This window comes from Vicugna pacos, chromosome 15, assembly GCF_048564905.1.
Source record: "Vicugna pacos chromosome 15, VicPac4, whole genome shotgun sequence".
Taxonomy (NCBI): domain Eukaryota; kingdom Metazoa; phylum Chordata; class Mammalia; order Artiodactyla; family Camelidae; genus Vicugna; species Vicugna pacos.
Genome location: NC_133001.1, coordinates 5484844 through 5556932, shown reverse-complemented (window position 1 = coordinate 5556932; position 72089 = coordinate 5484844). Strand labels below are relative to the sequence as shown.

The following is a 72089-nucleotide window of genomic DNA, read 5'->3' as shown; positions in this document are numbered from 1 at the left end:
GAGTCTAGCATGTTATACTCCCTCTGAGCACACTGCTGACTGATATGTGCACAAGACTCAGTGCCATTTAGATTTAAGCAATGTTTCCGATCACCTATCTCCTCTGCATAAAAAAAATAGAATTCAATATATATGAAAAGCTGTGGGCTGTACTTTGAAATATATGAAATGTGAAAACATGCCATACATTATAGGATGGATATATAATATCTAATAATTCTAATTCCATAATTAGGATGGGTAATTCTAATCATAATACACAGAAGACTTTATCTTGGTGGTAATGGATTTTAAATGGTGACTCTAGTTCTGTGATCGATAATCTACACTGAATTCCTTTTCTATAGTAGTAATTAAGCATTTGGGATATGACACTTCCACCCATGTTATTTCAAATTATATCTCTAATATCCTTGTGAGGAAGATAATATTTTCATCTAGAATTCACTGATAAGGAAAATTCAGAGAGGTAAAATGGCTTGACCAACATCAGAGGACTAGTCAATAAAAGATGTGGGGCTCTCACCCAGGGCCTCTGGTGTTGAGAATACAAACTCTTTCTATACAACCTTCTGGCTATGTTTGTTTCACCCCGACTCCCAGCTTCATTACGTTCTATGCATCTGTTAAGATGCTCTCAGAATAATTGTGCTCATCTTTGAGCTTTACTGCCTAGCACGGTATTTGGTATAAAATATACTCAATGAATATTTGATAAATGAAAAGTCAGAAAGATGACTTACTTGCTACATCTCCATATAATTGTTCTATATGCTTGCTATTCACAACTGCCATCCAAGATCTCTGTAGACACATATTAGTCACTTGCTTTTGTTAAAGTTACAGTTTTAATGAAATGTGATCATTTATGCCAAAGACACAGAGGTATTTTTCATGACACAAATGCTTTCCAGGGCTCTTTCTTCAAATCTTGGCCAAAAACAAAAGGGAAGATTTAGAGTATACTATTACTGACTTTATTCATTACCATGAGAAAGAATTTTCCTCCCAGGTTCTCATATAAACCCTATTTAATCTGAAAATCAGTTAGGCAGTGACTTCCTCAATAACATCTCCAATTAAAAATAACATGTTTTCAGTTCATTCTAGGTGATAAGTAACTTCAACACACTTTTAAAACAAAAGCAGAAATAAGATTTATAGTTGACCCTCAAACAACGTGGGGGGTATAGATGCACTGACCCTCACCCAGTAGAAAACCAGTGTAAAATTTCTGACTCCCTAAAACTTAACTACCATGTTGACTGGAAGCCTTACTGATAACACAAACAGTAGGTTAGCACATATTTTGAATGTTTGATGCATTATACACTGTATTCTTACAGTAAAATAAGCTAGAGAAAATGTCATGCAGAAAATCACAAGGAAGAGGAAATACACTTACAGTGTGATGCTGTATTTACCACTACTGTAAGTTTCCGGGGTCTGTTTACAAGAGGAAGAGTCTTTCTCAGTTTCTACATCAATATCATCTGATATTATAGAAAACACTGTAGACGCTATACATATTACTAATAGCAGACATCAAAAAGAAAAGATAATGTAAAAAAGTCATTCATATTTATTTACAGATGTATCAATTCACACATTGATAATGAAGAAACAGCACTGTGATTGCTGTATAGTAGCCAAATATAATTGATATGATTGCTTCATGGTAACCTAGCATATACACTAATGAATAAATCATTATAAAATTTTTATGGAATTCATTTCAGCAGTCATATTCATAATATAATACTGGGTTCACTAAAAAAACTCTGTGATGACAGACTGAATATGCTGTTTCTTCTATTATGAGAGAGTTAAGTGGTTTGTCTGTGAGTTTTTCCAAATTATCTCAAATCTCCAAGAATTATTCCAATATATTTATTGAAAAAAAATCTGTGTATGAGTGGACCTGCTCAGTTTAAACCTATGTTGTTCAAGGGTCAACTCTATAGCCAAGAATGCAGAAATGACTCCATCTGTATCACTGTAAATTGCATAATTCCCCTTTTTTTGTTCTGAGTTCTTTAATAATAAGAAGAAGAATTATTGTATTTAAATATAGGTTCTCCAAAATTATACAGGAGCAGATTATTTATAAAATATATTAAATATGAAAATCATAGTTTTATTTAAAATACAAGTAAGGTTTAAGCACTTTGCTTTCCATTGCTAATGACTTACATGTTCTCTTATATACGTGCCATTGCCTATACAGTGAGATTTTTACAACCACATGCTTTCCTTTAACTCTTTTTCATTTTATACTTAAGAAACCAATGAGAGAAAAAGTAAAGTGGGAGCAGAGTCTATGTAAACTGTTTCTAAATTTAAGCAAGAAGCAACAAGCTTGTAAAAGCACAGCATGGTGTGAAAATCTTTTGAATTTCTAGTAGTGTAATATTCCTATTGGCTGTGGAACTTGTAATTTACATTACATTACATTAAATAAATTTCATTTATCTTTCCTTCAGGGAGATAAGGATTTAGAAGGGGGTGACAGACAAGTTAACAGATAATTACCAGACATTGTGATAAGTGCTTTCATAGAGAGAAGCAATTTGAAATACTATTTGGTTTAGCAAATTGCTCTTAGACATATCGTGCCATCTGACACTCAAAGTAGCACTCCAAGTAGATAGAGTACAAATTACCCACAATGTCCCCATTCTACAGTTGAAAGAAGTTGAGATTCAATGAGTTTGAAATCATATAGCAAAAAAAAAAAGGAAAAAAAAAGGTTGGGGTTGGGGCTTAAAACAGGTCTTCTGATTTTCAACGCTGTGACCAATCTAGTAGCTATATCTGTATGGTTAAAACTCCTTAATTATCTTGGGCTTAAAATTTCTATCCATGTGTCTCCAAAATGAGGGCAAACTATATTTAGTACTGGGAGGAATAATATTCTAGAAATACTTGGATTGAAATTCTCAATTTTGATGGCATTTCTCAGGTTTTTTTCTATATCCAGTCCAAACCCATTAAAATCACAAAAGTATGATATTTTAAATTTATAAAGTTTTTCTGAAATGAATCAAATTTATGAAAATTTTCTAAAATGAAAAAGTTCTATGAAAAATTTAGAATTCTGAATTGTTTTCAAAATAATTTAGAAAAAAAATGGAGACCTATATAACCACATTTGACATTTGTCACACAGCTATAGTATTTGATTCTGTGATAATAGTGAAAAACAACATTAATAATACTGCTAAGAATAGACCAATTGACCAGATGAGGAAATCCTGATGGACCTAAAACGCGTATGTTCAGTTTATTTTCAGACAATTTTCCAAAGCAATTTCAATGGGGAATGAAAGCTTTTCTAACAATTGGAGCTGGATATTGAAAAGCATGAAAAGCAGGATCTACCTAAAAACATTCACAAATACAGATTTGATGTGGGTCATAAACCTAAATGTAACATCTAACATGTATAGCTTTCCAAAGGAAATATGGAAGGGGAAAGTCAGTATCTTTGTGACCTTGGTGTAGGCAGATAATTCTCACACAGAACCGTGAAAGCATTCGCTGTAAAGTAAAAAGTAATAGATTTGACTTCACTTTAAAAACCTTTGCTCTTCAAAATGTATCATTCATAAAATAAATAGTCAAGCCACAAGCTAAAGAAAACATTTATAATATATAGACCTAGAAAATGACATATCCAGACTATATAATAAGATATTACAACTCAGTAATAAATTACCACAAAAGCAAAATAACAATGGGCAAAAGGCGCTCAACAAAAAAGATATAAGAGTGGTCAGTAAGTATATTAAAGAGTGCAGAACGTTATTAGACATTAGGGAAATAGGAGTTACAATCATAATTATATACCTCTATTTATCTACTGTGTAGGAAAAATAATGAAAAGCTTCGCATCACCAGGTGTCGGTGAGGAGGTGGTGCAGTTGGACACATCACTGGTGAGAATGAAAGATGTATGACTTTAGAGATTAGTCAGCAGATTTTTCATAAAACTAAATATACACCTACCCTGTAACCCCAAATTTCACTCATAAGTGTATTTCCAGGAGAACACCTACATATATCCATGAAAGATGATAAGAGCAGCTTTATTCACAACATCTTCAAACTAAAAACAAGCCCATTTCCATCAGCGTAAGGAGTAACCATCTTTTGGTACACTTACACAATGGACATTACCCTGAAGTAAAAATGACTCAGCTGCTTCTTGATGCTCTCCCTTGGGCAGAGGCACCAGCCGCTGGCGGGCAGTTCTGGGCCATGAAGCAGCTGAATGCAGAGCGCCAGGGGTCCCAGGGCTAGTGTTGGCCCACTGGTGGCTGGATCCAGGTTCCAGGGTGGGTGATTGTGGGCCTGGGGCTACCAGCTCCAGTGTCAGCCTACCAGTTCCTGATGGGGCTGGCTGTGAGGTCCTGGGAGGTCCAAAGCTGGTGTCAGGTCACTGTTTAATGGGCATGGATTCTGGGGCAGCTGGATCAGGAGTCCAAGGTGTCTTGGAGCTGGTGTCGGCCTGATGGTGGGCCAGGCTGTGGCCTGGCAGGGGTGTCCTGAAGCTGGTGCCAGCCTGCTGGTGGGCAGAGCCGGATTCCAGAAGATCTGGCTACAGAGTCTTGGGGGCCCCATTCTGATGTTGGTCCACTGGTGGGTGGCACCAGCTACAGACACAGCTGGATTCAGGGTCTAAGATCCCCAAGGTTGGTATTGATCTGCTGGTGGATGGGGCTGGGTCCATGGTGGGGTGACTGAGAGGCCCAAGGCATCCTAGCGCTGGTGGTGGCCTGCTGGCAGTGTAGACTGGATCCTGACATGGAAGGCTGTGGGGCTGTGTTTGTCCTGAGGCTAGTTCTGGCCTACTGGTGGGTAGACTGGGATCTGAGGTCTCTGGCTGCAGGGCCCAGGGGTCCTGGAGGTGGTCTTGGCCTGTTGGTGGGTGGGCCAGGTCCTGATGGATGGCTGCAGGGCTCAAGGCCTGCCAGGGCAACTGACAGTGCGCTGGTGGGCCCTCTTAGGGATGGGGCAGGGTCCCAGGGTGCCCAGGGAGTCCCGGGCAGCTGGCCTGGTGGTGGGCAGAGCTGTATCCCTGCCTGGCTAGCTGCTTGACTTGAGCCATCCCAGTACTGGTACGGAATGGCCAGTGGCTAGGTCTGGGTCCTGGGGCTAATAAGCCAGAGGGAGGATTCTAAGCCAGTGCCAGTGTCCTCATGGTAGAGCGAGCTCCTCAAAATGGCTCTCGCTGGAGTCTGTGTCCCCAGGGAGAACTCCAGCTGCCTCCGGCCTCTCCAGGAAGCTCACTCTTCAAGATCAGCAGATGAGTCTGACCCAGTCTCCTTTCAAACTACTGCTTCTGCCTTGGGTCTCAGGGTGTTAGATTTTGAGTGTGCCCTTTAAGAGTGGGGTCTCTATTCCCCACATCCCTCTGTCTCTCCCAAAAGTAGGCTCCCTGGCCTTCACCCCCAGCGTCCTGGGGGGCGGGCTTCCTGGTGCAGGCTGAAGGTGGGGAAACCTTGTCTAGAAACTTCAGTTTAAAAAGTCATCCTAAAACATGTATTTTTAGGGGGAACCTTTGCTTTTTGCTATGTTTAGAGTGCTTAATTAATATTTTAAATATATTTGAAAATAAAGATGCTTTCCACATACTTGGACTCTGTGGCTTAGACTAAATAGTTGTTAATTAACATAGACTAGGTTCTGCCTATTTACTGACTTACTTAAGCAGCAAGAATTAAATATTGGCTTTTCTAAAAATGGAACTACTGAGATTGAGATATGAGGAATGTGAAGTGTAAGACTAATAGTTCATGGTGAACAGTAGAACAAAACTGCAGCTTCTGTCAATAACTCTATTTATCAAACTTAATATTCTTTTAGCTGCATGTTCTTTGATGATGGTGAGGTGACCAATGCATTATTTTTCAAAAAAATTTAAGCGTGGTTACTAATTGCGTCAGCATTATGTAGGACACCTTGCGTTTTATCTCCTTAGCTTGTTATAAACGACCACAATTAAAACACTTTTTACATGTACCTACTGACATTGGGCCATGCTATGAAGGCTGTTACGAGAAAAAGATACCCTGCCTCGCTATGCATTGTAAGAATTCCTCCAAGTTTTTATTTGTATTTATCTTTTGAAATTTGCAAGGAACATGGTCAACACAGAGCAAAGAAATTTTATATTTTTGCTGATGCTAACGCAATCAAGCATACACATAGTTTTAAAAGTCTTAATCTCAATGTCACTAATTTTTAAAAATTATTTTTTATTTATTCAGTTATGTATGCGAAACCCTTATGTGTTCATTGAATATAAATAAAGCCGCAATTTCATTAACAGAAAGTGAGATGAAGGGTGCAACGTAACATGAAGTGACACTGGATCCCCTGGACAAGATGAACTTATGTTTTATATCATTAATGCTATAAAGATTTAGGTTTATTTTGTGTCTGGTACTTTCAAATAGTTATGAGCTTTATATCTTTTAATATCTTGCATTAACCAACTACAAATTCCTAGGGTTATTTAAAAGATTTCATATCTTTAAAAGACATATTCATTACTTGATTTTTAAAGACAAAAATCTCATACTGCTTACTTACAAAAGGCAGCACTTTGTGAAATCCAGACACTCAAACAAAAGGTTGGATTTTGCTTATTTTTTTAAGTTGATTTTTTGGGGTCTTTATAGGTGTCTCTACTGTAACCCGTGAGCAGTGCTCATGAAAAGTTGGTCTCTGACCCCTCTCTCAGGTGAATACGAGCCTTAAATGACCTCTACTGTTCACCATTCCCAGGCACTTCTCAGCTCAAGTCCCAGCTTACATCTCGATGGCTTTGCAGCAGAAGGGGAAGCTGTGTCCGTGTCAACATGATGCCATCAGACTACTTGTGGTGAGAGTGGGCAGGGACTATCCAGCCAGGATCTCTTCATCCAGTTTTAATTTGTTGCTTATAGCCCTTCAATCAAAGGATTGACTGAGACTGAAGTGGGCTGTTGGCTGTAGATGAGGAACGGCCTTTTCAGACTGAAATTAATCATTCTAGAAATAAACATAATCTTACTTGTATCTCAAAAAGTAGATCACATTCAGAGATAGGATGGCCTGATGGGAGAAAGACTGCAGGAGGTACTAGAGAGTCTGCTTCTGGAATGACTGTCCTTCAGTCTTCTCTTAGAATCTTACAACTTGAGTGTAATTAGCAAAGAAAGTCTGCAAATGAGTAAGTTAAATACAGATGCTTTCTGTGAGACCTACTTACAGAAACATCTCCACTTTAGTTCACAGGGAATACAAGGGCGGAACAGCACGGGCACTGCGACTTAGGCGGGTGAGCTAGGGTAGTTGGTTAAGTATGTCAATGTCTATATTCTGAGGCTGAGAAGCTCACCTCCGTTTCTCTTCCATATGTGGAAGAACACTGCCTGGGGTTTTCTGAGTATCAGCAGACATAATTAAATTCACAAAACAGTTACCGAGCAATTACTTTGCATCAGACAAATTCTAGGCACTAGGACCAATGTCAAATGATTAAGATTCTAATAGTCTGGGTGAGACTCATTGAATTTTAAGAACCTCAGAGATTAGTTTTGCTTAAGTAAAGACAATAAACAAGGAGAGAGGAGACACGGGAGGGTATGACCATAAACTCAGACAACTACTTAGGGTTTGGGAACTAACAAGTCAATGGAAGTGGAGGTAGTGTTTGTGTCACTACAAAGAAGCAGTGTAAGAACAGCTCTGGTGGGACAGCAAAATGCTTAGGAGACTAACCAGGGGCCAGAAGGCTTGGATTCAATTCCTGGTTCTATCACTTTCAGCTATAGAACTGTCAGCAGGTCACAAACCCTCTTTGCCTCGTTTTTCCCATCTGTAAAGTGGGGATGATCATAGTATATATTTCAGAGGGTTGCCAATTATGTTTAGTAATAATAATTATCTTTGTTAGTATTATTATTAAATGTGTTACACTTATTCTGAATCAAAAGTTAATAAAGCCAAATACTACTTCCGATTAAGAAAAGTAAAGTGTTAATCTAATATACACTTTTTAAAACTGTATTTTGCTAGTTGCACTTAGTAACTAAACAGTCTACAGGCAAACACTGTATGTCCAACGTATAAATGACCAACCCCCTCTGCAGGAATCTATCATGAATAAGCTAGGTTTGAAGCAAGAAAATGTCATTGGTCACCACACAGAGAAATGAGATAGACAAGAAACAGAAGGAAGGAAAGCAGCGGGTCAGAGAGTCTGAAAGGGATATGAAGGCAAGCTGTGTTCACATGAAAAGTGAAACCAAAAAATCCAGTTAAGAAACTGGTTCTCATATGAGAAACAGAGATAATAATACCCAGCTCTTCCACACTGGGAAATAGTAAGAGTATTAATTTTTATTGTTCTGATCTTTTTGACAGGAAGCTGTCACCCATTCAAGGTACTGTGTCTACTATTATATTCCATACCCTTGCAACTTTGAAAACATTACTTGCATAAATAGTAAATAACTAAATAAAACTCAATGTAAAAAATCTAAAAGATACACTTGGAAACATTTTTCATTCTCTGTTGGAAAATTTGGCTGAAAATTTTAATTTAACTATGATGTAATCTACAGGACTTTCTCCTCTGCCATCTTGAATTTCAAGGACTTTGTAAACGATGAGTCAATGGGACAAAATATATGAAACAACTGTTTTCAGACACTGGACAACCAGCAGCATAAAAATATGATTCCTAAGCAAAGATAAACCAGTGAGCTGAGTACTTGAAGGTATGCATACTCTGGAGCACTGAGCAGGGAGGGGGAGATCAGGACAGCCTCACATGTTAAGGAGACAGAGATAAGAGTACAGAAAAGATAAGGTGATGAGAAGCTGCAGGGCAGCGATAAAGAGAGGAGGCACCTATGTAGAAACAGCACTAGAAATCTGCATGGAGTCCCCTTGAGTCTTTCCTGAAAACTAAGTCATGTATATGCAAGTTGAGCAAAGAACGGCTGAAAAGCTGCAGGCTGGACAATTCCCAGAGTTCACACAGGGTAAGGAGACTCTGAAGCTCTAACCAGCTTCAGTAGAAAAAAAATTCTTGTTGTTCAGCAGAGGCATTCAGTAGAAACCTCTAAAAAGCTATGCGTTGGAAGCAGTGTCAAGTTCTACTAGAATAAAAACTACTCTAGACTTCCCATAACAAAGCACAAGGAAAGCCTTGAAAGGATCAAGCTACCTGCCAGCACAAAGCTCAACACTCTTTAAAAGAAGGAAATAAAATCTAGACACTCAACAATGTAAAAATCTACAATACATACAACACACAAGTTAAAAAATCACCAGAATTACAAGGAGGAGAAAGGGACCACAATTAAGAGGAGCAGCAGTCAATAGAAAGAGACCCAGAAATGAACGAAAACTGGGATCAGCAGAATGTGCAAAATGGTGAAGACCTGAAAAAAAAAAAAAAAGAACATGAGCAAACATACTAAAGAGATGGGAAAAAACATCCAAAAGAACTTCCATAGAGAAAGAAAAAAGAATCATTCAATGAATTAACAAAAAATTAAAGAAAAAAAATCAGTGAACTTGAAGACATAGCAATAAAAACTGAAGCAAAGAGGAAAAAATGCTTTAAAAAAATGAAAGTCTTAGTGACCTGAGGGAAAAATGTAACTTTCTAACATACTTGTAGTTAGGATCAGAAAGTAAATGATACTTAAAGAATTAATGGCAAAAACATTTTTCATTTTGATGGAAACTATAAATTCACAGATCAATTGATGCTCAATCACCTCCAAACAGGATAAATGCAAGAAAAGCACACCAAGATACATCATAATCAAACTGTCAAAAAATTGGCATAAGGAGAAAATTTTCAAAACAGTGGGGTAAAAAGACGTAATATATACAAAACCACAATAATAGGAATTACCACTGACTTCTCATGAGAAATAATGTCAGGGGACAAGAGAATGAAATCATAAAGTTGCTCAAAGAAAAAAAAAACTACCTAATATTTTAAATCAAGCAAAAATGTTCTTCAAAAACAGAGGCAAAAATATGTTTTCAGACAAATGAACACTGAGAAAATTTATTCCTAGTAGACCTGCACTATAAGAAATCTTGTTAAAGGAGGTTCTTCATGCTGAAGAAAAATACTAGATAGAAACTTAAAATAATACTAGATAGCAACTGTTTTAAAGATGCTAAGAGAATAGATCTTAAAAGTTCTCATAACAAGAAAAAATAATTTTCTTGTAATTATGTATGGTGACAGATGTTAACTAGACTTATTGGGGTGATCATGTCACAATGTATACAGATATTAAATCACTATATTGTACACCTGAAACTAATACAATGCTATATAAACCAACTATATCTTATTTTAAAAAGTAAAAAAAGAAAGAAATTCAAATCTATGTGAAGGAATGCAAGTCACTGGGAATGGTAAATATGTGGATAAATATAAATTTTTATATAAGCATAAACTTTTAATCTTCCTTAAAAGTAAAAAAGTGGTAACAGACTGTTAAAAACAATAATAATAATAATAATACATCATGGAGTTTCTAAGATATATAGAACAAAGGTATGCCAAAAATAGCAAAAAGATTGCAGGGAGTTGATGGTTGGTAACACTCATATAAAGTGGCATAGTGTTATTCGAAATTAGACTGTAATAAGATAAAGATGCATATTGTGAATCAAAGGACAACTAAGAGAAAACAGAGCAGAGAAGTGCAACTGACAGGCCAAGACAAGGGCTAAGATGGAATGCTATAGATACAAATCCAAAACAATGCAGGACAAAAGAAATAACAAAAAAAGATGGAAAGATAAAAAATAAATGGCAAAACAGGAAATAACCATACCAGTGAGTGTATTTTTGCAAAGGGTACAAACATCTCAATGAAAAGTCAGAGATTGTCAGGTTGGATATAAAAGCAAAACTCAGCTATATGCTATCTACAAGAAAACCAATTTAAATATAAAAACAGACACATTAAAAGTTGGAAGATGGAAAAAGATACCCCTCCCCAACCATCTTTGGAAATATTTGTCCTGGCTTCACAGATTCCCCTGGTCCCAGCGTAAAAATCCTTTTTCTGTCTTCTGCATGGGTCTATTACCCACTCCCAACAGATGAGGCAGCAGTGCACTTACAATTCCTTAGTAGTTCAGCCTGTAACATAGGCAACTCATCCTACCTGTTCAAGCTCTTTCCAAAGTAATACAATTTTCCTTTTAAGTATTTTTCACTTATCAATGTCCTTACTGAAAGCTATATTATCTTTTCAAATACTTTAAATTTTAAACCCAATGAAATTACCTGCCAGTTCTTAGTGTTTTAATTCATTCTCTTGTTTATCTTGTTAGTTCCATGTTAGCTTGATTACTAAAACAAATTTACTTAACTGAGCATTGCATGTTAACAGTACATTTCCGTGCAATCCTTTGTGTAAATTTAAAAAATGTCTCTAACAATACAAATGTCCTCCCAAGCACTCCTGTCAAAAGCTAAATATTTGGAAGCTATGAGGAAACTGTTTTGAAATAAAGCAGTAGATGCCCAGACTCAGTGACGCTCTCCTGTCAAGCAGCCCACCGCACAGGTGGACAGCCACCACGGACCTCGCAAACCTTGCGGGGCATGGGAAACCCAGGCAAAAAACCGTGACATCCTGGTACTTCTTTTGTGGTAAGAAGTAAAATCCTTTTGCTTCTGCCCCAGAAATCTTGCATCTGCTGTCAGCAGCCACAAAACTGGCAGGCTGACTTGTTGGCTTGGAAGAAGAGTAAAAACCTCAGACCCCACACAGTTCATGACAGTCATTGCTTTGTCCACCGTGTAAAAAATCTACGCATCTTGAGAACAGGCACTCTAATAACCGGAGGCTGTGAGACTCCTGCCACTTTGTCTAATTATAGTTTGGTGTTCTTAAAGGTGTTCTTAAAATCTTAAACTGTAATCTGACTTCCATTTATATTTTAAAAAATTAAATGAAAAACTGAAACTGAGGAAATTAAAGAGATCAGGTTTCACCAAAGTCTTGAGACTGCCAAAGGTCTATGGCACTTGTAGAGCCCCAGCTCAGTCAGCTAGCAGGATTCCCAAGACAGATGAGGCCTCTTGGTCAGCGTCAGGGCTGACCACACCCAAAGGCAGGACACAAGCCCAGTCAGTCTTCGCTGCCTGGTTCCTCCTTCCCTTTCTGGTCTGATCTCCCCTGAGTTTACAAAAGCTACCTGGGTTCTCTTATCTACCTTATCTGTGGAAAATCACTTAACAAATTACTTTCCTAGTTAGGTCTTTTTGGCAAAGTGCTATTAGATTAAACAGTATCTCAGGCATGAAATTTCAGATATTTAGAGGCTCTCAAATACAAATACAAATCAAAATGTTCCATATGTATATATGTATACGTATATATGTATATGTATACACACACACACGAAACTCCAACCAAAATAATGAACAGAGAGAGTTAAAAATAAGATTTAACTTTTGCCTGTTAAAATATCAACACATTTAAGTCCATGCATAGACCAGCCTTTGAAAAATACAGAAAGACACAAAAATCATTTAATCATTAGTGTTTATTATACTTATATTATGCACGTATTCCTTATTTAATCTTGAATAATCCGTGGAAGATATTAAGCCTTTCTCAAAAAATTGCTCCTTTTCCTCTTGTTCTTCTACTGTGTCCAGTCCTAATGCAAGAACACCGTGATTGAGCTCAGAAACTACTATATCTAAATGGAAAGCACAAATATATTTTATTAACATACAGAATTTTGATAAAATTAATTTAATGATGCATCTATTGACATTATATTAAAAAACTTGAAAAAATTTAAAACATATTTAGTCTTACCCACCAAGTATAGCTTTACATTCACAACATGTAAAGATATAAGGCTTCTCCAGAGGTGTAATTTTAAACCTTCTAGGAAGATATTAAGTCTGTCTACATACCTCAGTAAAGGAGGCTCCACAATAGTTATAAATTAATTTTTCTAAAAATTCTAATTATAAGCATAGTAACCTGTCAACTCATGGCCCTCACATTTCTTACCAGTGGGTTCTAAGCTGTCAATCCTTAAGACAGAAGTTCCACTGCCCTTAAGAAACTGAATCCCTTCAGACTCCTCTTCTATTTCCATAATAGTCTTCTTTGTTTTCAAATAGCTCATATTTGTTCCAAGCAGTCCTAGGGATGGGATTTAATATAGTTGGATATTTATATTAAGAAAACTGTTTTGACTATTATGCATGGGCGGGGGCAGCGACACCGGGAGTGGGAAATGGGAGCAAATCCCCTCTCTAGCATGGGGCAGCCCCAATCCTGCCATCTCCTGAGCACACCCCGACTACCTCCCAGGAGCAGGCTGACAGAGAGAAATTCTTTCCAGGAAGCTGGGGCAGCAGAGGCTGCCCCCAAGCCAGGCAGCGGGAGAGATGGGAGCAAGTCCACTGGCTCTCCCAGGGCAGCCCGCCGCCTGCTCCCGGGGCCGGGCTGCCCCCTCCCTCACGGCAGCACCATCAAGCACCCAAGGCCCACTGACGAGAGGTTTGCAGCCCGGGACCACCTTGACCCGTGGGCTCTGAGAAGGCACTGGGCACAGGGGGAGGGGTGGGGGCGTGGGAGTGGGGTCGGACACCCGGGCAGGCATTGGAACAGCCTGCAGCCCCGCCCGCCCAGGCCGGGAACCTGGGACACAGGGCTGTGTGCCCCCACTCTGCCCGGTATCCCTGTCTGGCGGCTGTCGCCCTGGTGATCGGAACCCGGACCGCCCCGCCCCCGCGAGGTGAGGGGTGAGGGGGTCCGCTGGGGTATGGGTGCACTCCGGGTGTGGGGGATCCCGCGGGGAGGGGGGACAGGCTGAGAGGGGAGAGGGGTCGCTGGGAGTGGAAGTGACTCGGCTGAGGGTTGGGGGCTAATTCCTGGATGAAGGGTGAGGGGACTACCTCTGGATGGTGGGGGGACCCGGGGTGACGCAGGAGAGGTCCGCTTGGTTTGTGGGGGCTGTAGCTTAGGACGTAGTGGGGCGCAGACGGGGGCGGGGACTTAGGGGTGAGAAGGAGCCTTGTCCTGGGGGTCCGATCAGTCCGGGACCGGGCCTGGAAGGGGGTGGAGAGGCAGTGAGTGGGTTGGGGTCGGCGAGCAGGGGGAGTGGGGCTGGGGAATGTGGCCTGGACCGGGGCGGTGGTCGTTCTAGTTGGGTGCTGGGACCCTGTGGGGTGCGGGGTGGGGGCGTTGGGGTTGGGGACCTGGCCAGCCCTGGCCGCAGAGTGGGGCCGCCCCGCCCCACTCGCGGGGACCCTACTGCGGGAGCCGCAGCCTAGCGTCCGCGCTGAGGGTAGGAGGGGGAGGGGCGCGCGCGGACGCGGGAGCGCGCCCAGAGCCAGTGGAAGCCGGGCGGGAGCCGCGTGCTCCTGGACCAGCTCCCTGAAGAGGAACGCGGCCTGGGGTCTGGGCCGCCTGCCGCCTGCTGTCGCCTCTGCTGCCGCCGCCCGGCTGGTAAGGGGGCGCTGGTGGGGGCGCGCAGGTCGGGAGCCGGCGGGTGAGGCCTGGGCTGTGCAGCTGGGGAGGCGCACAGGGAGGGCTGCGGAGGTAGGTGAGGTCCTGGCCGCGTGGCCCGTTAGGACCCTGAGGCGGGCCCCAGGCCCGCCGCCCTGGTTGGGGCCCCCCCCAACATTAGTGCTCACTGAACCCCGCGTCTTTCTTGGCAGCCGCTCATATGCGGGCTTTGGAGTGTGGGAACAGCCCCGGGAGGTGGGAGGGCGCTGGACGGCCCCGGAGCACCTCAGACTGGCCCTCAGGCCACGGCCGGCCCGCGCGGGTGGGCCCGCCTTGGGAGCAGAGGCCGCCCCGGACCCTGTGGGGCACCTGCGAGCTGCAGCAGAAGAAGGGGCGAGGCCCGGCCTTTGGGAGCTTGTTAGCCTGCCCCCGGAATCCAAAGCTTTTGACAAGTGTATTTTCCGTCTTCTGAGGAATCTCCCTTCTGTTTTCCACAGTGGCTGCGCAAAACTACATTCCCACCAACAGTGTGGGAGGGTTCCCTTTTCTCCACAGCCTCTCCAGCATTTATTCTTTGTGGATTTGAATGATGACCTTTCTGACTGGTGTGAGGTGATACCTCATAGTAGTTTTGATTTGCACTTCTCTATTAATTAGCGATGTTGAGCATCTTTTCCTGGGTCTGTTAGTCATTTACCTCCTCTCTTTTACAGCCTCGGATTTGATTCTTCCTTTCTCAGCCCACGTTCACTTCCCTGGCTCTCGCGATAGTTCACTGCTGCTTGATCATTGCCTTCCTAGTTCCCGTCTGTCCTTCTTGTACCTGTGTCTCCCAGCAGGGCAGTTTTGATCTTTGGACTGGGATAGTTCTTTTTTCTCCAGGATTCTTGCAAATAGCAGATGCCTGCCATCTGTGACCTCCCCCTAGAACTGCAGCCATGTTCCCACAGTCCTGGTGACAGACGCAAACGTCTGGGGAATGTTCGTGCTCCCAGTCTGCTCATACCTCCACACTGGGTTTTGCCAAGTACAGCTTCCATTGTCCCTTTGCTTCCTCGTTTAAACATCTTCAGCGGATTTCCACTGACAATGAAGAAGACAGAGCTGTCTATTTATCCCCCAGTTTTACTTCCCATTTCTGCCTGCCTTGGAGGTTGTGCTCAGTACTTTCTGTGCTTCTCAGCCACCTGTTTGCTTTTGCCACACCCTGCTCTTAGATGGCCTCTGTCTGTTTCTCCTACTCAAAGTCTCCTGTGCCCTCCTAGATGTAATTGAAATTCTGCAGTGAAACCATCCCTGATCACACCCTGTCTCCCAGATGAGAAGGGATCTCTCCTTATTCGGAACCTCCCTTTTTGCCCTGTGGTGTGGAAACTGAAGGGAGACAGGGACAGTCTGATCCACGTTTGTGTTCCCTGCATCTCTGTCCTTGGTCCTGCCGTAAGGTCATGCTCAAGAAATACTCCTCGAAATAAACTGAATGGGAGGTCCAGTGAATCCTGCTATGCTGCCTCTGTTCATGATAATTGACTTCTCACCTACTATAAAATTTTCAGAGAAGTGTCATGAGAGGTTATATATATAGCTCCAGAGTGAAGTTTTAACAACAGATCTACTCCGTTCTGAAAGATACGTTTGTTCTTTCGTTTTACATCATTAAATTCCTTTTAGTAGCTAAGCTCACACATTTTCAACTCTTCATCACGAGTTTGATCTGTTTTTCCTGCAAATCTCAGTTTGAGAAGCTGAGTAGAAGGAATGAAACCTGCTTCTAAGGTGTCCTACTAAAGGGCCAAGGGTAACTGAAGCACATCTTTGAAATTAAGTGTGACCGCCCCCACCATTAATCCATCAAATTTTGCCAATGACGCAGCAAAACATATTGGCGTTTGGGCATCTCTAGTGATTACCTGTGAGCACGTATCTTTGCCATTTGGACTGTGCTTCTGGTTTTCCTCATCATGCTCCATGGGGTTTACACCTGGGTCTGGGTGACTCCTGGTTTAGAGCTGGCAGGTGGCTGGAGCCTCTGATTTGGTGCTACCGTGGAATGGCTCCTGGCCTATCTTCCTCTTCTGGGCTTCTCAGAACCTGCCAGGGCTTTTGCTGTGTGGGCTGTGCTTGCTCTGCTCCTGTGATTTGACTGAGATGAGTGCCATGCTGATCGACCCCCGGTTTTCTGAAGGTTATACACCCCCGGGGTCTGGGACATCCGGGAGTTCTCGTTTCTCTTGAAGCCCCCCATCCCAAACCCGTCACCAGCAGCTTCAACTCAGAGGCCCCACCTGGCATGCCGCTGCTGGCCTGAGCTGGCTCCCTGCCCCACCAGACCCTGGAGTGCTCCCTGGTCAGCGACCTGTGATGCAGCTGCGATGGTTATGGTGCGAACAGACTGTGGTCTGCCTCAGTGTGAGAGGGAGTATGTAACCCTACACCAGAGGGAAATACAAACGACACAGTGCTGTAACATCGGATCACTTTTTAAAACATAATTGTGGCAAACTTAAAAAGCATCCTTGTAGTAGGACTAATATGATCTTCCAGTGTTAATATGAAAATGGCTTTGTAGAAGCAACAGTCTATAGAAATCATAACTGACCTTCTGGGCTAAACATCCTTTTTGCCAGAAAGAGGCATTCAGTGTATAATACAGACTAAGTACAGTGATTTATAATTAACCACTTCTAAAGTTGGCGAGGTGCTAAGTAAGGATAACATTCCTTCTTCAGCTGGTTAGCATGTTTGGTAATCAGGCAAATGCAATGACAATCAGACGTCACAGTCTAGAGCCCAGTGAAATCAAATTCACTTCCCTTGGTGAAATAATTATGACAACACAAGTATAATGAAGTTTATGCTTTCTGTGATATTTTAGAAGTTCCGTTTATTTATTTTTTTAATTTTATTTTTTATTGAAGTGTAGTTGATTTACCACATTAGTTTCAGGTGTACAGCAAAGCTTTTCACTTATGTATGTGTATATATATGTGTGTGTGTTTGTGTGTGTGTATATATATATATATATATATATATATATATATAGTAGTTCCATTTTAAAAGGGAGATATCCACAATGAAGTATTTGTATTTACTGAAATCAGTTTTACAAAGTAGATCTCAGTATTTGTTTACAAATATGGTGCCTTCTTGTGATCAGTGATCTTGACAGAAGCTCAAGAATTGAGGTCTAGAGACTTGTTTTTTGCAAGCAGGATTTGTGCTTTTAAAGAGTTTTGGGAGATTTGGAAGGCAAAGAACATTCAGTTAAACATTTGATTAAAAACATAATTTTGAGGGGGAGGGTATAGCTCAGTGGTAGAGAGCATGCTTAGCATGCATGAGATCATGGGTTTGATCCCCAATACGTCTGTTAAATTTAAGTAAACAAACAAATAAATAAACCTAATTACCTCCTCCAGAAAACAAAACCAAAAAAATTTTAAATCACGTGATTTTGATTGATTTCTCTATTCCTTGGGTAGAATAAATAAAACCTTGGGTAAACATAACTACCACGTCTGCAGTGCTTGCTATGAGCTGGACATTGTTCTAAGTGCATCATGTGACTATGTAATCCTCGAAAAAACACATTTTACAGATGAAGAAACTAAGGCCCAGAGAGACTGAGTTGTGAGCCTGGAGTTCCCTGCTGCATGGCAGAGCCAGACTTCAGACCTGGCCACAGGGCTCTGGGTCCATGTCCTCCTCTCCACCCTCTGATGCCTCCATAAGTCAAGTCTCCACTGAATGTTTTTTATTTGAAGTTAGCTTGGCAAATTCTAATGGCACACAACATCTTTCACAAATTTTAAATGTCAGTATTTATGGAACTTTCACAACAAGCATTTAACAAAAGTCTAAGTGGAGCTAGTGAAGACACACCAACAGAACATCAGCCCCAACAAATCCCTGGGTCTTACCCCAGACCTGCTGAATCAGGATCAGGGCAAAGAGATGGGCTGTGGAGGGAGAGAGAGAGAGGAGGGGTGGAAGACACCAGTGAAATGTATTTCTGAAAGCTCCCCAGGGGATTTCAGTGCACAGCCAGAGTTGGGAATCACTGGTAGAGGGTCTGCATCTTTTTTTAAAAAAGCCTTGATTGGCTTCTGAAATAGGGATGAATGTTGGCAGATGTGTCTGAACATGTTGGGGATATACATGGTGACACAGAGCATCCAAGAGAAAAATAGAGCATTTCTTATGGTCTTCATATTTTTAATATGATTTTACCTTTTTTCCTGGTTCCTTCCAATTCTCTTGTTAATGATCAAAACTTTTGTCCTGGAATTTGTAAATATTAGCCACTGGGCAGGATCGCCACTTCCCCACCAGCCTCTGTTGCCCACATGTGAGAATATGGTTTCACCACAGCTATTGAAACATAGGAGATTTATCATTTATTTAGCACACTTGTGGTTGCCAGTTTATGGTGAATTGCTCCTGGCAGGATGTATTTCATTGGATGTACGTTTTCAGAGATTATTATTTATGTCTTGATTCCTCATGTTCACCTTAGTTCCACGTGGGATTCCAGAACTTAGAGAAAGAATATGCATGGTTTTAGAACATATAGAAATCATAAGATGGCCATCAGAAAAATCTTGTCCTAATACTTTTTTCGTAGCTATTTGACTATTGTTGTGAAAATAAGCATTCCCCTTTTTCACAGCAAGTTGATTTCTATAGAAATACTAGCCAAGGATTATAGGATAGAAGTGAAATAAAAATGAAGACCCACATGCTGTCTGTGTGCAGTGATGGCAGAGTAAATGCCCATGACTTCACCGGTCTTTTCCCTGGTCCTGTGTGTGTGGCAGTGTCGTGGCTGAAGAAGTTCAGCAGGGCAGGCTGTCTAAACTGGGTTTTGAGCCATTCATAGGTGTTACCAAGGGCCTGCCAGGGGTTGGGAAAGACTTCTGAACTGAATAGTAAGAGCTCATGAAAGATGGAGAAAATGAGATTCCAGCAGAGTAAATCTATGCCTTTGACTAGGAAGAAAATTAATCTCTCCAAAGTGAATGAAAGGTTATAAAATCCTTTATTTTAATTTAGCTCTTTGGTTTGTGGAAGAGAAAAAAAACTATGTTAATCATTTTTATTTTGGAATCGATGGCATTACAGTTCATTTGTTTAGGAATGAATACTTGAGGTTGTGCAAAGAACTTTGCTTTCTTTTTTTGATTTGATTAATGATGTTTCCTGCCAAGGACGATTAATTGTTCTGTGGATTAAAGTCACATTAGCACAGTGACATTTAGGATTTCGGTCATGATGCAGTTCAGAAATTATTTGGAAATGCCAGCAGAGAAGATATACTGGAGAAACTCTGTCTTGAACTTTGAAGTGCTGGGTTGAATTAATGTGGTGGAACCCAGTCTTTATGGGTAGAGACAGACTGAAGAATCTGTCACCAAGGTTGGTTTCCATGTGACTGACATCTTCCCAGCATCCATCCTTGTCAGGCGTGGCTTCTGGCTCCTAAGCTGCTCACGAGGGTTAAGGACCAATGTCATCATCCAGGCTCATATATTAGGCAGGAACATGTATATAAAAGATTTTGAAAAGCATTCAAGAGCATCTTGTTTAAATCACCTGTAAGTCATAAGAATCAACTGCCATGAAATACAGCTCATAGTGAGAGACTTACAACTTGACAAACACTTCTTAATCCTTTAGAGCAGTTGAAACTTTGGAAAGCTTATGGGTCTTGACATTTCCTTCTATTTATAGATCAATGACTAGCATATGGGTCAGGTCAGGATAATCTTATCAGAAGCATTTACAAATATTAAGCATTAATATGAAATTGTTATGTCCTTTACAAGGAAAACAAACTCAAAAGACTACTTTCATAGTCTTTTGAAATAATAAACGAGCTTTTATCAGCCTGCATAGAAGTGTATGAAGTTCTCAGGTTAAAAAATGGAAGAGTTCATGTGTTTCCTTTACTCAGAGGGCTTGGAGTTTCCAATAAAAAACTGAAATTGGCTCACAAAAGTGTCGCTTTTGGTATATCTTCATTATAAATTGTACTTTCCAAAATATGTTTAACCTTTTAAGGCATGTTTAGAACAAGCACGAATAGAATGAATCATTTTTAATTTCAGAAACTTGACACATTTCTACTATCTGTGTCTTTTTGAAGTAGTAGTTTATAGGGAAACATCTCTGTCCTGTGCCTCTTTTTTCACTCTTTTGAGGTTCAAGATCATTTGTCAGATACTGCTTTAAAGCCTACTGTAGACCTGAAATTTGCTCTGTGTTTTAGACATAAAAGTAGAATTCAAAGTTTTAATATGTCTATACCTCGAACACGTAAGTCTAAACGAGAGGATAAAACATGTACACAAAATAACCATGATCTAAGTGAGGTTGTGATTTAGACGCTGGAAATTCCTGATTGCCATTTCCTGTAGGGGTATGGGATGTGACTTCTGTTGAAAGGTCTGTACCACAGTGAACAGCCCTCGAATATTTATGGAAGGATGAACACTGAGGGGGCTGCAGGCATTTTATATAAAGGTCTCCTTCGGTTGAGGATGGGGAGAATACCTTGATGACTTTTATACTTAAACAAAAACCTAGGTCGAATGTTATTTTACTGACGCAGGGATTACACATGTGCGTTTTGGTAGACTGTCCGGTTGACCATCGTGTTTGTGTTTTTCCAGGGCAGTCGAAGTGAAGTAGGGCCAGTCAGACCCCCAGGACCACCAGGTAAACTGGTCAGTAATATTTCTAGTCTCCAGCAGCTTATTTGCTTCCTATAAAATGCAACAAATTTAAAAAAAAAAGCCAGGAGAGAAAAACAAGTTACAGAGGGTGATTTCATCACCCTTGATTTCTCTTCCTGGGTGAGTGTGTGAAAAGGTAAATGTGAGATTTCCAGTTAAATCTAGGAGACCCCCAGAGGGTATTTCAATCTACGTGGCTGGTAGCATTTATTTTAAAACTGGGGAGATGTGGAGGGCTCCGTGTGGCCTCTGCTGGTTCTTGGAATTGGAAAGGACTGTGTGTGAATGCTGCCTTGTTCTCAGGCAGGCTTGTTTACACAGCAAGTGGGGCTGTCCTCATCCCAGGGACTCAACTGAAAGAGCCCACAGTTGGGAAGGTGCGTAAAGCATGGAATTGAAGACCTCAGAGGTGGGGTGGTGGGAGAGGGGATGGGCTCTCTTCTCCTGAGAATGTGGCAGGTTGGAGGAGCAGGATTAAACCGAGCCCAGCACATTTGTTTCAGACAGGAGTCAACACACCTGAGGCCGTGTCTGGCTTGTGTGTTTTCTTTGTTGCAATAACTGTGCTTCTGGGGACTCTGTGTTTGTCCTTCAGCGTTCTTTGGGTAGCGCTGGCCTCCCCGGCGTTCCTGGCCCCCCTGGACTTCCAAGAATGAAAGGTGACAGGGGTAAGCTCTCAAGCTGTCCAGAAGGTTCCTTGTTTGGAAGGCTGATTTCTGCTATGTTGAGAAACCAGGCTTGCTTTGGGCCCAGTGGAGAATTTTTCTAGGAATTATCATAGAGATCTATCCAGAAAGATATCCTAAAGTACTGAGAGTGGAGGTTAAGAAGCCAGACATCTACTAATGCAATAACTTTTTAGAAGGGAAAAAATAAAAGCCAAGTAAAGTAAAAATTTTAGCTGTAGTCACACTTCCTATTTAGTTGTAAATTTACATTCCTACTTGCCACATTTTACCTGAATGTGGTCAGAGATCACTTCAAGTGGCCAGTGAGTTTTTGGACAGTTGTCAGTTTCTCCAGGTCATTCCTGACACTTGCTAGGTGGTGAGAAGATGGCATTTCTCTTCGGTTGGCGAAACTGGTCCAAAGGGTGAACCGGTAGGCTCCATCGTCCGAATAGTGTGAAATACAGGGTTTAATGTGCGTTGATGAGTTTCACCAGCACTGGCCGATTTGTGGGCAGTTTCTCTGAATGTGTTTTGTGAGTGACGCCCAGGGTTTAATTTGGTCTGTAGCTTGATCTACTATTTTTACAAGCTGGAGCTAATGAAGGCTTTGCCTTCAAGACTACACACTGTCTGCCTTTGAAAAGGGTGGTCCTGTCTCTCTTATTCACTGAATTGGTTTACTCCAGGCTGATCATGCCCTCCTGAGCCATACCATTTTTTTTCTTTACCCAAGACCTTAGCAAATAAACTATGCAGGTGAATTAGAGTTAGACCTCCCTCTGTTCTTTGCTTTCTGCTGTCAGAGCCCTTTCTAACCCTTCCCTAATTACAAAATTGCTGGTACAGTCAATAATCCTTAACTTTAGCGGAAACTCAGCCTCACCTCCTGGTTTTCTCCAGGCTGTTTTCTGGTTGGGAACAGCCCCTGACAGCTAGATTGGAAAGCCGCTGAGAGCACTGTGTATTTCTGCATGATCTAGGGGGCGCTGTGGGGGCTTAGGAATGCTTAGCAGTATTGGCTGGTGAAAATTGAGCCAAGGGACTAAGAATTTTAAACAATGTGACATTTAGTCTTACTTTTTAGGGTGTCTCTGGGGAAGAAGGTGAAGCAGGAGAAGGGTGAACTCGTAAGAGCTTTTTTTCTGGTTATTGATGGAGACTCCCTGATTTTAACTCTATTAGAAGCATACATGTTTTCTTCTCGCTGACACTGCTATCCTTGCTGACTTCTTTAAAGGCTAAGATGTTGCTTATATAGCTGGCAGATGACCCCCTAGAATTGTAGCCAAGACCAAGTAAAGCAGAGGGAAACACCCGCAGATCAATAGACCTAGCCTGAAGCACTTGGAGGGCAAAGTGTTCCCCTTAGGGGGCAAATTTTCAGTCACTTTCCATCTAGACATTCAAGGTGATTCTTACATGACTGTAGAAAGTCTATGAACAGTGTTTATCATGGAAAGAAAAGGAAAGTTTTGTTACAGTTGGAAAGTTGTGGCTCACGAGTGTGACCCTGGTGGCCATTCTCTTGAGTCTAAAACCCTCCAAAGAAGTGACTTCCACCCCCAGAGGAGGCTGCAGCTGCAACTCCAGGAAGGCAGTGAGAATGAGAGCAAGTTGCCGCTGCCGCCGGCACTGCTGGGTCTGCGGGCTCAGCTGCCTGCCTGGTTTTGACACAATGTAACGTGACCTGGTGTGGAAGCACACTGGGTGCTTTGGGGTGGGGAGGTGACAGAGTTCTCATAAAATCTTTTCAGAGAGCTTTTAGCACAGGAGAAAACTCTGGTAATGTTGCTTGATTCAGATTTTTAGAATTTAGAGTTACTATAAGTGTGACATCTGAATTAGGCTGAGCTTCCTAACAATTAAGTGAATGACAAAAGGATTATTCTAATTCTATTTTCTATTCAAACTGTTCATTTTATAAGCTAAGAGGACTTTTTTAAAAAAAAATTTGAGGGGGAGGTAATTAGGCTTATTTATCTATTTATTTAATTTATTATTTTAATGGATGTACTGGGGATTGAACCCAGGACCTCTGCTATACCCTCTCCACTAAGAGGATGTTTTAAATTATTCTCTTTTGTAGTGGAGATGCACTGATATGCTAAAACAAGCTGAATTCATACCTAGAACCAATGGTGGGAGATATTGAAGTTTGTTTTTTAGGCATAAAAGTATGCATATTTATTCGGATAGACTTTTGGGGACAAGTTTGAAAATATTGTTAGGGTTTCAAAACTGAAGCCACCTGGTTTAAATATCTATTGTGTTATATATAACAACATGGTAGTTTAATATTTTTTGACTTACACATTTAATTCTCAACACCTAGCATTTTAGATCTGGATGGAGCCTTGGAGAGCTCCTATTCAACCCTGGTATTTAGCAGACAAGGTCACCCATGGCTGGGAGGTTACAAAGCTCACACACGGTCATAAAGTTAAGTAGCAGAACTAGGACCAGAATCGAGATTTTGAATCTAATGTGTTTCTGCGGGGCCAGGGTTCTTTTGTTTGTGGTGTTCTGTAGACTTCAGCAGCACAATCCCTCTGAAATACTTTTACTGAACTATCAGATGTGAATACACTCTTCTACTATAATTGGGTTTTATTGATTTAGGGAGATATAGGGTTACCTGGCCCAAAGGGATCTGTAAGTATAACAAACAGTTACGGTATAAAAATAAAAATATCAATAAAACTGTAGAAAATACAGTGTTCTGCTTTATGAAATCATTCTGTAAAACTCAATTCTAAAAGGACTTACATTTAAGGAAATTAATGTCTAAATTTATTTTTTAAGTAATGAATTAGTGCAAAGGAAAAAAAAAAACCTTACAACACTGTAAATGGAACTGCATTTTGACCTAACCATGCCAAGGGAAGTTTTTTTTTCCTAAGTGGCTCACTGAGTATATGTCGTAATTTGTTCCATAATAAGTCACTTTTACAAGAACTGAACTGTGCTTAGCAGTGAAGAGAGGATAACTGAATTTCCTTGTCAGTGATATCACTGCAAATATTTCAGTAATTTTCTTAATCTCCTGCGTATTCTACTTGCAGAAGTAAGTCACAGGCACTGTGCTTAAGAAAATACAGATAATTATTAGAGGTAGAAAATGGTCACCTCATTCAATTGATCACTTTACAGAAAGTCAGCTGATGTCCCTAGAGATGAGATGAGTTCAGAATTAGAGAATCAGTAGCAGACCTCTGATGATTTGCTAAAAGTTGTGCAGATTTATTACAGTAAGAAATTTAGGGTAATATAAGGAGAAAGGATGAAGCTGACTTCAGTCTCAAGTGTCGCTACCAGCAGGATCCATTAATTTCCAAGTCACTCCTGTTTCTGGAATCCACCACCCCCTCCCCACCAAAGCCCCTCTGTCCCTGTGCAACACATTATCCTCACGGCCGCCAGTGCCGTCTAGATAAAAAAAAGGTAAAGCCCACAGCCTGTCCCTCCTCTGCTTAAAACCCTTCAGGAACAACACTTCATAGAGTAAAACCACAGCCTTAGCGAAGCGCACACAAAGCCTTCAGCAAAGCGGTCCCTGCCTCGCCAGGGTCATCTCCGACCTCTCTGGAGCTTTATCTGCTTGCAGTTCAGCTAAATGTTTCTTCATGCTGTGTGCTCTTCTCCCAGCCTGGAGCACTCTTCCTCTTTCCTTAGAATAGTGCCTCCTACTTAAGCACTTAACACCATCCTCAGCCCAACTTTCTCTGGAGGGACCCATCCAGGCTGGGTCCCAGTGCGCTGCCCTGGGCTGATCACACAGCACTGAGATGGAAATGATCACACTGTGTCACTTCAGCTGCTTGCATGCTGCTTCTGAATGCCCTGTGACAATCTCGGGCTTCAGGTGACAACTCTGTACCTAGGACTCCCTGACAGCCATGGCTGAGGACTGAGAACAACGTAAAGAATGAACTTGGGTAGAATTTGGGAATGGAAATCCTCCTTTACTGTCTAGAAATAATCACTGATGTCCAACGGTGATAATTCAAGTTATAAAAGAAAAATGTGGGTGAGCAATGCAGATGTCAAATGAGTTCATTTCATTTAATTTTGGATATACTACTAGGAGTTAGTTCTTGATTTATCACCACCCTTCCTACCCTGTCGTTCCCGACCCTTCCCAAGTAACACCGATGAAACTGAAGTACAGCCCCTGCATCAGGGGAAATGGCTGCTAAGAGAAGGGCTTCCCCTTTCCTCAGTGACTTCAGCCCGGACAAACCCGGCAAGTGGGTGAGGTCTGTTCCCCGGGTTCTATTTCAGCAGCCCACTCCTCAACTGATAAATTCTTTCCCAAAGACCCGGGACCCCTGTGATGTCCTGGCCATGTTGGCCCTTGACATCTTCATCGAAACTGCCTGCCCCTTGTTCTAGCAATATTGCAGACATTGCCAGCCAGGTATCACCCTCAAATTTGGTCTCCTTTGTTTTCTCCTAGTTCTAGTTCTTCCTCTCCTCCTTCTCCTTCGCCATCATCATCGTCGTGGTCACCTTGTCCTCCTTTTCCTCCTTCTTCTCCTCCTCCTTTTCCTCCTTCTTCTCCTTCCTCTCCTTCTCCTCTTCCTCTGTTCTTCTCTCTTCTTCTCCTCCCCCTCCCCCTCCTCCTTCCTCTCCTCCTCCCTCTTCTTCTTTCTTTTTAGCAGCTTAGAGCAAAGCCATTTACTAAATCTCAATTCTGCAGGTAAAAGTTGGGGTTGATTCAACTGGACTCTGCTTGGAATCTTGAAAAGCCAAAAACAGGATATTGGATGGCTAAGCTCTTATCTGGAGGCTCTGGGGAAGAACCCACTTCTGAGCTCATTCATATCCTAGTGGTTGTAGGACTGAAGTCTCTGTTTCCTGAGGCCACTGGCTGTCAACTGAAAGTCCCTCTCTTCTCCTAACGACCATTCACATTCCTTCTTATGTGTCTGCCAGTTCTTAGTGCATTCTGAATTCATTTGGTTTCTTCTGTGGGTTTTATTTTATTTTTTTTGTAGTTGCTGTGGTTTTGCATCCTAGTCACCTGACAGGTCCCCCGCCTTCATTCCATCCTCAGCTCTCCCCACTGACCCTGACTTTCAGGAAGTCTTTTAAGCCATAATTTATTCAAAGAAGCAATTTTGACAGGTTGACTTGATGAATGTCAGGGTTTTTGTTTGTTTGTTTTGTTTTTTTGCATAAAGAGAGATTGGGAAAAAGCACACTCCCTGAGCTTTATTTCGATGTGTCTAGGGAAAGCATTGCTTCACCACCTTTTTTCTTTTAGTTTAAAACATTTGAATGTTGGAACGAGTAGGCTTTTTCTAGACGAATGTTGCATATGAAACAGAAGCAGGATTGCGTTGTTTTATGAACATTCATGTCTTGAGCACTAGCATTCCCTCGATGCCTCCTGCCCTTTTATCTCTCATTCTTATTCTGTGAACAGTTGTACACCGGAACTAGTATGCCACAAATTCCACTAGAGGTGGTTTAACAACAAGTGAATGAATTTAGTCTCCTTTAAAGCAATCATTGTAGATGAGGACTTTAAAAATGCTTTTAGTGGTCTGCTTTCAGAAGAAAAATCTAATTGGTTTATGCTTTTGTGCTAAAGAAATAATTGGTTTATTTTTTAACATCTTTAATATTTAGATTTTTAACTTCCTCAGCACTTAAATTATGGACTCTCACTTTTTGTTTGGGTATTTTAAATACATTGATTTAGTTCCTGCTAGTATTTGATAGTTCCCAGACATATGTGACTTCTCCAAATGCTCCAGAGACTATTATATAGGCTAAATGACTTACGTTCTTGGAAATATATTTATTTGATGCTTTCTGTATTGCTGATCTACCACGTAACATTTCTTGTGAACTCAGCGGTCTTTTGGTGGCCAGGAAAAGTTAACATGTTTCATTAAAAACTACCTTGCTGTTAGAACTGGATCAAAGTATGAAGAATGTGGTTTCAAAATGGATTGTTCCAATTAACATTTTGAAATAAAAACCATACCAAAAAGACAGATCTTTAAAAAGTTCACTTGAACTGGAATTTTAAGAGATGGGAGCATTGTCATGTGGCCTTGTGTGTCTTTACCTGGAGGATTCGCAGCCTCTGGGCAAATACCTCTTAGGTAATGGAGCTTAAGTCAACCCGCAGCTTCATGTCAGTGCCTGTGTTGGTATTAAGCAGACACATTCCCTGTGCGTGGCCCAGTTTTACAGTTCACTGTTGTGTTCCAGGCAGGTAACCCTGGGGAGCCTGGCTTGAGGGGGCCTAAAGGAAGCCGGGGGCTTCCTGGAGAGGAAGGACCTTGAGGACCGCCTGGACCATGAGGCGTGCAGGGAGAAAAGGGTGCCCCCGGCCTGCCTGGTATCCAGGGCCCTCCAGTGAGTGATGGGCAGTACCTGGGGTTCCCTTTGGAAACTCCATCCCAGTACCGGGTGGGGGCAGAGGGGCAGTTGGGCAGGACGAGACCTCAGCTCCTCAGCAGCTGGGCCATTTCCCTTGTAAATCCAGACGATCTGGCTCCTTGCCAAGTCCGACACTTGCTCATCTAACAGTGTCCCCTTTATGGTTCCATGTACAACGGTCTGTTTTCTTTTCTGTCCCAGGGTAGAGCACCCACAGATCAGCACATTAAGCAGGTTTGCATGAGAGTCATGCAAGATAAATACGTCAGAATGGCTTGACATTTTGTATGCTTTAAAGGTGGGAGGTTTTTTTTTTATTGAAATGTAGTTGATTTACAATGTTTTTGTTAGTTTCTGGTATACAGCATAGTGATTCAGTTACACATATCTTCTGTTTCAGATTCCTTTTCATTGTAGGTTATTATAAGATATTGAATGTAGTTCACTGTGCTATGCAGTAGGACCTTGTTCTTTATCTGTTCTGGACATAGTAGTGTGTATTTGCTAATCCCAGACTCCCAATTTATCCCTCCCAACCCCTTCCCCTTTGGTAACCATAAGACTAACAGACATAAAGGTGGGAGATTTTGAATAACATTAATTTCAATTCTGTTTTATCCAATTTGTTGCCATTTGCAATAGCTTATAGCCTCAAAGAAAAATATTACCTTTTGGGGTTAGCCTGGATTTTTTTTTTTTTTTTGCCAATGGGGTTGATTTACAAGAAAGTACACCCCATACACACACACACACACACACACACACACACATTTTTTTCCCCTTTGGAACACAAATTCTCAGAACCTTTCTCCTGTTAACATCCTACCACCTGCTGTGTACCTGGCACTGACCTAGACTCTCCCTGTGGATTATGTGAGTAGTAACTGGCAGACTCTGTGCCTCTAGGAAGCATAAGGACATTGCTTCTACTCAGGTACCATGGATGTAGAAAATCAATAACTAGAATTTTACTAAAGTAGTGATATATTTTTGCATGTTAGCCTTTTTTTCCAAATTCATCTGTAACTATGGCAATACTATTAATTATCGTGTTCTTTCATACATTCATAAGGTAGTAAGTTTATCTAGTAGGTTCATCAAGTTTTCCAGAATGGAATCATCACCTCTGTATTTGAAAACCACTGCTGTCAACATTTTATCTTGAAACGATATTTCAATTTTAAATATTTCACACTGAGAATATTATGACTTTATGCTAACTCTTACCTAAAGTAGGCCAGCGTAGGACACTCGTATTTGAACAACTTTAAAATCTTGGTTAAAAAATGGGTTTCCAATTTATATTCTCCTTCACACTCTAAAAGCTTTTTAAAAACACTGCACTAGAATATTTCCCTGAGAGCATTTTAATGGGACCATTTTCCTGTTCTCCATGGTTACTGTGGATGGTTCTTAGTCTCTTTAATGATTCCTGGAAAAGCCTACGCAGTTATTAATTTTTCAGACAGACTGACCATTCTTAGGGAGCGAGCACTAATGTCTGGTGTCTGTTCCAAGCATGAAAAAACTTCTGAGAAGGATTATTAATAGGAAGTCATGAATTCTCTGGATATTTCATGTGACTTAAGTATCTTCAAGCTAAAAATGTAAGCCTGGGTCTCAAAGGGTGTCTTGGTACTAATTCTGGATGATGTCCTTGGCTTTCAGAAAGCTCCTGGACATCCACTCCCTACCCATGTTGAGAAACTCACTTTCCTCCTGGCTTTCAGATAACCAGCAGGTTCAGGTGAGACCCTCACCCCTGAGGAGCACCGCTTAGCCCAGAGCCCTACAGTTTAAGGACTTTAATTTTCCCTCCCCCGTGTCTCAAAGCAGCAGGACCAGGTTTATCCAGGGAGGGCTGAATAGAAAAGCATCCCCAGTGAAGCTTCCTGGCAGAAAGCTTGTGAAAAAAATGACCCCGCTTTACTTATTTCTCACCGCCTGTTTTGAAGCTGTGGTGACACGCTGAGAAAAAAACACACTTGAAATACCTCTCTTTTGATTTGAATCACTTGCATGTGTCTGACTATTCTGGGCTCTTTTGTTTATTATCTTCTAGGGCATTTTGCTGAGATGGCTGCTAGCCTCAAGCGTCCCGACTCGGGAGCCTCTGGCCTCCCTGGGCCACCTGGACCCCCCGGTCCCCTAGGACCCCCGGAGAGAATGGTTTTCCTGGCCATAAGGGACATCGTGGCCTCCCAGGCATGAAGGGTCCGCTAGGGGCTCTCGGTTTGAGGGGACCTGAAGGTAAGGCATTTTGCCCTCGTGGAACCAGGGACGTACACTGCCCTTTTTCAGATGAATTCACGTGTCCTAGCAAGCGCCAGCTGTCTGCGCGGTAAGATGGATTGCTCCCTTTTCACAGTGGTGATGATCAGGACTGGAAAACTGTTGTTTGATATTTTCTTTACCTTGGTGTGTGACAACAGTAGACCAAACACCAGAATTAAGGTCCCTTGCCTTTTGGTGCCAGTGTTTTTCAGTTACAGTCTGCCTTAACCATAGTTCAAAATAAACCTCATGGGATCTGGTAAAGGATCATTCAGGTTTTTATTTTTATCGAGACCCCTAGAATCATCATAGAGTTGTTCTGAGATGGCAACCAGCCCTTGAAGATTTGTGCGTGTTAACTAAAACCAACAGTTTGTTAGGACGTCAGAAAGGTCACATCAGGAGTTAACGCGGCCTCCCCCACCCCCCACTTTCTTGCCTCCCTCTTCTTTTAAAGAGTGACACTGGCTGTCAGATTTGAGGGACTTTTTTTGTTCAGCTCTGAAATTCAGTCTAACTTTATTCCTTATTTAAGGTATGAGAGACTGTGAGAGAGTTTGTTTCTTCTCCATTTATTGAAAGCAAGCTAAGCCCCTGAGACCAGTTATTTTGCAGGGGAGTAGGCTTATGAATGGGTTAGGTATTCCGCAGAACTTGGAGGAGGGCTGGCTGCCCCCGGTGGTGTTTGCTAGTTGAGCTGAGTAAGTCTGTCAGCTTGGGGTGGGAGTGTGCCGGGTAATTTACAGAGAGAACTGAGAGCGAGGAGTTTATGTATCACGAGGAGGGACTGACAGCTCTCCGGGGAACTTCAGAAAGACATGGCACCAAAATCAAGAGAGGATGTGTGTTTTTTAAACAGGGGTGCCCCAATTAGGGATAAACATTATGGTGTGAGTGGTCAGAAGTCAAGCCAGCTGCATTTTGGGATCTGTCTGTGAATTGCTGACACATTCGGCTCACTGCACCCTCAGCTGGAACAGCGTTGTTCATTATTTCCTATTTGGCATGCGCAGAGCGGTGTGTTAATGGGGCCCCGGGTCAACCTGGCAGATTTCCAAGTTTTCAGAGGCTGAACACAATCAAACATGGAGAGAGCTCAGAGTGCATCTTAAAGAGAACTGGGTGTTTGAAAGAATCCCATGGCCACTCACCTTGGTCCTGCTTTTACCTTCAGTTCAGGAATTCTGACCAGAGGTGCTCTCCCCAGGGTCGGGCCCTGCTTCCTGTGTCAACTCTTCGAGGAAACTCCACCACTGCGGGCGGACTGCTGGCTTAGTTGTCTGTGTTGTGGCGAAGCCCATGCTTTCCTGAGTTCCCTGCTGAGCCGTGGTTCCCAAAGAGTGGCCCCCGCTGCGTCCACATCATCAGAGACCTGTTAGGAAAGCAGTTCTCCTGCTGGCCCAGACTCACTGAATCAGAAACCCTGCAGTGAGGGCAGCAGTGTCCATGGGGGGCGTCACCCATCTTCCCACTGAGAAGGAGCATCTTGTAGGGCTGCCAGCCCTCTCTTCTCTGGCTAAAGTGAAGTCTCCATATTTGGGACAGAGCTTAACTTTGACTTAGTAAAGACCGCTTCTGAAGTCCCACCTTATTCCCTAAGAAAGGAAAGTGTCTGTCTACCTGCTTCCCTGGGAGAGTCTGCAGAGGGCTGCCTCTCCAGCCTGGGCTACATCCATGTCTGGGTCCCCTTCCCAGAGGTTTTGATTTACATTAGGCTTTCACAGTATTCCCCAGGGGATTTCAGTGTGCAACCAGGGCTGAGAAGCACTGGAAATAAAGGGGACCTGTTCTGGAAACTTCCTGGGATGCTTGGAACTGGAGCATGGAGTTGTGTCTGGGTTGGGCTGGGTTGGCCCTAGCAGGTGAACCTTATTTTGAAAGGAAGAAAAATCTGTTTCTATATTTGGAACCTGGAAAGGATCTCTAGCAGTAAGTTCATTCATTAGGCATAGTTTGATCATATAAGGGACTGTTTCTTCCTGCAGTATTTGTGACATAGCCTAGAATCTGGATGTGATAGAGTTTTTTTTTTTTTCCCTAAAGAACTTTCTCTCCCCACCCTCCTTCATACCTTTCTTGGCATTGGGTTCCTTTAAAACAGTATCTTCTCTCAGTTTTACTTCTTAAAATGTGGGGCGTGGACAGAAAGGAATAATCAGATGGACTCTTATCAGTCAATACTGTCACAATTTGGAAATGTAAGATTCTTGATAAGTGGACTGAATCTTCCTTGTCCATCACATACACTAAAAGTCCTATTTAGTTGAAAACACGTAGTGTTCTACTACCCAAAGGTTACAGATCAAATTTTTCTTAAGAATAAACACTCCACCATTTGAAACTTAACTGTTCTTCTGATCAGAGATGTATTTCATTGCCTCTTGTTGCCTTTTTTCCCCCCACTTAATAAAGAAGGAATGGTGTAGGTGCTGGTTTCCATGGAGATGCTTTGAGAGCCTTTTTCCAGAGACATTGCTACATAGATAAGTTTTACTAATAGTTCAGGCTATGTCTTAATCAAATCACTGTTTTCTTTCTAAAAACTTACTCTGAAAAACACAGCAGAACATTTTTAATAGGAACTCGTAGAAACAGGCCTCAGATCATACTCAAAGCTTAAGTCGTGTTGATGTGTATTTTGGCTTTCATCACCATGCTTTACACGCTTTTACACAAATGCGTTGGAGCCACAGCCTTGTTGTGTGTCTGTTTCATGTGTGTTCATGTCATGTGACGCTGGAGCAGAAACACAAGAGACCCCCGACTGGCCCAGTGTTCACCTTGCTTAGGATCACGTCAGTCTTTCATGTCATAAGTACTTTTTAAATGTTCATGGTTTGGGGTAGTTTTCAGTCTCTGAGTGAGGCTGTGTGTATGTTTAGAATTTTTTTAGTGTGAGTCAAGTAGATATGTCGCTATGCCTTGTCTCAAGCCTCTGACAAATGTTATTCTCTGTTCTTCAACTTTTTATCTCTATCTGAATGGAAGAGTGTTTCATCCTTAAAGGTCAGAGCCTGGAGAGTGGGCTCTCCTGTCTATTTCAGGCTCTAGGCAACATGCTTTTACAAAAGGTGCAGAACCAGCATGGCTCAGCCCAGGACACAGAGCACAGGGCTAGAGCTAAGGGAACAGATCTCATAGGGAGTCAGGTTTGTTCTTCCCTATTGCACCATCCCTGTGAAAGCTGCAGTTTAACTTTCTCTGCTCATCTCATCTCTTCAGAAAATGAGGCACAGTCTATGGCCAGCCTTGAGATTTGCAGTGATATGACATTTAAATTGCTAAGTTAACTAGAGAGCTTAAGCTGTTAGTTTTAAAAATGCTAGTTGTCTTAGCTTCCTAATGCAGTAAGGCCGTATCGGTGATGAGTGTAAAAAATAACTAGTTCGTGTGAGTTCGAGCTGAGCTGTAAATCCTTACACAATACTTACAAAACTTTGTTTTGAAAAGGTGGTTGACATGGTAAAAAATCTTCACACAAGGAAATTCACAGCTAAAAATTGAAGTATGGTTACTATTTAAAGATTCATTTCATAATTTGAGATTTTTGACTGACAAATGTGCATATGGTTGTACAGATACTCTATTTTTGTTGTGTACGTGGCTTAGTTTTTAAAATTATAATGAACCCGATAACATTGGATGAGGTTGAGCTGATATGAATATTTGGAAAAAATGATTATGTATAGAATTTGTTGCAAAATGCCATTGCATCTTCTAACAATGTAGTAAAATAACAATATAATACTATACTGGTGGGGAAACAGGTAATGCCTCCTACCAGGAGCAGCAGAAGTCATTTAGGACCAGTTAACTAAGGTTTTGAGGCACTTTGTTAATGAGGCCAAGGTTGTGGGTTTGGTCTCTGCAGGGGCCAGTTTAATACAACTTTGTTCTGTGGCTGCTGGATCCCCGAATTCAGTCAGCTGTCTTGCAAAGACACATGGTTGGTTGCAATCCAGATTTCCTTTATTCCCTGTAAATAATGAGGCAGAATTGAAATGTACTCCCTTGTGACAGCACCCTCTAAATTTCAAAAATTCATTAATTCATTTTTGGTAATACTAAATGTACATTGTTCATGAATTTTAAAGTGTATAAAAAGATATTCAGTGAAGCATGTCTCTCCCAGCCCCATCTCCCATCTGCCTCGATTCCTTTATCCTTTCTATTAGGTAATCACTATTATTAGATTCCTAAATATCCATATCTGTGATGATCAATGAATGTATATTTTTTCTTATATCATTTCAATAAATTGTATTGTCCTTTAGTAAGTGGTCTGGCCCTGGCTTTTTTCACTTAACAATGTCTTGGGGATCATGTCAAAGAGCTTCCTGGTTCTTCTTCACAGGTGCATAGCATTCTACTCTATAAAAAAGTACCACCATATATTTAACCCTTCAGTGGACACTTAGATTGTTTTTAATCTTCTGTTAAATTTTTTTCCAGGTTGGATTTGCATATTTCTGATTAAACTTATTCCTGGTTATTTAATAATTTAGTTGCTATTACAAATGGGATCTTTGTTTCACTACATCTTATTCCTGATTGTTTGTATATGTGAAAATTATTGATTTCCATATATTAATTTTGTACCTTGCTCCTTTACTGAATTCTCTTATTGTTCGTAGATTTTGAATTGGTTTTCTAGGGTGTAAGATCAACAGTCGTATCACCTGATGTTGCAGAAAAATGTGTTACAGCTCAATTGTGACAGCAACCTGGATCCAGGCGAGAAACCAAGCAGCACTCGGAGAGTTGGAACACTCCAAGCTCTGGACTCTGTCTGTAGGTTTGCACAGGCCTTTATAGGCTGCCAGTTTTACACTTTGCAACATCATATGTAAATAAAGTATAACAGAAGTTGACCAACCAGGAACAAGCTTTATGGAAATAGACCAATCAGGAGTGAGAGAAATAACCAATCAGGAGTGAGCTCCATGTGACTGAAGTACTACAAATGGACCAATCAGAAGTTAGGGAAGTGGACCAATCAGAAGTGAGAGTAATAACCAATCAGGAGTGAAGGAAGTAATCAATCAGAAGTGAGCTCAGGGAACCAATAGAATTTTAGGGGTAAGTAAGCCATTTCAGAGGCAAAAAGTGAGATAGAGCCTCTGGGCCAGGGAACTGGATGGTGTTGGCAGGAGAGTAGTGGCCCTGCCTGGGGGTCCTGCTGGTCTTTTTATGGGGCTTCCTGCCTCACCGAGAACAAGGGTAACTTACACCAAATAATAAATAATAGTAAGAAAGTAGGCGTCTTTATAACATCCTGACTGGAGTGGAGCTGCTGCTTGTGTTTCACGTGAAGCATCACGCCAGCCAGGGGTTGAGACAGATAAACTTTATCATGCTGAGGAATTAGCTAGCTTCTTATTTTATTGAATGTTGTATCAGGAATGCATGTTTAATTGTCTGGTGTCTTTTCATCATCTAGGGATATAATCATTTGATTTTTCCCCTTAGACCTCTTAAAATAATTAACTTGATTTTTCCCTTGCTATGTACTTACTACAATCTAGTTTGTAGCAACATCATAACTTTTTGATTTCTGAATGTAGGCCTTGCTTTAAGTTGAAAAATATGGAACTTTATTTTTATAGATACATAGAAAAATAACATTTCTCTAATGAAATCCAGGTGACATGGGAGAAAGGGGTGATCGTGGCCTTCCAGGAAGATGTCCCAAAGATGTGCCCAGAGCTACAGGTCTCCCAAGTAAGTATGAGGTGGGGAAATTGGTAGCAAGTGGGTAGTCTGGCTAGAATAATATTTCAAAGAATTGCTCTTTGATTACTTGAGTTTATCACGTGATAATAATGGCTAGCATCAATTTTTCAAGACCAACTTCAATGAAGAGTTAGATAATCTGTAAATCATGTCTGAATTCTTTGAGTGAGAATACATGTCAGGGCTTGAAACAGCACTTTATTTTTTAGGGGTAATTAGGCTTGCTTATTTATTATTTATTTATTTACTTTTTATTTTATTTTATTTTATTTTAAAATGGAGGTACTGGGGATTGAACCTAGGACCTCATGCATGCTAAGCACATGCTCTACCACTGACCTATACCCTCTGCCCACCTGACATGTAACTTTCTTGAATAAATACTGAAAAAAATAGTGTCAAAGTCCAGCCACAAGGCGCCTGTTATGAAATTGAGTGAATTTCTACCCCAGCTGCTCAATTCCTCTTTGTTTAAAAAGAGCGACAGGAAAATGAAACCAAGTTTCAATTGTTTGTGTTGCCCAGGGAGTTAACTGAAATTTATTTTAAATGCTTCTCCTTCAAACGTACAGACGGTCCGGAAGTCCACATGCAAAAATAAACTTGGACATTTCTAACCCTGGCCACCAAAAGCCACACACAAGTACATACCCAGCTGGGTCAGCTGAGGTGACAAAGTAGCCTCTGTGTGAAGGGCCCAGATTCTCACCTTGGGCGTCTGTTCTCCTTCCACACTGGTTGCTCTGTGGCCGGAGTCTCGATGGCCGCTTGCTCTTCCACTGGGCGATGGCTTCCAGGTCCAACCACAGAAGAAGCCTGAGAGTGTGAATAGCACGCAGCCTCCCAGCAAACTCCCCGATCGCTGTGGGGCCGTGCCTCAGGAAGGTCCCCAAAGCCCCGGGGAGGCAAATCAGGGGAGGGGGCTTGTGCTGAAGGAGGAAGGAGGGTGGTCCACGCTCCCACAGTGGATTTGGAAAACTCGGTCAAAGAAAATCTAGAGAAAGAAAAGATGGTTCTCTAATTCTGCCGATGGCTTGCATATTCAATCAAGGTTATAATTGCCACCCCAAACATCGTTGCTTTCTGATTATCCATTTCATTGCACCTTGGGATTTTCTCATTTAAAAGATTTTTTTAAAAAATACAAATACATTTGGAGAGAGCTCAAACACTGCTTTTCTAAGACTGATTCATGGGCCTGTCAAGACGTTTTCACAAATCAATGATTGTGATTGGAATCACAAGGGAGGCTTTTACTATTGGAAAAGGAAACAAAATGTGGTTGGAGTTAAATGAGGCCAAGAGAAGATTTTACTATAGAGTCTGGATTCATTGATGGACGTTTAGAAGAGAGAAGAGGAAAGAGACTGCTGAGTGCTCCTCTCCTTTATCAATAGTAGGAATAGGAGGTTTTAAAGCTGATGCAATAGCATCACTGCAATTTACTTAATTATCTGTGGGTTATAAATCCCACAAGAGCCTTACAATTTCTCCTCCCATTTTGTTAACAAATCACTTAACTGTTCTTGGACCAGAAACGTGCACGGTTTACAAGGTTTTACTTTATCAAAAACATATGATTGTTTCTGGTGACCCTTACTTTAAAAAAAACCTGTGGATGAGCCACGTTTTAAGTTTAAGAATGGGGAGATTAAAGAAGAGCCTCTCGCATGTGCGCAGTGCCCCTGGCCGCCACGAGGGGCGCTATTTCCCACCTGCACCCCCCACTCACCTGGGGTTTGTGCGGTGCCGGGAGGGGGCTTCGCTGATGAGCTTTTTTTAGCACATCAGACCATCCGTGTGTGGGCAGACGGTAAGGTAGGACAAGCTCATCACTGGCAGCTCTCCCTGGCCCTAATCTTGTCTCCTTGATGAAAAAAAAATTTGTTATGGCCGCTCTTGGAGTTAATACTTAAATCTGATTTGTTAAAAAGTTCCATGGACTCCCCATCTCAGGACTCCGACACCTTCCCTTCTGGGTTTCCTTTCTGCCTTTTACCAGCCCGTGCCCCTCTCTTCCTGGTCCCACTCGGAAATCTGGTCTTCCTTTTGGGGCTTTGGTTACATTTTCATTGAGAGGATATTTGGCGTCACTTAGTGAAAAATCGGAGTAGCAGATTTTTTTTTTTGAAGGCACTAAAGATTGAACCCCACTAAGCATGCACTCTATCACTGAGTGTACCCTCCCCTGCCCCAGATTACAGATTATTACTATTATTTTTTTAAATTACGGCTTGCTTTCCGAAGCATGCCACTTCCCCAGGGCTTTGGCACACTGGCTCACTTCTCCGGAGGCCCCAGCTGGGGCTTCGGCTTTCTGTCAGCTCACATCCCCTTGTCTGCACGAAAAGATGCTCAGCTGTCAGTTTCCCAACCCATCAAGTCCCTGAGCAAGGGTTTTGGGGGCCATTTCTCCCCTAAAGCGAGTGCTCTGAAACGGGGCTGTTGGGAGCTTGGGCCCCACAGTCCAGACGCCTGGCTCACATCTTGACGGTCACTAACTGGCTTCCTGACACCAGACAAGTTCTTAACTGCTCAGTGCCTCAGCTTCCCCACTTACCAAAGAGATGATAGTCAAGAGTCCCATCTCCCAGAGAGCGTAATTCTGAGAATGAAAGGGAAGGAGGCAGCCCATCTGACGTGCTTAGGGCGGTTTCTGGCCACCGCCCCTGCGCAGTCCGGGTTCATGCGTGGTGCTGCTAGTAACGTAGCAAACCCACTTCTGTGTGTGGAGGTGGGTGGTGGGCAGAGCTGGGCCCTGGTTCAGCCCTGGTGGCCTCTTCCTGGCTGTCGCTCAGCGGGAAGATGCTGCTACTCCCGACCCCTCAGACCTTCCCTCCGCGAAATCTCCAGCTCCGCCCACAAATGCATAGTGCTAGGTCACAGCAGATCGTGTCACCAGCTCACTGTCCTCAGAGAGGCTGGGCCATTCTTCATTTCCTTGTTAGAGCTTGAAATGGGATTAAATGTGCTTTCTGGTCTCTCCCAAACCTAACGGATGGGACTTCAGGACCTGAGGGAACCCTCAGCAGGGCCCTGTTCAGGACCTTGTCCAGAACCTTCTAGATACATATACATCTCATGTCGAGGAAAGAGCCTGCAGAACAGAGTATTCTGCGACCTTCTTTGTTGTCCCTGTTGTTAGATTTGGGACTCAGCCTGTTGAGTGAGAAGACGACCGTTTGGTCCTTCTTGGTGCTAATATAGCTGATGAATTTGAAAAAATGGCACTGACTCCTTTACTATCTATCCAGCGATCAGAATTCCTTCATTCTTTCTGCACAGTTTAGTTCTCTGTCTCTCCTCCTTACCCCTTAGTTGGTTCAGTGTTAAAGATTACGTGCCCTTTGGGATTGTGATGGTCCGTTGCCGAATACGGACCACAGGGCATTGTTATCACCATTGTGTGGACTGTCATTTTGGCCTTCGTGCTCTGCTGTGTTAACGTCAATAGAAACCATGAGTGAGCTTCTCGCGGCCAGAGGGAGGAGGGCAGACAGGTGAGAAGTGCGGACTCGAGCCCGGCTGCCCTTTTACTTACTTTCAGCTGCGCTGCCTCTCGGTGCGCTCGCATCTTCTCTGCACGGGGGAGAGGATAACCGCACCTACTGTCCGGCCTCATTCGGGAGGACCTGTGGGTGTGTTCGTACCTGTAGAGCACTTAGAATGGTGCCTGGCTTGTAGCAGACGTTCTGCGAATTTAGCTCTTACCGCTATTGTCATTCCTCCGTTTATATTTGAAGAGAGACAGACGTAACACAGGTCCCAGGCCCCGACAAAGGTCTCGGGTGAGTGACAGAGGCAGATGTGCGTATGTCCAGGTTCACGTTGTGGATGAAAGGATGGGCAGGCTGGGCGGGTGTACGATGAGCTGGTCTTGCCATCTGAGGCATCATCTGACTGGCGTGTCCCATAGCTGCTCAGTGTCTTGATTCCTCTTCTGCCTCCCACAGAGCTGTGCAGAACTCACAGAGCGGGATCTGTGGGGCTTTAGACCCCGATCCCTGCCCCTACCTTCCATCTCTCACCAGAACCTTCCGTGGCGTCACTTGTCCCATCAAGAGTTACTCTTTGCCTGCTGCCCCAAACTTGTCCACTGGGGACCAGTTCCTTGGCACCCTGGGGATGTTAGGAAAACATATTTAAGGATGGGTCTTGACTTCTCTTTGTGCATTTAAACACCGGGGTGAGGGGTCAGCTAAGTGACAGTCGTGTGTGGACCACCAGGAACGTGGCGCTCACCATACCAGGCCACGGGACCAGATTTCTTGTGCAAAATCTGCAGTTAGGTGAGCTGTGCTTGTGAATGTTGAGTGGGAAAAAAATCCCGCAATGCAAAGGGCACCTCTGAAGCTTAAGTCTAGCAGTAGTCATTTATCCTATTTCCACAGCTGTCCAATTTCCACTGTTTTATTCAGTCCTGGGGATCTTAAGTGAGCAAACCACTAAATACACCAATTCCTTAAACATGTGTGCTTTGTCTAACACCACAAAAGTTAGCTCAGGACAAAGTGAGACATGTAAGAAATTTCTAATTAATGCTGGAAATGTATCCGTGTTTTTTTAAGCCTGTATGCACAGCCCCTGTGATTCCGCAGCGTCATTAGAGCCATCGGAAGGGTCCTGGCACGTTGAGCCTTCATCAGTGTAACGCGACTGCCCTCTAGTGTTAGCACAGAGAATGACACCGATGTTCACTTTAAGAAAAACGAAATGTTTGGCAATAACACTTTATAGGTCCTTGAAATTTTGGAAAACTGTAAAATCATCAGGCAGCTAGTGTAGCTAACACACCCATGAGGCCAGCAAGGCAGAATGAGAACACTCTGGATCTGGGCTTTCTCTTCGCAAGAGTTGAAAAGCAGTTTTTAGATATTTGTTAATGGAATTCTTGAGTAACTTGAATGTGACTTAGTGTCACCCCAAAATTAGGTTCCCACAGAATAGTCTCCGAGCACCTTGGAGCCCAGGTCAGGGCTCACCAGAAGCTGATAAGCTGTTATGGGAAGGCTAGTTTTTCCCTCTGGCCACTTTTACAGGGCAAAACCTCAGACAAATAGCTTTAAGGATCATCATCTTCGTCCATCATCATCTTTAGTCATCCTCTATCATTTAAGAAAGCATTAAAAAATTATTTTGGAGGGGAGGAGGTAATTAGGTTTCTTATTTATGTTTTGGAGGAGTTACCTGGGATTGAACCCAGGACCTTGTGCATGCTAAGCATGTGCTCTATCACTTGAGCTATGCCCTGCCTCCTACAAAAACATGTATTAAGGCCATTTGTACACGCTGCTGGACAGTGGGAGGTCCAGTGCCTCCTGCCAGTCTGCAGCCACGAGGGGTGTCCTGCTCATGTGTGCAACCTTTTGTGTGTTTCAGGTGACCCGGTTCCTGCCAGCTATGGGAGGAATGGCCAGGATGGTGGGCGAGGCCCCTCAGGGGTGGCAGGCCTCCCTGGTGTGCCTGGCTCCCCAGGACCTCCTGGCCCTCCTGCTTTCTGCGAGCCAGCCTCCTGCACCGTGCAGGCTGGTCACGGGCATTTAGCGAAGGTCCTGACTAGTGAAAGGCTTAGCACTGCGCCGCTGTCAGCGTAAACCACACTTGGAGAGGAAGCTTGGGAGAGAAGCACTGCCCGAAGCGAGGGCAAGGGGATGGTGCCTCACCTTCAGGTTTATTCCGGAAGACCCACCTGACAGTCAGAAATCCTCTTCCCTTTCCTGTAGATGGGAGCCAGCAGAGCCGTCAGTGACACAAACAAAACCCCTCCTTTGAAGCAAATTTACAGTCCTGTCCCCGGGACCGTAAGCCTTAGCGTGCTATACACGCTGCGGACCACTGCGCCAGGAAACAAGGACAACGGTTTGGACACCTCAGCTGCGGTAGTTACTTTCCTTCTTTATTTGGATGTTGTTTCAGCGCTGTAGGGGATTACCAGACTAGGTACCAGGAGACCCCACTAGGGATGAGAGAATCGGTGCTCAAACTCCCCGTCAGTGTGCGCTCTCGGGAGTTGCAGGGAAGGCTGGACCACATGGAGTGACTTCCTTACAGCTGTGGTGGTTTTCACAGTCGGCGTGGATTTTTTCAAACTGTATTGCATCTCCCACCTGTTAATATTTCGGGCTCTTCTATGTGAAAGCAAAGAAGGAATTTTAATATCCTGCCAATCATAAGTTTTATTGATGAGGCTATTTATTTTAAAGGTTTGAGGTAACACCTCTGGTTGTACCAAAGAAGCAATAAATACGATTTCTTAACCTTGCATGTTTTCTTAGTCGTAGTCAATGAAAAGAAGTCTGAGCTGATTTAGAGACATTAGAATTTTTTCAATTACTGGTATTTCTGTGGGCATGCTTGTAATATTAATACTTTTTTTCTACGGTGAAATTAAAAAGCCCTTACTGTTCCCGGGAGGGTGTTACCATGATGGAAGTTCTTTATATGTGGGTGTGTGTGTGTGTGGTGGGGGTTGGAGAGCGGGGGCTTGGGGTGATGAGGAGGCCTGCATGGACTTTTTTGAAATCTAACAAACATGGGACATGAAATCTAACATATGGAATATGAATCCATATCCCACAAAAATGCACAAATGCATATGCAAAAATATGTTTGCATGTGATGTCTGAGATCTCACGGACCCCCTCTGCCTAGCCTTGCTTGGTTTCTAGGTGAGAAACCAGTCTTCATTTCAGTGCTGTGTTAGTGCCCTCCTATTTAGAACTTCACTGCTGCGAAATGATTTATGTTCTGCCATTTTTCTTATAAAGGCAGCTCAGCTAGAGCACCGCATTCTTACCAATAAGATGGGTATTGCCTGGTCACTCAAAGCACTTTATTACTGTTTACACAGTCACATCGGCTTGCTGTTTTAGCAACATCTACATGAACTGTCGATCAGACTTAATAGATGAATTTTGTGTCGCGGTGCCTGTGACTGACTTGTCCCGGGCCGTAGCGCGCTGCTCAGAGTAGTCAACATCTTCAGTGAGTTCATGGAACTCCATTCTCTCAAGTCAAAGGGAGGGAGGGTTTTTGATATTTTTTTCCTCATGTGTACTTTCTACACATTTAAAATTTTTAGTCCCATTTGTTTGCTCAAATCAATCATTTCATAATATATATTTGAGTTTCTTTAAAACCGCTCCCAGCATCTGGGCCTGTGCTTCTGGCGTGGATTGTGTTTAAGGGGAACGTGCACAGCCTGACCGCACAGATCAGTGCCGTCCACCCCCAGGAAGGGCGCTCTTCCTGCGCGTGGAAGAGACGATCCTTGAAATGGAGGTATCATTATAACTGCTTCAAAGGGCCTTTAGAGGAGGTGGCAGACCTTTCCGGGTCCTGTGACAGATAAACAGGTGCAAAGAAACTGCCTTGTCATTTCACCAGGGTGGTTTTATTTTAACTGGAGTGACACAATCAAATACGACAAAAGAGAAATTATTCAATAACCAAATACATATGTTTCTCGGTTCTGTAATATCCAACTCATAAGAAAATTTAAAAAAAAATAAAATTTCAAAGAAAAAGTTCCTTTGACTGTTTTACAAACTTGAGAGACAAAAGGAAGTACAGTGGCTCCTACAGATACAGCAATTGTGGGAATGACCACTTACAAATGGATTGTGCAAAACGAGCAGATTCCAGACGGTGGGAACGATCCGTTATAAATCCAGTTAGCTGAAGTCGCTTATGGAAGCAGTAAATTCTGGACTGAGAAACTGCAGGGACAAGTAGCCCGCAAATCTCCAGGAAAGAGGGCTGGTGGATATTGAATGAGACCAAATAGCTCTCTTTAGCAAAGCAGAAATCTCCAAAACCTCTGAGCTACCTCTCAAAGGTGGATGAAGGGCCACCTACAGAGGGGTGGGCGGGCAACCCCAGATGGTGAGAAACATGCAGGTAACTTCCTCCAGGGCAAGAGAGTTATGATTTATTTCTAATCAGTGCTTCGATGGTATCACGATGATTTTCATCCCGAATGTCTGACAGATTGGTTAAGAATTATGGAAATCACATCCCAGCATGACTGAGCACATAAATTCTCCATCATAGTTTGGCCTAATTGACTTTGTCTAGCAGAAGAGTACGAATGAGTCATCATATCAGTGACATGACTGATTTGATCATTTGTGGACACTATATTTCAAGCTGACTAAATGAATACTGTTATTCTTCAACATCATATGTAAAATCTGATTTATCTGCAACCTGAATTAAGCTTCGTGTAAATCCCTGCTTTGGAAGGTCACCTCTGATTGTATTATTATTATTATTATTATTATTATTTTATTATTAGGCTATTACAGCATCTCTGATGTCTAACATCTCTGAGTTTAAAAACAGACCAATATAGAGGGAAGATCACTAGAAATACATACAACATACCGAATATCCAGAAAATTGCTTTTTAACATTTTCTTGTCTGGAGTCCAAACAAGGGATAATTCAGGAAATTTGATCATTCTTCTTCCCTGCTGTGGACATTACTGCCATCTGTGTGAAAATAAACAAATGTTGTGTATTGGAATGGATCAGAATGATACAAGAGAATTGCCGGCCACCAAGTTAGGGGACAATGTCACACCCTCCTTTGGGGCCTTAATTATCTACTTTCTTTTTGTTAAAGGAATTAGGCAACTGCCACAGCTCCACTTTACCTGGCGTGGTATCAGCTGGCCCAGGCTTTCCTGGTGCTCTTTGCTGCATGTCATGCGTACAGAGGCGGGGATGGTGAATATACAGGAGGCTGAGCAGAGATGCTCCCGGTGACACAGCTCCATTCCTCTGGTTACACCCAAGGGAGATGGAGTCACACGTGTCAGTTGTAAGAAAAAGAGCTTCAGTCACTGTGACAGCTCTACTTTGAAATGCACCATATAGCAGTCTACTCCCCTGCTCCTCAAATCACCAGAATAAATTCAGGTTCTTGAAACCAGAATAAACTGGCCCAGCATGAGTGGAATTTAGAAAAAGAAAAGTTCCTAAATATGCAATTTGTAAGAAAGGATACAGGCCATATCCTCTGGGAGTAAAATGAGCAGAATTTATAAAACAGGAAACTGAATTAAGTCTTCTTATGTATGTGAAGGGATCGACTCAAAGAAAACAAAAATACACCGATCACCATTAGCAATAATAGTTCATGAAAACATTAAAATGCTAAAATAAATACTTCTGGATTAGCAAAAAGGTGAAAGGATCAACAAACTATTAATTAATATGAAAAAAACCTTTCAAAACATGAGATGTTCAGCTTTATGTCAAATTCAAGTAAATTAATGAGTAGCAGATGTGTTATAAGCTTTCAGAAAATTCAACAAATTAAAGTTCAACAAATGAAAAGATATACACATAGCACCAGATTTTAGATCTCTGTACATTTTTGGGGGGAAATGATCGTTTTACTAAGAAAATGCGTATTTGTATTCTGATTGTGTAAGTCTGAAACAGCACCATTGTAGGTATTGCACAGGAAATAAAATTAAGAAGAAAATAAATTTAAAGTTAAAAACACTTGAAATAAATGAAATGACCTTGGAAAAGAGAGTGAATAAACTTGGAATTGACATACACAGCACCGTTCAACATGAAATGAGGAAAAGGTTGTATTATACAACACAGCCGTGTAGGAAGTCCCTGACCAGCAGTTCGTCCATCTACAATGACAATCAGCTCAGACCAAGGGCTTGCCTTTCAAACTCACTTTTCAATTAAGAGAGAAAAGCAACCAACCCCGGGCGGCTTTAGCCACCTTGGCCCCAGTGCTGCTTCCGCGAGGCCAGTGCTGGCCCCGGGGTGATGCGGCAGGAGGGCGCTCAGCGTCCGTGGGCCCCACCGCTTAGATTTCAGCAACGTCCTCAGGCCCAGTTCAGAAAATCAGTTGTTCTCAACAGCTTCTCAAAGCAATGTCCAGCCAGGCAATATGGGTGCCGTTGAGCCGTTTGGTTGGCGACCACCCGTTTCCGGTCCGGCCGGAGGCTGCGGCCTGGCCGCGCCTGCTCCCCCTGCAGGGCTCGGCGCCGGCTGCGCTTTGGGCCCCGTGGCTCTCCGTCCTGCCCCGCACCTCCTGCTGCAGCTTGTGGACGCGCATCTGCGACACCACCCCCTGGAACAAGGGCGTTTCTTCTCCAGTCGCTGCAAGTCCCGTCTTCTGCTCTGATGGCTGGTTCTTAAACTCTGGGGGTGATGAGGTCAGAATGATGGACACAGGGCCCAAAGACTCGTTGGACTTTTTAAGCTTCACGAGGACCAAAGACGGCTTGGTGCCCTCGCCACCGAACCCCTCTTGGGGAAGGCAGCGTTCTGTGTCCCGGGTGAGAAGCGCGGTGTGGGCACCGCAGGGCTGGGCTGTGACTCCTTCCTCCCTTCTCATGCAGAACGTGTTCCGGCCGGTGGGGTTGCCTCACATCGACCTCCGTACACAGAGTTAACAAAACCATATCATTACTTGGCTATGGTAGGATTTGGGGCTCCCTGATAGAACAGTCACGTGGGGTTTCCCCTCTAAAATATAAGTTGTGAAGTGAAGTTCTTACTGCCTATCTGTTTCCCTATATAAGTCGAATGGATATAGGATGGTATAAGAATTCTTAAGCTATGAAAAACTAACTAAAAAAATTCAGCAGGAGCAATGGACTATATCAAAAAAAGTTGATGAAATTTTTAGCAATGATAGTAAATTTAAACACCAAGAAAACATTAAGTCTGAAACTTTAAAATTCAGAAATCAAAGGCCAAATACAAATTGATGAGGCTACGAAACGTACATCACCATCCGTCTTCTAAACCACAAGCTGTCATTTCCTCTTGAAGAAGACCTAAGGATCAAGATCTGCTTGCATATTTCATAGAACACCCTGAATAAAAATCATAATGAAGGTGAAGCAAAACATATAGAATGAATTTGGAAAAATTCTAAAAATGCTGATATCGCAATTACTATAGGAATAAGATTTCAATTTTTGCTGTTAATGTCTGGCTTACACCAAAAAACAAACAAAAAAAGTCACTCCCACATCACGTGGGTTTGATAGTATTAAGAAAGGGCCAGTGGCAAGGAGAGACGAGCAGGAATCCAGTTGTGCGTAGGTGTGTCTACGTCCCACCTGTCCGCTGACAGGCATGAGAGACAGGACAGGGGCAGTCTTCGGGGTTACATCTTCCACTGGGGCCCAGGAGCACCTGGTGAGCCTGGCAGGCCCGGAGCTAATGAAATAAAAGGCCCCATCAGAATGCAGGTCAACATATGGCCTTTCCTCCCTCACTCCATCCAACATGGGTCATTCAGCATCACCTGTAGCAATACAGAAGGGCCAAGGGGAGAAGGCATGGGTCCCATTTTGGAGCCAGCTGGTGTTGTGAAGACAGTATCACTACTACCTGAAGTCCCAGGAAGACCCGGACTCCCCGGAAGCCCAGTTCCTGGTTCCCCTCTTTCTCCCCTCTGTCCTCACTGGCCTCAGTAAGAGATACACAAAACGAGAGACAGAGAAGTGAGCGTCCTCTATGCCAACACAGCCCATGCAAGAACCATGATCTTAGTCTGCAATCTTTACGCAAGTCCTTCATTTAACTTAACAGTATATTAGCTGTTCTACATTAACCACATACTAACTAACATGTCAAACAGATTTTGTGCAATAGGCAATGCAGACCTTGGAAATACACAGTTACTATAAAATGTTCTGACTAATCAAACTCTTGATAGTGAGACTTTGGGCACTGAAAATGATGCTTAGACACACCAATCATGTGTATCTCCTTTCAAATAGCTAACGACGAGGTGTGTGAGCCCTCTTCAACTGGAGTTCTGCCTGGAGAGTAGACGCAGCTAAATGTGAGTAGCTGAAAGAGTTCTGCTTAATGGGGAGACCAGATAATGTGACAGCAAGAATCCGCAGCCTCGCCCAAGAATTAAAGGGAATGAAAGGAACAAAAACTCATGATTTTAATAAGTGACACTAAATGTCTAAATATTTGCGAATCCACCCAACTCGGGACTTAGGTCTTTGTTCAGATTACCGACTGTAACTGTTGTTACGGTCCCTTCCAGTGCTTTACATCCTTTCCAAGGAGAGTTAAAACAGCAACCCCTTGTTTCAACGTGGTCCCGGCAGACTAGGAGCTTCAAAAATGCTGGAAAGCAAGAGGAGATTGGAGGCTTCATCTAAATTCACTTCATCCACTTATGTTGGTTTAACCAAAATGAATTAGATCTAAGATCTGTATACATTTTAAATTGAAATCATCCTTCTTCTTGAATATGCTTGTCACCTGAACTAAAATAGTACAGAGTGATTTTTGTCTCTGAAGGACCTTAGCCCTGTTTTTAAAAAAGCATAGAACACCTTTTTCCCTCTGTATTTTATATATTGGCATCCATGTAAGACTTTATTGAAGACAATGTTCTTGATTATGAGAGTTTCAGTGATGATAAATGGGGTTTTCATTCTCAACTCTTTCAGACTTCAACAGCAGCTTAAAAATTGCTCCTACTCCCCGATGCACAGAGCAGTCATGTGGAGTCATGCAGACACACAGCCAGGGTAATCACTGGGAGAGCATCTCAGTAGGAGCCAGCAGGCCGTGACTCAGCTGCGCCTTTCCTTAAAGGTGTTATTTTAGCACAATGTGACTGGAGGAGAAATGTTACTGTTCTCTATGAATGTATGCAAGACAAATTATTTCCTATTATTGCTGGGAATTAGGCATTTTGGGAGTTATCATCCTGTTTTGACCTGACCATATATAGTCACATAGTATACACATTATTATTTAAATAATATTAGCAATGCAATTACCACACCGTTTTTTTTCAGCTTTGGAGGTGTGACCAGACCATAAACGTGAAAATAGTTGAAAAAAGGGTATACATTCAGGAAATATTTTGAGGTGCATATTGAAAATACACCCAGTGGAATATCTTCACCCATTTCTATCTGGAAACTATGTTACAGATATTCAATACAATCCTAGATCCCAGAGAGAACAGTGGCTGAGCATGTGGGCAATATCCTAAATCGATACATACTAACATTTAGAATATTACCAGGATTTCTTCTATATAAGTGACTTTGACTTAACATATGTGAACAATAAGGGAAAATGTTTGCACTCTGGGCCATGTGGAAGCACCCTTCCAAATCTATTATTTAAGCCTGTGTGCAGTAAAATAACATTTACTACCTGAAGTAGATCTAATAGTTCAACCCAGTTCACACTATTACAGAGACGTGGTTAAATTGACCAAGTCATCTCAGTGAGTGCTTAAGATCATAGGTTGAAAAATGAGGAGGAAAGAAATATAACTGAAGATACATGAACTTTGGATTAACAAGAGGATTAACAACACGGTGGCACAATTCCAAATGAAGAACATTTCTGTCGAAAGCTACATGTTTAAATTCAGTTCTCAGATTTTAATATCATGTAAATTATATAATCCATTCCATGTGGGTTTCAGTGCATATGATATCATAAAAAAAGAAACAATAATTTGTGTATTTGTACAGTAAGGTACCATTTACACTTCTTGTATCAAATGTAATAATTGATTTGTACAAATCTCTCAGCTCATTAGGTTAATAATGAACTACTATGAATAGATAAAGATGTTGAATTGCACAAAGCACATGAGAGCTTTCTGCTCATACATTTCCTAATAAGGTCCCAAGCTCATTCCTTATGAAGGCTGCCAAATTCATAACTGCTTCACAACACAACTTCAGATAGGAATGCTAATAATGCTAATAAGGTCAATAACAGCTTTCCCATTTTCTAGAGTTAAGATTTTCATCGCTTTAGGGTAGGTCACTCTTAAAATTTGTAAAGGACTAAAAGACTAGTCTACCTGCAAACAGACATGTATTTTCATGATGACAGTTTGATACCAGTGTAGCTTACGTAGGAAAACAGAAATAAAATCACAGCAGCATCCTAATCCAGACATTCAGAAGTGCTGGTCACTGAGGAAACGTGGTGCTTGCTGTGGCTTTCCAGCTGGGAGGCTTTATTTCTGGTAAGGAGACTTCCAGTTCAACTACAGGGATTTACTTCTAAAGTTGTAAATCTGTGCATCTGTATGCATACCGGAAAAATGAAGACAGAAAAAGAGTGTCCCTGGCGTTTGGGGAGGGACAATTCTTCATGGGGGGGCGGGGCTTACAAGCCATCTGCAAGGCTTGTAAGTTGTTTGGCCTCCCTGGTTCCAGACCGCTGACTGACCACACTGTCCTTCATCGTTCTGACACCCACAATGTGTTCCATTTCTGAAAGTCCCTGCTGCTGACAAATTTGAAAGATCAGATCTGCATCAGCCACGTGAACTACCCCATGGGCCACTGGATCACAAATAAGAGAAGGGTTGCCTTCATTATAAACCAGTAACAGCTCAACTCGGGAGGTTCCAAAGTAAGAATGATTTTTCCCAACACCGTCCCTCCAAAACCGAAGGAGGACAAATGGCTGGCTCTGTTTTCTCCTGGCGACTCCATATTCTTTCAGCGTGCAGGGCTCTTTCTCAGGTGGATGCGGCTTTCAGGCACGTGATCTGTGCTTGAGGGTCTTCAGAGAGGCGGAAAGTCAGCTGTGTTTGGAGAGAGTTGAAGTCGAGTTCTTGCAGGGCTCTGATCAAGATGGCGGACCAGTCAATCTGCGCCCAAACCACAACTATGTATAAAACAGGCATCTGTGGGAATGACCTGAAGACGAGCAGAAGAGAGCTTCTACAGCTGAGGGGTCAAGACGGGGAGGAGGGGCAGAAGCGGTCCAGTCACATCCCGCCCCCTGGCATGGTGACCCACAAGCAGGACGGACATCACAACTGTGACAGCCCCCCTGGGGAGTCGGGGGTCCAGCCCCCGGTCAGGCTCCCCAGCCCAGGGAAACTGCATCAGGGAGACGAGCCCCCATAAGGTCTGGCTTTGAAAACCAGCAGAGCTCATGTCCAGGAGAGCCTGGGGGCTGTAGGAAACCAAGACTCCACTCTTAAGGGGCTCGCACACAAACTCACTTGCTCCAAGTCCCGGCATAGAAGTAGCAGTTTGAAAAGCACCTGGGCCATATGAAAAAGAGATTCATTGACTAGTTTTAGGGCATGTGCCAGAAAGGCAGGGATCCAACGGAAACTTCTCCAAGGATGGAAGTTCTGGCGAGCGCCATTTTTCTCTCTCCTAACACCTACTTGGGCCAGTGCTGGTGGGCGGGCAGCATTCAGTCACTCTCCATCTATGTAGCTAACCCTGTGTGGCCCACCCCAGCATCCTCCTGAGGAACCACCCTGCCCACCCTGCCTGCCCCCGCCAGCCACTGGCGGGCAGCCCTGGGTGGCACTGCTGCCCTTCCAAAGTGGCAACCACTCTGGGGAGGCTGCTCTGCACACCAGTGTGTCTTGCAGCCAGCCAGCTGGGGGCCAGTTCTGCCCACCAGCACGCCCACAGCAATCAAGACCCAACCACAACAGGGGGGTGTTTGAAACCTACAATCTTCCAGGACTGAATCAGGAAGAAATAGACCATCTGAACACACCAATTGCTAGCAATGAAATTGAATCAGTAGTAATAAAAAAAAAATTCCCAACAAAGTCCAGGACTTCACAGGTAAATTCTATCAAACATTTAATGAAGAGGTATTACCTCTCCTTCTCAAACTATTCCAAAAAATTGAAGAGGAAGGAACACTTCCAAACTCATTCTATGAGGCGTTACCCTGATACCAAAACAAGACAAGGGCACCACAAGAAAAGGAAATTACAGGCCGATATCCCTGAGGAACATAGATGCAAAAAATTCTCAAACTGAATATAACAAGCGTTAAAAGGATGCTACACCATGATCAAGTGGGGTTTATCTCAGCATGGTTCAATATCCACAAATCCATCAATGCGATATATCACATTAACAAATTGGAGTGCAAAAATCATATGATCATTTCAATAGATGCAGAAAAAGCTTTTGACAAAATTCAACATCCATTTATAATAAAAATTCCCCAGAAAGTGGGACTAGAGGGAACATAACCCAATATAATACAGGCCATACATGACAAACCCTCAGCTACCATCATACTCAACGGTGCAAAGCTGAACGCATTTCCTCTAAGATCAGTAACAAGGGTGTCAACTCTCTCCACTTCTACTCAGCACAGTACTGGAAGTCCTAGCCACAGCAATCAGACAAGAAATAAAAATAAATAAAAGGAATTCAAATTGGAAGGGAAGAAGTCAAGCTTTCACTGCAGATGACACGAGGCTAGAGTCTAGAGATGAAGGAATCGGGTTTGGGGGGTCCCCTGGGTTCATAAGAAAGGTAGTCCCTGCTGGAGCCACCTGTCAACATCTATCCTCCTGGAAGGAGGAGAGTTGAGAAGGGATTTGGGAAGAAAAGGATGGCTTTGGACCAGATCCAAAGACATCTTGTAATAAGGACTGAGGCACACGGTGGGAGTGAGACTCTCTTTCATTCATTCACTCATTCACTCATTCAACAAACAGAGCACCTGAGAAGGTCCCTGTCCTCAAGGGTGCTCATGCTCTGGATCTGGAAGGTAATCATGAAACAGGAAACCACATAAAATGACCTGAGCTAGGGTGACTGCTACACAGGGACAAGGTAGAGCTGGGGGAGATGGGGATGTCTAGAGATCGGGGGCTCTCTGCCCTGTGCAGAGGTGACTGGAGGGATGGGAAGGTCTCCCTTCCCCTACTAGCTATGGCCCCTCAGCCCTCTACAGTGGCAACAGGGAAGAATTCTCCACCCCTTGCCACCAGGGGTCAGCAGACAGGTCCCAAGCAGACATGGTGATGGGCAGGCAGGTGTCTGGACTCAAGGGAGCCTGGGCCACCAGTGAAGCGGCTGCAAGAACCCAGGTGGGCACCTCTTGAGGGAGAGAGGAGGGAGTGGACCCTGGGGCTGAGCTCTGACAACAAAGTGACAGCACATGGCACTTACTAGGTAAATTAAACCCATTGGTCACTGTAATTAGCATAACTGCTTGGCCTGGCTGTTAATACAGCGGCACAGGCTGCCCCTGCGGACTGAGTGGCCTCCCCACGGCTGACTGTGCAGGGGGTTGGGGGGCTGGCTGCCAGGCTTGGCAGGAGGGGGATGGAGAACGGGGGCTGGGGGACTCTGCGCAGGGGAGAGGCGACTGTCCCTTCCACATGTCTCCCTGTGTCATCAAGATTTCTTTGGATAAAATGAATGGCCACGTCCCATTAGCATGAAAGTGCCACGAGGTAGGGGTACTGTTTGCCTGGCTCACTGCTGCAGCCAGCCCCAGCATCTGAAAGCCGGCTGGGCACACAGCAGATGCTGGGAAACTATCTGTTGAATGAATGGATGAATCAATCAATCGATGCCCTCTCACTTCTGGGCATTTGTGCAAACCAGTCACTCTGCTTGGAACACTTTTCATTTTACCGAGGTAGCTCCTCAGATCCTTCAGGTCTCAGCTGAGATGTCCTCCCGCCCCTGAGAAGACTCCCAGGTAGGAGTGACGTACCTCCCTTTGCACCCGGATTCTCCTGCACTTACCCCTGGGGTGGAACTTAACCCCCAGCCTGACAGCTGCTTGCTTACGCATCGCTCTCTCCCCACAAGACTGAACACTCCAGGACAGCGGGGGTCGTCATGGTGTCTCCAAGACTTCGCCCAGGGCCTGTACATAGTGAGTACTCACTAAACAGTTGTTGAATGAAGGAGTCAGTGAATCAATGAACGAGGAATGGAAAACCAGCTGGTGCGCTGCTCTGAGTCACACCTACTCTTCTCTGATTTTGAGTGGGTGTGAGCGGCAGGCGTGGACGGGGTGGGAAGGCAGAGCCTGAGCCCACACGCCTGGATGCTGGGGCTCCTCTTCCAGCCACTGGCATCTCCCCAGACCCGCACTTTAATAACAGAGATACTCAGCCATAAAAAAAAAAAAAGGAATGAAATAATGCCATTTGCAGCAACATAGATGGACCTTGAGGTTATCAACTAAGTGAAGTCAGTCAGGCAGAGACAGACAAACATCATATGATATCAGTTATATGTGAAATCTAATAAAAAATGACACAAACGAAATGATTTACAAAACAGAGGCAGACTCACAGACATGGAAAACAAACTTCTGGTTACCAATGGCAGGTGAGGGATAAATCAGGAGTATAGGATTGACAGAGACACACTACCACGTATGAAATGGATAGACAACGAGGATTTGCTGAACAACACAGAGGACTATGTTTGGTATCTTGTAATAACCTATAATGAAAAGGAATCAGAAAAAAAGTGTATGTGTGTATATACATATGTATACCTGTATATACATATAAGACCAAATCACTCTGCTGTACACCTGAAGCTAGCACAATATTGTAGGACAGCTATATTTCAATAAAAAATAAATAAGTAAATAAAATAATAATGGAGATGCTGATCTCACAGACCACAGCCCCCCGGTCTCCAGGTGGGGTCATCCTGTCAGGACATCCTTGTCTCCAGAAGACGCTTGGCAAGGCATCCCCAGGGCGGTCAGCTCTGCCCGGGCCCCGTCCCTTAGCACCTAAGGCAGAAGGCCACGCTGGGGGCTTCCCCCTAGTGGCAGACAGGCCCCTTGGCTCAGCTGGAGCTTAACCTTCCTCCTGGGTTGGGCAGGCAGGTGTCCCGGGACGACGAGGTGGCCTCGGGGACCAGATTCGTCCTTTGATGATGAGAACATAGGAAAGTGCTCAGGAATCCAGAAGATGCCACCCTGATGTGAGTGGGAGTCGGGGAAATGGTGCGAGGTGAGGCTGCAGGAGGGTATGCTGCTTCTCTAGGGGTGGGCGGGCTGGCGAAGGGGGCAGGACGGGATGGGGAGAGAAATCAGGTCCACACGAGCCTCCTCACTGAGCACGGGAGAGGTGGCTTAGGGAGGGCACGCTCTGCTTGGCGCACGCCTCTGTGGCCCCAGGGCCCGTGGGCTGGATGGGGCGGGGCGGCCTTTGAAGTCAGCACACCTGAGCGAGCAAATTTCTCTTACCGACTCCCTCTGAGGAGGATGACACCTACCTGGCAGGGGTGCAGCTTAAATAAGACAAGGCACGTGAAGCTCCTGGCACCCAGTACTCAGTGTTTGTGACCCGCAATGAGCCTCCCCACCATCAGAGCGACCAAGAGCCTCACTCAGTAACCGCTTCCCGACATGGGCCCCCGACACCCCACTACGCCCCAACATTTCCTTCATCCTCAAACTGAAAGTCACGACTGTGCTGACATTGGGTATACAGTCCTGACTCCTGACCTCTCCGGACAGGACCAGGGGGAGTTTTCACTTGTGATGAGCCAGTGGCTGAGCACTCAGGGACTCCCTGACCCACTCGTCTCAGAGCGCTGGAGCCCGGCTCCTCCTGCTGCAGATGGGAAGGCTAATGACCAAGGAAGAGAAGGACTGCGACTTCCTCAGGACCCCGCACTTTGGGAGGCACTTATTTCTGCAGCCTAGTCCTCCTACTTCCTCTGAGAAACCACCCCTACTCCAGGTGGTCCTGGTGAGGCTGTCAGTCGAGTACCTGCTTCCTCAAAGGGATGGGCGTCTGGCCAGTCACAGAGTAGACCCATTCCCCTAGGCAACGGCGATTGAGCCAAGCGTGGCCACATGACCCAGGCTAAGCCAATTGGAACCCTTACCAGAATGTCAGCTGCAGGAAGGGCAGGGCAGTACCTGTCCTGTGGTTGGGTTTCACTAAATACTTGCTGAGTAGGGGGGAGGGTACAGCTCAGTGGTTGAGTGTGTGCTTAGCATGCACAAGGTCCTGGGTTCAATCCTAAGTACCTCTATTAAAATAAACCTAATTAACTCCTCCCCACAAAAAATAAAAATAAATATTCACCGAGTGGGTGAATCTGATGGAGTTTCCAAGTTTGGGGAAGAGGGTGCTGGTATGAGGCTGACCTCGGGCACCAGGAGGAGGGGTCGGGGTGACCTGTAGCCTACAGAGCATCTTACTTGTATTAGAATAGGTGAGTCTTCCTGGCAGGTGAATTAGGAAACTTGCCCCTCTGGGCCAACACTGCTTCGTACCAGAGCACAGAGCTTGGCGAGCAGAGCTTTGGATGGGTTTCAGCTCCCACCGGGCCCCTTAGCTGGTGTCTTTGAGCAGTGCCTAACCTGCCAACAGATGTAGCCCCACCCTTCCTCGCCCTGAGGACGGAGGAGAGAACTTCTGGTGGATGAGGTCAAGAGAGAGTCAGTGAGCCCTGACCACATCGTTTGATCCCTAGAGCCACCCTTGGACTCCCCTTTCACTTGTGCCAATAGACCCCCCTTTTTTTAGCTACTTAAGTTGGATTTCCATAGCTTGCTACTGAAATGTCCTGTTCACTACACACAGCCACGTGTGGGCCTTACAGCTCCTGGGATCCTTGGATACCTGGGACCCCACCCCTCCAAACCCCATCCCTCCCATGGGCGTGACGGGCATCAAGCCAAGAATAACTGTGGCTTTTATGAATTGGGTGTGAACCGAAGAACTGGATCTCATTTCTAGCTCTGCCACGTGGTCCCGGGTACCAGCTGGCCTGGATTTGGACCCCAGCTCCATTACCTTCCACCCCTGTAACCTGGGGCAGTCACTTAACTTCACTGGGCCTCAGTTTCCTCAGCTGCAAAATGGGCATAATAGCAGTATCTACTTCATAGGGTTGTTGGGAGAATTAAGTGAGTTAATACAGGTAGAGTTCATTGAGTAGACATGATCCATGGCCAGTAAATGCAGTAAGGAAATGTCAGCTGGTAGTGTTACTAGTAATGATGGACGCAACTTCCCCATCGGTAGAATGGGAATAAGAATCCCAAATGGGAAGGTTGTAGGAAGGCTAAATGGGATGGAGTGGGCAGAGCTATGGGCCCAGGGATTCCCACTCAGTAGGTGCTCAGCCAGCGCTTGATGAATCTGGATCTTCAGCGGCTTCACTGAAATCTGTGGGCTGAGCTCTCCTCCTGCCAGACCCAGCGGAAACAAGCCAGTGCTTCGGCAAGGAGGAAATAACTCCTCATGCAGATTATTCCCGAGTGAACGTTCTCCTGGGACACCGCTTGCTGGGAGCCTTCTCATTCCAGAGCCAGACTCAGCAAACACTGCAGCAGCTCACCTCGGGCTCGGCGCTCACGGGCTTGTCCTCCAGCGGCAAGACAAGGCGAGAGGGAAGGAAATCGCAAAGTCTTTGATTCGTTGGAGCCTGCCAGCACCGGACGAACATCACTGGGTCCCCAGGCCTGGTCCCCAGATCACTGGTTCTCTGCCAGTGCATCTCTGCTATTTCTTGGAATTAGTCTGTCTGAGCATTCAGGGCAGCCCAGGGGTGGGAAGTGGAGGCGGGGGCGCCTGAGGCTGGAGCTACAGAGCAAAGCAGAAGGGAAGCAGCTGAGAGGACCCCTGCCCAGAAAAAAGACAAAGCAGCAGGGACCCATGCCTGACGTCCTGACTGGAGACACAGCCTTCCAGAGAGTTCGTCTGTGCTGGCTAAGCTATCTGCTGGACTTTGGCACCACGGTAGGAGCCAGGACCTGCCTGCAGGCTGTCTAGGCATTTACGGGCTGTGTGATTGGACCTGGAGGGTACGGGGGAGGGAGGGACAGGGCAGGGCTGAAATTCCTCATCTGTAAAATGGGAATAAACATCATGAGCCACGTCTCCCTGAGACACCACGAAGAGCCCATGAGATCAAAGGTGTGGCCATCTTCCTGAAAGGGACGGCTTCCCTGCCTCGTGAGGAAGTTTTGTCTTCCCCCAGGGCTCCGGGCTTTGCGCTCCCAGGCTGGCCCGCCTCCCACTTCCCGTCTAGGGCACAGGCCAGGCAGAAGTTGGTTCTCTGTTTTAGAGAAGAAGAGACCGTGACGGAGAGAGGGGAAGGCGACCTTGTCAAAGTCAAGCCCAAGAGAGGCTGTCCCCTCCACTCCCGGGATGAGGAGCCGCCGTGTAGGGAAGGGTCAGGCCCCAGCCCTGCCACTTGAAGCTGCATCATCTGTGGCGAGTCACTTAACCTCTCTAGGACTCGATTTTCTTATCTGTAAATTGGGAGGGTAGCAATAGTAAATCATGCATAAAGTGCCTAGCATGGAAGAAATGTCCACAATAATAGCTAACACGTACTGAGGACTGTCTCCGCCGCAGGCACTGTTCTAAGTGCTGTTGTGATCGTGACTGTCCTCGTTAGCAAAGGGTCCATCTTCTTTTCTCGTTTCTGGTGAGAGCTAGATTTTAAAGCTCCTCTCTGCTCTGCTGCTGCTGCTTCGGGTTCTACAGAGAGCTGTTTCCCTGAGCCCTCTGCAGGCACCTACACAGCCCGAATACACGACTTACAGCCTGCAGGCTTGGCGGCACCCCAGGAAAGGGGAGAGCCCTCTGGTGCCCTTTCTAGTCCCTTCTCGGAGCCTCGGACTGCGTCTTCCATCCGAGGACACGTGGCCAGAATCCAACATCAGGTCAGAAAGGAAGCAAGAATGCAACCCCCCCCACCCAGCGAGCTGCTGGGAAATCCTATGAAAGGCTCCCTCCATTGCCCTAGTCTTCAGAGATGGTGATTTATGGAGACATCGTCCTCCAGCCTAAATCTACTTCCTAGGACTTGAGCTGTCATTGATGTAAAACTAATGAAAGGTTTATGAGTTCCCGAGCTCCAGGTACAACTGATAAGCGCCCTTTCATGCCATCGTTATAGCTCGTCATCCGCACAGCCGCTCTGAGCCCTTGAAGCAGAGAGCAAAGCTCAAAGGTGGACCATTTAATACCTGCTCTGAAGAGGAGAGCCTGTTTGCACTGCTGCTTCCCCACCTCCAGCGGGAGGGAGGGGTCCAGGCTGGCAGGAGGACAGGTAGCTGGCAGAGACCTCAAGACGACATGAAAAAGTTCTCCACGTGGCTGGTGAGGATGGTAACACAACTTATGAATGTCTTGAATGCCACTGACTGCGCTCTTAAAAATGGCCACAAGTTGTGGCCTGGAGAGCCTTCCATCTTTCTTGCAGGGCTGTGAACCCCTTTCTCTCTGATGAGCTGGGGCTCCCTCATAGAAAGGGAATGTTGCCTCACATCATGGAGACAATAAATATATAGTTAGCAGAATGGGCTCTGGAAACAGAGCCTAGCTCTGCCACTTAAGGGCTGTGTGGCTTCAGGCAAGGTCCTTACCCTCTCTGTGCCTCAGTTTCCTCATCTATAAAATAGAGTCGAGGGTACCTACTCCACCAAAAGGCTGTAAGAAGTTAGCACTTTTACCATGCTTGGTACAAACCTCACATGTGATAAGTACTCCATAAAGGTGGGCTGGTATTGTCCCCAGCTTCCCCTATGCTCCAATCACGGCTGAGACAGACTTCTTTGGACATGAAAGGTGAAGCAATTTGGGGTGGGGGGTGCAGCAAGCAAATTGGGAGTGGCTGTGCAACAAGGGTCTGCCTTCCCAGATGGCAGCTGCTCACGTCAGAGTTTCTGAAAAGGAGCCATGAGTACACTGATGTCACAGCATTTAGCGATGGCCACTCTGGAGGCAGACACAGCTGCCCAGGGACCCCCAGCAGCCGTGCTCTCAGCGGCCATTGTCTGGAATGTTGGGGAAGCTTGAAAGGGTAACTGCCAGCCTTTAGGGCTGTTTGTGAGGTCTGAGATCAGTTCATAAAGAAACCACAGCAGCTCCTGCCTTGTCCTCTCTCCTATCGCTCACTCTGGGGAAGCCACCACCACGCGGGGATGAACTGAGGCCTCCCACCGACAACTAGCAGCCCGGGAGTGAACCATCTTGGGAGCAGGTCCTTCCGCCCCAGCCAGGCCTTCAGATGGCCACAGCCCTGGTCCACATCTTGACTGCAACCTCAAGACAGACCTAGAGCAAGCTTGCTCCCAAGTTCCTGAAACCCATAGAGACTGGGAGAGAGAATGGATAGAGATGTTTATTATTGCTTTAAGCTGTTACATTTTGAGGTCATGTGTTACGCAGCAATGGGCGACTAACACAGATGCGGAGGGAGATGGGCAGGCAGGGCCAGGGGTGCCATCTCACGCAGGCTGTGGAGCTGATGGCCGACTTTCCGGGTCTCTTCCCTTCACGTCCACCCTGATTTTCACACAGGTGAAATCTACTTCTGTGTCTTGCTGCTTCCCAAACACGCCCTGCCTTCCCCACCTCTGTGCCTGAATGTGCTGCTTTCTCTGCCAAGAATCCCCTTACTTCTCCCCCTCCTGCTTCTTCCTCTTTTTCTTTCTCCTCCTGAAATGCTCTCCTACTCAGCCTTCAAGACACATCTCAAATGTGCTCTCCTCTGGAAAGGCCTTCCCAGTCTCTCTTGGGCAATTTTTGTCACCTTCCTTGGCACCCCCATGATACTCTTGTTTTTTTAATGGATACCTGAGGGGGTGGAGCTGCAGTGACTGGTTCCATGAGCTCTGGCTGGAGTTTAGAATTTGAATTTCATTCATCAACTCTGCCCTCCCTCTCTGTTCACTGGGAACCAGGGGATGCTCAACGTAAGGATGTTGAATGACTGCATGAATGAATGAGCAAGCATCAAGGGGTGCTGTGGGGAGGAAGGAAGGATCCACATGCAACCGCATGGCGGGGAGGAGGGCAGAGCTCGAGCTGTGTGAGTGGAAGGGGTGCGGGGCTGGCTATTGGTCTGCGTCTGTAAGTTTCGGGTCTGCTCATCCCAACACCGGTGACCTCCTAACACAGCCCTTCTCTCCTGCCACCCCCAGAGCTTCCCGGGGTCAGGGGAAGGGGCATCACTTGGGAGGCCCCTGTGTTTGTTTCCCCATCACACCCTTTTCCTGATCCCTGCCCTTCCTCGCTCACGTTTTCCCTGCCCAACAGGCAGCCCTCCAGAGTCCCTTCCCTTCATCCAAACCTGGAGGGCAGGTGAGTGGCAGCCTGACAAACCTGATTTCTAAAACAGGTTTAAAGGTCTTTTCCCAGAGCCCCCGAGCTCATTTCTCCGTCCTCTGTCTCTGAGGTGCCAAGGCAGGAATTTGGATCTCAAACACCCAAGCAGGAGTGTGGCCAAGTTCTCTACTGCATGGAATTAATTTGTTATGTGGAGAGTCTTTGGCCTGAAGGATTGCTTATTGTCCTTATGTCACACAGTGTCCCAACCCGGCTGGTGCTCAGAGGCAGGAGAATTACCTCGCTTGCCGGTTGACTGAGAGGAGGGCTGAGCGGGGCTGAGGCTGGGGAGGGGTCACCAGCGGACTCTGGTCCTACTGCTGGCCACTCCTGCCATTGAGCGCCCAGCAAAATCAAGTCCCAGAGAAAGAAGTCATTTGTCAGAGGTCTCAAGGCAGGATGTGAAAGAGTCGAGATTTGCTCCCAGGCACTTCGAAGACCCCTGTTCCAGACCGCTAGCCGCACTGCCTCAGCCGCTCCAGGGGTCACTCGGCACCCCCCCCCGCTCCCAGCCCATCCAGGGGCCCCTCCAGCTCCCAGAAGGCAACCGGAGGTTCTGCGGTCTCCTGCTCGGCTGAACTTCATCCCTGCTGGGGCAGAGGGGGGCAGTTCGCCATGTCTGGTTGTGGGGCTTATCTTTTGATACTGCAGTGCATGTGGAAACCTGTGAACCAAAGAAGGCAGGAGGAAGATTAAAGAGGGGAAGGATTAACATCTGCAGGGCTCCCCACGCTCTGCAGAGCCTCTCCCACGAGCAGCGCTGAGATCTCTCTATTACAAAGCCCGCCGGCTGCCAGCTCTGCTGGTGGGGAGGGCTGAGCCCCTGACCCCAACCTTAAGTCATCGAGAAAGCAGCACATTCAGGCACAGGGGTGGGGAAGGCAGGGCGTGTTTGGGAAGCAGCAAGACACAGAAGTAGATTTCACCTGTGTGAAAATCAGGGTGGACGTGAAGGGAAGAGACCCGGGAAGTCTGCCATCAGCTCCACAGCCTGCGTGAGATGGCACCCCTGGCCCTGCCTGCCCATCTCCCTCCGCATCTGTGTTAGTCGCCCATTGCTGCGTAACACATGACCTCAAAATGTAACAGCTTAAAGCAATAATAAACATCTCTATCCATTCTCTCTCCCAGTTTGTATGGGTCAGGAACTTGGGAGCAAGCTTGCTCTAGGTCTGTCTTGAGGTTGCAATCAAGATGTGGACCAGGGCTTTGGCCATCTGGAGGCCTGGCTGGGGCGGAAGGACCCGCTCCCAAGACGGTTCACTCCCGGGCTGCTGGTTGTTGGTGGGAGGCCTCAGTTCGTCCCGCGTGGTGGTGGCTTCCCCAGAGTGAGCGATAGGAGAGAGGACAAGGCAGGAGCTGCCTTTTTATATGTATATGAACTGGCCTCAGAAGTCACCGTAATTACTGTAATATCTTATTGGACCCTCAGATCAGCCCTTTTCAGTATGAAAGACCAGGCATGGGTGTGAACACCAGGGGCTGGGGGTTCTCGGGGGCGCCTCGCTGGTAGCCATACAGCACAAGCCCTGGCCCACAGACTTTCAGGGAAGGAAGCACTCAGGCCCCGAGGCAGATGCTTCCATCAGTTCCCACGGGGCTTTCCAAGGCACCTTCCAATGGCGACTAGTCAGAGTGTGTGGTCCTGGGCAGGCTGGCGCTGACCTTCCCTGGGGGAAGGGGCCCCGGGGTCAAGAGGACCATCTGTGTCTTTCAAATCATGCCAACACGCAAGACTGAACCCATCCCTGGCCACTGCCCAACTGCCCGCTGGCTTCTGGAGCGGTCATCCTCGAAGCAGGCCCATAATTGTGCCCTCCAGCACATCCCTGAGGCACTGCCAGTTGGACGGCCCACGCTGGGCCTGGGCCGGGGCCAGCGATGCCAGTGAGACCTCCGTCGGGGCCTGGGACCTATCCAGAGGTTTGTGTGCTAGGTGGGGGATCTCAGTAAGTCTCCCGAAGCCCGGCCCAGGTCCTGGACAGCTCAGACCCACCGGCCCCTGAGGCGGTGCCTGCCTTATATAATGGGGAATGCCAGGCAGGACCTGAGGACAATTTTATCACACTCTGTATAACGTGTAAATATCATTAAGTTAGACAGATTTTCTCATTAATTCTCGGTCCCAGTGACAGACCAGGAATTAACACAACTGATTTTCCAGTCCCTACTCATTACCAGTCATCCCCCGGAACTTAGTCACCTGTCACCTGCTCCACTTGGGCCCCAGCATCTATGGAGTCTTCAGCATACATTAAACTAATAAAGAGCAATGGGCACCACCACGTCTGCCCTGGGAGCTGGTGGGGCTGCATGAAGAAACAAATCTTGGGCAAAAAGTTGCTTCTGGGGCTTTTGGAAGCGCATTTGAGGGCACAGTGCTGTCCCCTGGAAAGCTGCCATTGGCCACTGGGGGCTCGGGCCAGCATCTGTTATGAACTGCTATGTGACAAACCACCCGAAAACATAGCGGCCTAGAGCAACAGCTAAGGTGTTTGCTTGTGATTCTGTGGGTGGACAGCCTGAGCCAGTCTTTCCTGGGTCATTTGTGTGCCATCAGCTGCTGGCTGGGATGTCCAGAAGGTCTAAGACTGGCCTCACGAACATGCCCGGTGGTGGGTGCTGGCTGTCGGCGGGGTGGTCTGGGGAGCCCAGCTGGGATGGCTCATCTCTGCTTCGTGGGGCTTCCCACCCATCCAGAGGCTGGACTGGACTCCTTCACCTGGCGGTCTTAGGACCGTCCCAAGTGGAGGAGAGCAGCGGCCAGGCCCGATAAGGAAGGCCTGGGCTGAGAAGTCGCACAGCATGACTTCCATCGTATGCTATTGGTCAAAGTAAGTCGAAGACCAACCCAGATTCAAAGGGTTGGAAAGGAGACTCTGCCTCTTGACAAGAGGAGTGGGGCGAAGGCACAGTGCAAAGCAGACGTGTCCCAGGGAGGCGGGTGCTTGCTGCAAACACCGTCCAACCAGTCACTGAGCTGGGATGGGGCTCTCAGGCCTTCCTCCAATGGACAGTGTTTTCCGATCCTTCATACCAAGACCTGAGTTTGGTACCCATCCAAGCAGGACAGAAATGTCCTGCAGTGACCTGAACAGTGACCACATCCACCACTGAGGGAAGGGCCCCCAGGTGCAGGGAGGAGACCACCATGTCAAGGTCTAAATCCCGTCTGCATCTGACTTCGCTACCTCCCGGAAGGTTTCTGGACCGTCTCACCGCCAAGGCTGAGTAGTATGTGTTCAGAAATTGCCAATAAATTTTAATACCAGCAAGAGCACGCACACTTACAGAAGTAAGTCCTTTGCAAACAAGTGCATGTCGTGTGTAACGCACTCATTCTAAGTCCAAGTCAAAAACACCTGTGGGTTATCCGCTGCTTTCTATTACCTGCTCCCCCCCCACCCTAGCAGAGGTTATTTCATTTCAGTGATATAATTATGGGTGTGTTAACGACCTCTACTTGACAAAGGGCTTTTGATGGTACTTAGAGTGTAACGTACATTCAGAAGAAGTCACAAATTATAAGGGTATGTATCATTCAATGAATCTTCCCAAAGCGAACGCACCCATGGAATCTGGGCCATGAAGCCCCCCTCTAAGCCACCCCCTCCCAATAAGGGGCAACCACTCCCCTGACTTATGACACCATAGATTAGTTTTGAAACGTTGTATATTCATCGAGAACATGCTTTAAGAAGACGCATCTGCCCAGCCCAGGTCCCAGACCTGGGAGATGACTGAGGCGTCATCACTGCCTTCGGGGCTGGTGGATCAGGAGTCCCTGCTTGGGGCAAGGAGATGCTTTTCCTACTTCTCAGGGGTCCTCTCCATCCTAAGTCCTTGCGTGCCATCCTTAGGGCAGAGCCCTTTGCTCTAGAGAGCACTGCTTTTGCAAAACCAGATCCGAGCATGGGAGCAGGGGTGGTGAGAGTAGGGGTGTGGGCAGAAGAGTGAGTGGAGGGAGGAAGGGGTGACCAGAGGTAAGCACGCCTTTGAGGGCTCCGGCCAGTTTCCTTCCATTTTCTCCTGGACAGAGTTCCTCCTCCGACCCCTTGTCACTGGGGAGCGCAGGGCAAGCTGTCGGATGGTGTATTCATGCTGACGTGGCAGGCAGGTGGCTGGCAGAGACAGAGTGAGGAGGGGAGAGCGGGAGGGCTTTAGGGAACATTCAGCAGACCCTTCCTGAGTGCCTCCTAGAGCAGGACAACGTGGTGGGGGCTGGGGGTGAGCCCTCCCTCGGCTCTGGTACTCAGGAAGCCTGTGTACTCGCCTGGAATCATCACCAGGCAATAACAACTCTCTTTATGGAAACCATTTCAGACGAGTTCTAATGCGCTTTATTATGTGACTTTTTCAGAAGTTCTGCTACAGGGAGGTGAGATAGGTTCTGAATATTAAGCAGTAAGAGGCTACAAAGGGCATCTCTGCCTGGTGGGAACCTTCCCCATTACTTAGCTCCCTAACACCACCAGGTAGAGGCGGGGATGGCAGACAGGGAATCCCCCTACCTCCACTCAATTAGGTTCTCTCTTCTTTCATCAGAGTTGTCGGGTGCCCCTGGGTCGCCCCCGGATGGGAGCCTGAGGTCCCTTGTAATGAGCCCCTCGGCCCCCACTAGGGGAGGAGACAGGCACAGAGCAGGGTGTGGTCGAGGTAAGGCGGCAGGGGTGCAGGAGATGGATGAGATGCTGAGGCCGCCATCCACCGCGTCTCCGCCCCTTTTACCCCGCTGAGACATGGGGGAGGCATATGGGGACAGAGGCAGCCGTGTCTCCAAGCCTCCAGAGTTTGAGGGTCAGCAGAGCATTAAGTTTTCCCTCTACTCCAGAAGGGGGTCAGGAGGGCCGGGACAGCCCGTTCATCTCACACTGTCCGTCTCAAGCAGAGTGGGGCATCCAGTGATGCCTGGAACCGGGTCCCTCTCAGAACTGCCCTCCCACCACCACATCCCTAACTCTCTCATCCAGCCTTTCAGGCCCTCCCTCCCAGGGCAGCAGCCCATGGGCTGGACATTTCTTATCTCTCTCCCATCAAAACTTATCCATCTTGAAGGGGGAGGTCACAACAGAGTGAAGAATCACTTAGCGAGAAATGCAGGCAAGCGAAGGAAGCAGTGGTAGTGGTCAGGCTTTAATAATTTAATTGACATTCAATAAACATTTACCCAGTGCTGGGAAAAAAAAGACTTATCCATCTTGCATAGCACTCCTTTAGGGCCCCATCTTCTGTCTGCAGTGGTGACGGGCAGATGTTTTCCCCTCTGCAAGCCCTCCTGTTATGCACCTGTATTTCAGCAAGGGCCTGTGAGAAACACAATGCCTTCATTCACAGGACTGACTGCTGATGGAACCTGAGGCACCAGGCAGGTTGCTGCAGGGCTATTCAGGTGCCGGAGAGCCTCTGAGCTCCCATTAACTCATGGCCGTGGGGACCTGATGTAAGAGGATGTACCGTTCTTCTCATGAAAAGTTTTCACCTGCAAACCAGCGTGAAGCTGTCAAGCGCAGGGTTCAGCCTTTCAGAATGTGCTCAGCAGCAGATCATTGAATGAATGAGTGAATGAATGAATGAATTCCAAACAAAAATGGAACCTAAGACTTTGATCTCATTAGCCCTTGACATCAGTCAAACTCCCAAATTCCGGGAGTCAAGCCAGAAGGCCAGAGGTCCCCATCATCCCTTCTAATATCAGCTTGGGGTCCAGTCCGGGGGGTGGACCTAGGAGAGAAGGAAGCCACCTGCTCCCAGAACCAGTACTCAGCACCCACTGGCCTGGACGAGGGACCACCAGGGCAGCTCTTCCCCAAGGCTGGCCCAGGAACACGCGGGCCAAGGGAGGAGGTCCTTCCCTGCTCCCATTCTATCCCAAACCCCAAGTCCCACAGAAGAGCAACCTTCCGGAAAGAGACTGAAATAGACACACTGTTCTGTCTTGGTTTCTCCGTTCCCCCCACCCCTACCCACACTTAAGTGCTTATTAGGGACAAAGGGACGGGAACAGAGGACAATAACGTCTGTTTTTCCAACAACCGGTGACAATGTGGATCCGGAGGCGGAGCCCACGTCAGCACCGGGCCCCAAATGCAGCCCCGCAGCTGCAGAAGCAATCAGCACTCCATCACCTCTCAGACGTTATCTCCCAGTCGGCGGGGCCTGCTTGTTTGCTTTATCCTCACCCGCGGAGGTATCACTGCTCTCCGCAGGATCCAACCTGCCTCTCTGCTGGCGTTTTACCTCTGTCGTGGGCTGGGCCCTGGTTCAGGAGGAAGCGGGAAGCCACAAGCCCTCCAGTCTCCGTGCTGCCTTCTCATGGCTGAGACCAAGGTGGAGATGCTGGCTCACACCATAGAGCCTAGTGGAAAGAGCACTGGGGGAGGAGTCAAAGGACCTGGCTTCTAATCCCAGCTTGGCCACTGGCTCTGTGACCTTGGGAGGCTAAATGTGTCTGGGCACACTGAGAGCCAAGTGCTTAAACTTGCTGCAGGAGCCTCATTTTCCTCATCTATAAAATGGGTACTCTTGTAACTCCATCCTTGAATTGCTACAAATCTCAAGAGTGATAAACCTGTATGTGAACCTAATGCAGGTCAGACAGCAGAACTGAGGACAAGGGTGGTGAGACACTGCAGGGTGGGTTTCTGTAGGCAGTTTTGTCTGGGGCTGTTCACACCTAAAGATGATACCTACTAGGGGGTAGGGAGGGTATAGCTCAGTAGAGGAGTGTGTGCTTAGCATGCATGAGGTCCTGGGTTCAATCCCCAGTACCTCCATTTAAAAATAAATAAATAAACCTAATTACTCCCCCATCAAAAAATAAAGTGCATTAAAAAAAAAAAGATGGTGTCTACCAAATTTGCAGGAGCCACGCTTCTGCTCCAGTTGGGAAGGATGGCTGAGATGACCCCCGAGGTCAGACTGCAGAAAGGAAACAGAATCATCCATCCCCCTTTCACTCAGTGGGAACCCCAAGACCCTTTCTCTGATGGGCCCCTCAATTCCTCCCACATGGGGACAATCAGCAGGATGAGCCCCCACGTGCAGGGGGAGCTGGGGGAGCGGGGAGAAGGGTTAGAGAGGGAAGGGGAGGAGAGGCAGGAAAGAGAATCGGAGAGGGAGGCAACGATGAGAGAGGAAGCTGCGGTTGTTTCAATATTTTTAAGGAGATTTCAATTGAAAATGAGATTTATATATATAAAAAAAAAACCACCAACAACTCATCACCCTTTTCGCCCCTCCAAAAGAAAGGAGAAGCATTGAAAGTTAAAAAGATTTTTAACCAAGTGAGTGCTGGGTTTAGAGTCAGAGAAAAGCTGATGGGGGCTGAGCATCTGCCATCCTGTGGCCCTGGGACCTGTAGCAGAAACAAGCGGGCGGGCCCTCTCGGGGCGGGGGCGGGGCCGGGGGCGGGGCGGAGACGCGCTTGGAGGGGGCGTGAGGGGCCCTGAGGATGGAGACTCTCACTGGGAGCCGGGTGGGGCGGTGAGGACGGACTGTGCCCTTTCCCAGGCTTAGACCCCAGGGGTCAATGTGAGGATGCCCTCCACCCACTAGCCCAGGTCCCCTCCGGGAGCGGCTGCTCAGGCCAGGTCACCAGCCCCTCCAGGAGGGACTAGAGAACCAGCACCACGGTTCTCCTGGGGGTGGGGGGTGGGGCCCCGGGTCACGGCCTGGCCTCCCCCAGGAGCCCGGGCCCCCCTGGAGAAGCAGGTCTTCTCCCCGCTGTCAGGGGAGGATCAGCCGCTGCCACCCGACGGCCCGGGCGCGGATTACGCAGCACTAACTCGGGCGTCTTTGCTTGTCACCGTCCCCTCGCTGTCCCTTCTTGGAAAAGGGATGCTCCTCTCCGGCCGGCAGCCCGCCCGCGTGCCCCCCTCTGTTCTGAGCTGGCAGGATGACGAACAGCTCCATCTCGCCGCCTCTGCTCGAGCGGCTCCGGGCTGTCATTTGCTCACTTCCCCCCTGGTTTCCTTCCATCCTCTCTGGAACTGCACGGAGATTGGTTGTCTGGTCATTGAGATTGCTTTACAAGGTGTCGCTCATCGCATTGCGTTCCGTTCATTTTCGGCTCTCCCTGAATACCCAGAGCAGTAACTGCCTGCTGGTGAGGGAGCAGGGGAGCCAGGGTCCCCGCACCTACACAGGTGCGCACACAGGCACGTGGGCAGTTTTTTTTTGATAGAATGACAACCTCAGAAAAACACACTTCAGACGTTTTCTGGATGTCCTTCCCTGGGTGAACTTTGACAGGAACCCAAGAAGATGGTGTTTCCTCTCCCCAGGGCACATATGGGAAATTGGATCCCCGAAGATTCCTTTAACCGGAATATTCTTGAAGCCTCTCTGAATTACAAGCCATTCACAACCATCTATAAGACCATCTGTCTCCCCATCCAACACTCTCTTGGCACCTGCTCCACGCTCAGGCTCCCAGGGCTGTAGGACATTCAGATAGGAAGCCACCTTGACAGTCTCTGGCCCCAAGGCCAGAACCTCAGGGGTCCCGGGCTCTGGTGGGCAGAGGGGCAACCTTCTGGGATTCCAGTCTCCCTGAGAGAAAGGCTCAGATGGGTCATCCCTTGGCTTCCTCATAGAACCTTGTGTGGGTGCCAGAGCAGAGCTCCCCAGGAAACCACCAAAGGGACCCCCCCTACACACGCATAGAGTTTCACAAGAATTGTTTTTCTTTTCTGCCTCCCTTACTGTTTTATAAGCTCCATAAGGGCAGGGACCTGGTCTTGTTCCCCTTCTATTTTTAGTTTTTATCACAGTGCCTGATACTTATCAGGTGCTCAATGAGTGTTTGTTGAGTGAATGAATGACTGTACCAGGCATTGTGTTGACACTTGAAGAACACCATCATGTCAGCCCTGGGTCCTCTGCCCCTTAGCAGAGAATTCTGAGATTATACAGAAACAACCACATTCTAAAATATTCATCAATAAGGAAGGAAAGGAGACCCACATTCTGAGGTGCCTACCACACCCCAGGCACCATGCTAAGTAAGTACTCTCTGAACAATGTTTCATTTAAACTCAAAACTACTCCACAAGGCAAATACTGTCATCCTCCTTTGGAGAGAAGGAACTGGAAGCTCACAGAGATTACATGACTTGGCTGAGCAGTTCCACAGGGCGAGTGATACAGCCTGGACCTAATTAAACCCAGTGCTGTCAGACTCTGTGTTTAACCAGCCAAGCTCCATGAGTGACGTAAGGAGTGCCTGTCTGTCTTTCCTCTGAGATTGTAAGATTCCTGAGGGTAGGGACCGAGTCGCACCTGTTCTACCCCAGAGCCTAGCCAAGTGCTGTCCGGTTAATACTTGCTCAGTTAACTGGGAGTGACTGCCTGGCCTCAGAGTCCCCAGCAGATGGCGCCAGAAAGGCTCAGAGGTGAGAAAGAGGGCTGTGTCACAGGGAGTGAATTGACCAGGGTCTGCAACAGTGGGGAGCAGGGAAATTAATCTCTGCTGCCCTCCTTCTCCCACAGTGCCTCTGTTAATGACACTTGAGATGGCATCAGAGTAACGTACGCATTTGAACTCTCCCACCAGCTCTTTCCAGCCCTTAAAAGGCAAGGGCATGCTTCATTTATCTTGAGTCCTGGGACAGAGCTGGCCCAGAGCGGGCTCTCAGCAGTCTCTGGCTAGGAGAAGTGTTAGCTAGAAGGCCCACGTTGGTGACAGTGACAGTGGTGGCCTCTGACCCCCTCTGCATCTTCCCTGAATCTGGGCTCCATGCAGCCAGAGTGAGGCAGTCTCCCCACTTCCCCAGCTTGATGCCTTCCCTGGGCCTGGGCCTCGTCTCTCAAGGCCATTCATCTTGATTAGATATCGGCAGCCTTGGCTGTTTAAAACCCCACCATCCGCTCCTGTTTGTTTCTCAGCGAGAAGGTGTCAGGGCTTTTCATTCTTCAGGCTTTGACCTTGGCAGTGGTACGATGGCCCTTTAGCACACCCACCTCAATGCTGCAGCCGTCTGGCTGTGCTGCCAAAGAGGCTGATTAAGGGGAACTTCGCCCACACTCTCAGGCAGCAACCAAGGGACTTTCTCCAACTCGGCGAACCGGGGACAGCTGTCTTTCAGGACCTCAGCTTCCCAGGAAACCATCACCCCATGGCTACCTCTTCCTGGAAGCCTTCATAATGAATCATCGTCACCTCCTCCTGGAAGCCTTCCTGATTAGCTCCGTCCAGCATCCTCCATCTTTACCCTCAATGTATTGTGGTCATCAGGGTTTATTCGATAGTTGACATGCATCTGCCTCCTCTCACTGAACCCAAAGAGAAAGTCTTCTGGGTCCCAAACATATGTCACATTCAGCTCCCCGTGCTGCTCACCCAGAAGGTAGCAGGGGGCTCCTTCTGTCTCCCCCAGCCACATTCCCAGGAGCAGAGTCCCCCACATTCCTGATGTGAACACTGATTCAGTGGCTGGGTGAGGACTGCGGGAAGGAGAGAAAATGAAGACAGGCAGATGGGGGAACAGGAGTCTCACTTTAACCCGAGAACGGACCTTCCTGCGTCGTCATGAGTGGGCATCATCCAAGGATGGGCAGATCTGACCCAAAACCTTAGTCCAACCAGCCAGAGCAGGTTAGGCAAGTGGGTTTAATTATTATCTCCTCAGAGCTGGCCTCCAGAGGATATTAGAGGGCACAGGGTTTGAGGGGGCCTCACCTGGAAGAGCAGAGGGCAGCAGGCCAGTGCCAAGGCCTAGGGCAGTGCCCAGCCCATGGCACCTCCACTACCTTCAGCTGCTTGTCTCTTGTGCCAGGTCTCAAGTTCTCTGCTTCCCGGGTTAGAGCTCCTCCAGCAAGAAGGCAGCTACCCCGTTGGGATGGGAACTGCCTCCCCCAGCCCTGAGCC

At 45.7% G+C, this 72089-nt stretch overlaps 1 long non-coding RNA gene across 1 annotated transcript; it reads left to right on the top strand.

Annotated features, from left to right (window-relative positions):
- The first annotated feature begins 14386 nt into the window (after positions 1-14386).
- On the top strand, positions 14387-42589 carry LOC140685640 (uncharacterized). Its single transcript, XR_012058892.1, has 4 exons — positions 14387-14519; positions 30383-30570; positions 36238-36315; positions 41707-42589. It is a non-coding gene; the product is annotated as an uncharacterized lncRNA (long non-coding RNA).
- Positions 42590-72089: the final 29500 nt, after the last annotated feature.